At 40.9% G+C, this 72,089-nt stretch overlaps 2 protein-coding genes across 4 annotated transcripts in view; both read right to left on the bottom strand.

Annotated features, from left to right (window-relative positions):
* Positions 1-19,462: 19,462 nt before the first annotated feature.
* On the bottom strand, positions 19,463-58,131 carry mao (monoamine oxidase). Its single transcript, XM_008437263.2, has 15 exons — positions 57,824-58,131; positions 44,729-44,823; positions 43,574-43,711; positions 31,589-31,693; positions 31,404-31,495; positions 30,493-30,634; positions 28,436-28,585; positions 27,122-27,281; positions 26,947-27,043; positions 25,877-25,930; positions 25,725-25,782; positions 25,538-25,635; positions 24,009-24,120; positions 23,243-23,305; positions 19,463-23,165 (listed from the first exon to the last, which is right to left on the bottom strand). The coding sequence occupies exons 1-15, from the start codon at positions 58,002-58,004 to the stop codon at positions 23,010-23,012; spliced, it is 1,701 nt and encodes a 566-aa protein (XP_008435485.1). The 5' UTR covers positions 58,005-58,131; the 3' UTR covers positions 19,463-23,009.
* Positions 58,132-72,079: 13,948 nt separating this feature from the next.
* ndp (norrin cystine knot growth factor NDP) overlaps positions 72,080-72,089 on the bottom strand; it is a 33,310-nt gene continuing 33,300 nt past the window's right edge. For all 3 annotated transcript variants that reach the window (XM_017308164.1, XM_008437273.2, XM_008437281.2), the window contains exon 3: positions 72,080-72,089. This exon is cut by the window's right edge and continues 2,349 nt beyond it. The gene's annotated coding sequence lies outside the window, so the exon portion shown is untranslated.

Raw genomic sequence — 72,089 nt, 5'->3', positions numbered from 1 at the left:
CACACACACACACACACACACACACACACACACACACACACACACACACACACACACACACACASAMGCTCATCAGGCTCTATATTTTACCTCAGAAAATGCCCAACATGGAAATAATGGCATCAGGAAAAAAAACAAAAAAACAAGGCCATCTTCCAGTAGCAACACAGCTCAGCATGACTCAGTTAAAAGACAAACTACCACATCTCGTTCTCTCTCTGCTGCACACGCAAAGGAGGAATCAAAGTCTTTGCAGGAAAAAGTGAAAATTGGAATGGTTTGAATGTTTTCATACACCGACGTTCACGTTCGGACTCTGAAACGGCCGCGTCAGAACTGAAAACAAAAACAAGGCGGGGTCAGGGGTCGTTAGAGATCACAGGAGATTCTCCATGCTGGAGTATTTCCACAGAGCAGAGCAGTAAGAACAGCCCAGATCTGCTGCTGTGCTGCTGCTGTAGCTGCATCTCAAAACACTTTATCTCTCTCTGCCCGCGCTGCTGCCTCTCTGCCTGCTCTGAAGGGAACAAAGCTATTAAAAACTGCACACATGCATGCACACAGTGCTGCATGCTGGACGCTCAGGCCCCCCTGTGCAGGCAGTCATTCACCCGGACCGGCTGTCAAATTGAGATTGTGGCTCTTTTGGACCCAACATGTCACCAGGAACATTTCTTCCAGAAATAATAATTTTAAAAAAAGAGTAGCAGCTCAGCTGTGACCTTCAGGATCTGTCTTATTAATCTTAGTCTGCTCAGAAATTCGGCTTTGGACATAGAGAAAAAACATGTTAGTTTGGTCCTAGAGAAAATCCACACACTGACGTTAAAATGAATTTGGCCCCTTTCAGATTTACTCCAAGTGGTCAGATCGATACAAAATATTAATAATATTGATATTAAGTTGGTATATAGGATTGATTCTAGCGTGGTAATATTCATACTTTGTTTTTTTGTTTTTTTTGGTATTGTAGTTTCTCAACTACCTCAAAAAATTGTTCAAGCAGGAAAAGATGCACACAGATATGTTTTTAGTCTTTCTATTTATTATGATAATAAGTTAAAGGATTTTGCAGACACAAATAAACTTTGTCTAAATTATTATTACCCACGTGTTTTTTCTATTCAACAGGCTAAATAAACCAAATTATTGCCGTTATTTTTTTAATGCTAACTTTACAAACTCCACCCCAGGAACCTGCTCTGCCCTGGAATTTTGTGACAAAGTAATTTCTGATACCAATACAGAAACTTTTAATGTCTGAAAACCGTTTAAAAAAAAAAACACGTTCAAGTTCTGATATTTATTTCCCGCCTTTCTTTTCCTCCCATTGACATAAATTGTCTTCTCCGAGCCCTGACTGACTCTAATGTCCACATTTCATTTGTAACACATCTGGGGTTTTCTCTCCTGTTTCCACATTATCTGCCATGATAAAAGAAGCCGTGGATCCATGAACCCACAKAGGAGAGACTTTTAGGAATCCACTGGATCAGCAGCAGATCAAACTATAGAGCGGTTAAAGAATGACACAACTCTATATTACCGTCTCTTCTGTCTTACCTCATTTCTCCACGCTCACACAACTACAGGTTACTATGGAAACTGTTTCCCTCCCTCCTCCTCTCCTACTTCACATYCTTCCTCTCCTTAGTCACTGTTGCATTGCTAATCTTTTTTTCCCTTCGTTCATACCAGTAATTCATCCTATTTGTCTCTACCTCCCCATTAAGACCTGACATTTTGTTATCGACTCCATCTGGAGTTGTTTTAGCTTCTTTTTCCGCTCTGCTACCTGACTGTCCGCCCCGCTGAACCCAAAAGTGGGGTGCTGGCTGACTGGAAGGAAGCTGTAGGAGAAGCGGAGGGAGGTGAGGGGATGAGGCCAAGGTCGAAGGTTCACCAAAACTCATCCGTAGGATTATCTGACGCTCGGATGATATCGAGATTAGCAAATTAGCCTCTGTCCAGCAGACAGAGGTCAGCTGGAGTTATGGCTGATGTGGCGAAGGAGGATGATCATTTCCTGGAAACGAGGGCCTCAGAGTGGTGAGAGGGTAGGGAAGTTTGTTCTAAGTTTGTGTTATTTCTGCTGTAAGTACATCAATGTCACAATAAACAAGATAATAAAGTTTGGCTTGTGAAGAAACGGTGGAGATTTGAATCTAATTTTAGACGTGGGCTTCAAGACCTAACAGAGGGGAAAGTCAGTCTGTCACTCTGAGGCCTTTTGCTAATTTAAACCAGTGCAGCCAGTTATGAATCAAGGCGCTGTGGGAACTCTGGGCTGAACCTTAGGGAACCTTCAGTTCATATTATAAAGCTGCCTAATGAAGAACCTAGTGAACTAGTAAGAGTCTCTCTGAAGCCAATGACAGACTGAGACCAGGCTGCCGGCGAATTTCTGAGAATCTTAAACCGTTACAAGGTGATTTAAAGGAGGGTTACTATGTAGAAATCAACTTTATATCATGTTATAATGTTACATTCTCATCAAATCATATCTGGAGTGATGCGTTGATTGTTTTCATGCATGTTTGAGAAGTTCTTTAGTCTCCCGTGGCAACCATTCAAGGTGCCTACGCACAAAGCTCCGCCCATTTCCACACTGCTCCTCCAGACTTCAAATCAGAAGTTTTGTGCAGCAAAAAATTGTTTGTTTGTGCTGCTATCATTTTAAAAGGTTTCCAGAGGTCGACAAAGGTCAACAAGTTCCCTCATATTTACAAAATCAAACACATTTGCTGTCAATCAGCTGTTCTACAAAATGTTTAGCTGCATAAACACGTCACAATTAATTTATGTATATTTTGTTTGACTTTGGTCATTTTTGGGGGCGTATGGTTGATGTCTGGTTGAAGATGGTTTTTATTTTATTTTAGGGAGTATAACATCATAAAGGAACATTTTGCTGCACAAACCAACACAAACATAACACAGCTGACTGCCACCATATTTGGTTTGATTCTGTAAATGTGGACTGGATGGTTGACGTCTGTTCAGAGTCCAGGAAGTAAATGATTAAAAAAAAGAATTGCATTAAAGAATAACAAAAAAAAAACAAAAAAAAAAACGTACAAACTGCAGGGAACCTGGGAACACGGAGCAAACGGAAAGAACCGTAGAAAGAGAGATGGTTAAATTCTGGGAGAGTGATTACTGACCGAGTGCAGCTGAGAGGGAGGAGGAGAAGGCAGGCTGCGGGAGAGAGAGAGAGAGAGAGAAAGAAGGAGGGATGGCACACGGAAGAAAGGAGAAACAAACACTAATACATGGAAAAAAAAAGATCAAACTGTGACAAAGAATAACTTGGTCAAACCTCAATGAATACTGACAACGACAGAAACAAAGATTCATCATGAATCAACAAACAAGCTGAGATCCTCCTGCTCTCAGCTGTTAGATCATGTCTAACTATCTGCATTGCTTTTATTTATTTATTCTCTATTATTTTTATTAGAATCAATAAAAAGAAGAACATACGATACACAACTCTCTACACACACACACTCACCCATCAACACAGTCAACAATACAATACTTACAAAAAAATGCAAATAAATAAAAAATTACAATGCACCAGTTTCAGCCCTTATTWTGGCATTTTCAGCAGAAAAAAAAGGAAATTAAAAATGAAACTAAACCCCCACTCCCCGTCCCCATCTCAGCTCAAAGTTAAGAAAAAACCCCAACATAACTCTCACCGGACGTGTACACCCATATTCATAACCAAAACAGTTGGAACGAAAACGTTGCCATTTTTGGTAAAACTTTTGCTTTTATTTACTTTGAACCAAACCAGAGCACTGAGTGTCCAACAAGCGTCAGAACCCCATTGTGCAGCCAAGGACACAAAATGACCTCGTCGGCTGCACAGAGGTGCATTGTGGGGAGATTTGAGCTTTACGCCATATTTGACTTAGCTTCAAGATCAAAGTTTGTTTTTTTCTTTCCTGCTGGGCGTAGGAGCACTCACCTCTTTTTTTAAAATCACAAACACTTTCATCACCTCCTCATTACGTGGGGCACATTTTCAGTTCGCTGTGACTTTGAAGCATTAAAAGTTGATGTTTGTGAGGAGCTGATATTATGAGGCTGCTTCACTTTCATGACCAACAGCATAAATCTTAATTTTCTCTTTGTCATTTCCAGCATCTCAACAGCTGGACTGTAAACATGGAGCTGAAACCATCCACTGCATTTCTGCCTCGTTCGTCTTATTGGTCCATCTTTGAGTTGGCAGGAGGACAATAAACCCATTTTGACATTTCATACTCCCACATCAAAGTCAGTCTGTCTAATACTGGTTAACTTAACCATCGCCTACTTTAAATGGCGATGGTTATGGGGACTAAAGTGACTAAATCTTACATGTGAACTGTATTCATACAGAATTCATACTCCTGTTTCCGTTGATATTGGTTCTTTAATTCAATAAACAAAGTCAAGTAATGTGTATTTAAGCTCATGTTGGGTACAAAAGCACCTGGCAGTGCTGAATGAAAATAAACATGTGGTTAATAAGTAAAACAGCAAACTGTTTGTATAGTTTCTTTCCTGTTAATTCGCCATCTGCCAAAGTGCCTATGAGTAAGACTTACATGCTGCCCAACAATACTGCCAGTTGGTGTGTGAATGAGTGACTGTTGTGGACGGGTGAACCTGRTTGTACACTGCAAAATCATTTTGAGCGCTTGGTATGAGCTCCTGATCAAAATCCAAACTATTTTGCTGCTGTGAAAACAGTAGAGGATAGTTCTGTTCTCCCACAGGACTGAGCCGCCATCTTGGTAGGCAAACGCAGCACAAAGCATGATGAACCATGACGATGACTTTGAGTCCAAGAAAAAAAATCAACAACAAAAAACAACAACCGTGTAGACTCTTTTGACCAACGTGGAACAAAAATCACTGCTGTCAGGATCGACTCGAGAATGTGGCTTTTTTATCATCGTCATAGCAACCGTCATGAGATTTAGTTACGGATACCTACCAAGATGGCTGTCAGCTGCAAAGTTCCTGGAAGTGCGACGACACAGAAGAACTACTCTACTCCTTTCTTCGTTTTTACTTCAAAATAAGAGTCTTAGGCATCGATACAGGGTGTCAAACTGTTGCAGTCAGAATAAGGTTGACTGACTTCATCAGGTGAAGAAGGTTCATGCAAACACCAATTTTCATGGCATCAATAATACACATGTTCACTTGTTCTGAAACTGAGTCAGAGTAAAAGACCCAGCTACCGTTGAAACCCAGCAATGTCAAAAAAATAAATAAATAAAAGCCAAAGTACACAGCGGCAACATTCGGTCTGGTTAAAAAACGTCTCTGTGGAAACCTCATACGCCTTATGGACTGATTGATACAAGCAAAATGTGAACATTAGGGGGACAAAAAAGCTAGAAGAATCACCACCTTCCAGCATTCTTCAGGTGAATCTCTTCATTGTGAGCCTCCGCCTCTGCTTTTGCTCACCGCTTCTCAGCCTTTTAGTCCCGGCCTGTGAGTCAGAGATTAAGGTGAACCTGTCTTCACCGGGCTCCGGACCATCTGCCCACAATGCAAGCGGCCACTGGAGCGTGTGAACGGGGTCAGGCTCGGGAGGAGGGAGACGGAGCGAAGCCGGCCAGAAAGAGGAAAGGGATAACTATTCCTGAGACGGTCTCCTGTGGCACGGTGCTGTCTGAGGACCAATAACGTGATCTGCCTTCGATTGACTCTGCCTTCTACGGCTACTTAGAGCCACCAAAGAAATCTAATGAATAAGGCAACAGTGTTTTTCTCCAGAGAGGGCTTTGAATAAATCAGGAGAAACACTTCAGCACTGTTGTGCTGCTATCTAAGCCTCAGAATAACGTTTTAAGCTTCTGTGGCAGGAGAAGAGATATCCCCCTTAATACAGTTTTAAATGGCTGACTGTGTCTTCACTGTGTTCCTGAGTAAACTGCCCCCCCTCCTCTTTTCATGATGTCCATAAACACATTTCTGTTATCAGTGCTTCGGGACAGAAGGAACCGTAAACTAGATATGTGGCAGAACGTTTCCATATTCATGCAGCGGCTTTGAATTCAATTAACAGGGTAATAGATACACACTCACCCGCTCCTTCCAGGGTTCAGATTAAAAATGTGATGTGATGTGTGTGTGTCATTAAAAGCTATTTGTATTTAAAATAATGAATCATCTTGCCACATGTGTTGCCATATTGAAAGAGGTCTAAACGTGAGGAGATGAAGCAGCTTTAAAGTCTTAATGTATACGATGTGCTTGTTCCTACTTTGAATAGTGTGGTGTGTGTGTGTGTGTGTGTTGGGATCAAACATGTGGATTTAACAGAGATCTACTGACTGCTGCTTGATAAAGACATTTCAATACTCTGAGCGCCTCTAGGACAACCGGACAACCTTATGTGAAATTAGTCAGAATGTAGGTCATGCTGTCAGATTCACCATCAACTTCAGGCAATGAACATACATTAGAATACGCACAGAGCATTTGCTTAATGTTCCATGAAATTGATTAATGCTATGACTGGCTCATTGGTAAAACATCAGAGTGACAGTTGTGTAAATGTCGTAGCAGTGCTGCATATTTCCAGTATTTTGTGTCATGTGGGAGCCATGACAGTTTGGTACATTTGGAGTAGTTTGAGCTCCAGAGGCTTTCCAACGATAAACTGGATTCTATTCCCGTTTCTGACCAATAGAATTTCCTCTGCCAGGCACAAACACAGCTTTAATGCGTGGCAAGAAACTACTTCTTTGCTCTACGTTAAATGTAGACAGGTGACTATGAACCCATCCAAGCACCGAACAGATGCTTAAAACAAATCAAGGTGTGGATGTGCCAAAACTTTATACAACTGACAAGAAATAAAACTCTAGTCGTTATCTTTGGACCTAAAAAAAAAAAAATCAACACCAAAATACATTAAATATCTGATGTTGTTGAATCAACCCTTCAGGTCAAACATGGAGAAGCAGCATTCAGATTTTATACTCCACTAACCAGGAACAAACCTCCAGAAAACTGTAAAACAGCTGAAACATTGTTCCTTTAACTCATTTGAAGGAACTTAGTTCACTCAGTTAAAGGCAACCTGCTTAGAGTTCATTTTTGTCTGCGTAACACTTTTCATTATGTCTCTGTTTTGCTACTATTATGTCTTTTTTTGTTTGTTTGTTTTGAACTGTCTTGTTGGTGAAATGAGCTGTAATAAACTTGACTTAATGATAAAATGCATAATACTTGTCACTTTGTACATGTCTCTTCTCGGGTTTCGAACACGGTTAGATCGGTTCTGGAGTCATTCACATTCTGGAGCTGAACTTGTGAAGTAAACGGATCAGAACAATGGATTCTCCTGCGTCTGGCAGAGAGCACAGATGCTGCTCAGCTCCGACTCCTTATTGCGCAGGCAAGACAGCAAGACAATAAAAAATGAGGAAATACAGCAAGATCCGTTTCTGCTGCGGCTCTATTAGGACAAATGCACCGAGTTATGCAAAGAACTATTGTCTAATAAGACAGAACAACTCCTCGCATAGTCACTTTACCAACAGCCACAATATACTCTCAGCTTCCTCTGTTGGTGCAGCTCAGCTCAACAACTTCGACTTTGTTTCCCAGAGAACAGAATATTATTTAAAACAAGGAATTTGTCAATTCAAATACAGTAGAAAAACAATTTACCCTTCGGGTTCAAATTTGAATCGGATTAGAACTTTTGACATGTACAACTCAGAAGTTTAGATTTTCGTGATAAAGTTCGACACTCATTTCAGAAGGAGAAACTCTTATTGGTGGGTTTCAGACACGTGACCCGGAAATTCAGATGGGGATCTGGAAGTGGATTTCTCCGGTTCAAAACAGAGCAAAGTGGATCATAATGAGTACGATAATAGGCTGGAACAGACGAGGACTCATCCAGCATCGAGGCGACCGACATGACTAACCATCTGGTGCTGCAGATCAGATGAAAGCTTTCAACATCCTGGAAGCATAACATTTATTTTGCTTCAGGTTGGGTCAAACATTTAGCATCAAAAGAAGCATTAAATGGTTTCTGCCTGGGTGAACAGCGAGTTGTGCTATTTTATTAGTCTACAATAACAATGCTCTCGCTAACAACAAGCTCACCCATGTTATTTCTATGTGCTTAGATCTACTTGTATTTATTTAGCTTCTGTAAATCCGAATTTACGCTGGAGTCGTATGTTAATGTTGAGTCATACTGAACTCCCACAAAGCAGGTCACCCATTTACAGTGATCTACAGGAACCCCATTAAAACATGGTTCGACCAAGCTACAGCGCTAAAATAATATATCTTACCTTACATATGAATGCTTGTCTTTGTAAGAAACTATCCTATAACACAACTGAAAATACAATTTAAACGATGCGATCACTACCTGCAAACTCTGGCATTGTTAGTTTCTGCACCTCCAGTTTTACAAGCTGTAGATTGTTGATCCACTTTTCTCCTCTTTTTTTTGGTACGTTTCTTAAAATTAACTCCCTTGTGACCAACTACCTTTGAAACATGAAAATAACACTTATCTGTCTCTAAATTAGAACGGTTGGAACAACCATACAGGACTCACTTTAGGCATTTTGTTGATGGATCAACAGAAATCAATGGGCTGCTTTTACTTCCTGACCCCCGCCTGCACTACGTGACGTCGGTGCCGCGTCATCTGAAACCCAGCAGTAGATCTAATGCACATCGAGTGAAACATTCCAGGACGACGTTTTTTTTCCTAGAAGTGGAACAGAGAAAGGTGCAGCAGCAGGGATAATCGTCGTCTTCACAGGATTGAAAATCTTCGTCTACCTGTAAAATCGAGGACTTTCTGAAATTACGACATTCTTATTTTTTGTGCTGTACTTGTTGAAGCGGTTAACAGCATCGTCAGTTGATACAGCGGCGATTTTAGGCTTGTGATTTCTTTACCACCGGGTGTTTCCAGAACAAGGAACGCCAGGTTCACTGTGGAGGTTGGTTCATTAAGGCGCTCAGTAGGAGCAAGCACAGCAAGCAGGGCGAGAGGTTCATCAGTGAGTGGGAGCAGTCGGGCTCTGAGTGATTAGGGAGTCGCAACAGGTGTTCTGGGTGGGCGTGGGGTCAAGAGATGACTAAAGGTCAGCGTTAGCCGGGACTCTGCAGGGGAGGAAGGAAGGTGCAAACCTCTGACATGACCTTAGGGGGAAGTGATAACCACAACAGGATGCGATAGATGTGGAAAATGTACTCGTAGCCGTTTGTAGTCATGACAACCATTTCTAAAAAGTCTCCTAACTTCTAATTGAGGCTGTGGAAATGATCTGAAAGCAGGTGTTTGTCTCCGTCTTTCAGGACAGGTTGACATGTCAAGAGAATAGGAAACGCCGTTTTCCATTCTCACTTTGACGGATTTATTTCCAACTCTCCTGTTTTCATAAAGTGAAAAGTCAATTCGTTTGGCCGTCTCCTTTTCCCCTCCCCGTCTTCGAGCCATTCGGAGTAGCGTCGGCACTCAGGTCTCCAATCCTCTGCATATTTGTCTGTCCTGTCTGGTTTATTAGCAGCTGTGATAGCAAACGATGGCTGCTCTCCAAAAAGCACTCAAGGGAGACATTATAATAAACAGTGTCGCTGAATATGACAGACAAAATGAAGCACGTTTTTTTGTTTTTTTGAGCTGAATGACAATGGATTGTAATCACAGAGAAAGTGACACACTGTTCCCATAATGCCTTAAACAAGAGCAGCCAGAAATGGCAGCACTGCTGAGGTTTTGTTCTGCGACTGAAAGCGATGGAACAATGGACCGAGCTCAGATGGCGGAGGAACAAAGGACTTTGCTCCATGTCGGCTGACGGCGTTCAGAAAACTTAACGCAGGCAAAAAAAAAAAAGGGGGGCAAACTAAAATAACCTTGATAAAATCCACAACCATGCATCTACAGGATAGTCATGCCTTGCAAGAGTATTGCTAAACTAGCTTGATCCGAAGTGAACAACTGAGTTGCAGCTCTGTCTGTATGTTTAGAGATGTAGCTCTGGTTAAAGATGATCGTCCAATCAGACCTCTAAGGGTTCATCCACACCAGCCCTGCTTAGTCTGTGTTAATCGAACTCTGGTTTGTCTAGAAAGCCAGGTTTGTTTGGGGAGGTGTGAATGTGCAACTCTGATGAACTCTGGTCCGCCAAAAAACCTCGGCCTCGGTTCGGTTGAAGTGAACTCTGGCGCGGTTTGAATGCAGATGTAAACGCCAAGTGGATCGGAGACCGCTCCAAAAGCAGGAAGTGGACTATAGCGCAGGGCATTCTGGGTAAGTACAACCAAAACAAATGAGAGTGTCTAGCGCTGGCAGGAGAAATGGCTCGTGGTCTTTCACCAGCGACAAAAGAGAAATCTTACAACCACTAAAATCATTTGCTGGTCCATTTTTCTTTGCATTTTTTAAAGAAAGAAGTCGCGCTCAGTGTCTTCTAGCGAGATTTTTGTGTCATTTAGTGGTTCTTGGTGCAAGTTTTTCAAAGGGTTTGGTTCATTTAAAACAGTGAAACGTGAAAACGAACTTGCTCAGCCTACACTTGAGCGAGTCATCTTCTGATCAACACCTCCCTGCAAATACATACCAGGACACCTTGCTTCATCTACAGTCGTCGTAGAAAGTCCTTTCTCCTCCATTCCTCCCCTTTGAATTTTTCTCTTTGATGGATTTTTTTTGTGTGGTGAAACTTTAATCACCAAATCCCTTTAAATTCCCTTCCTGACTCACTTCTTCCAATAATCCATGACTTGACATGTTTGTAAATTCACCGCACTCACACCAACTTCCTCCCCCACTTGTCTCCTTCAGCATGGAGTTTTCCTGAGTGATTTCTGCTCTACAGGTGAGCCGTCGGGTTGCGATGAGGCGCCATGCATCATTGATGTGCTGCTTCACCCCGTGCACACATGCGCCCAGTTTTCCATGGCACCTGTACTGAGGTGGAATAATCCAACAATGATTCTGATTTGATTTAGCCGGGGTCGGCTAATTGAGAACAAGTTGAGATCAGTGGTGTGGACCCTCTGAGGCATTACGTGTTGAACTGGAATATGACGGTGTTCACCGATTCCCTTAAGTGCTCCCGTTTCAGTGTTTATGTCTCTGCCTTGGCTGTAATGGGCTGCTCACCTCCACAGGCAGGACACGCAGCAGAGAACTTCTGTAGCGCAGACGGACAAAAACTGAGAGCGAGTCTGCAGGAAGAGACTATTTTGCTGGAGCTGCAGTCGTTTCTCTCCTTCCCCCTGCAGCCTGTGGGTGGATTTACTCTGTACTTCGGTTATTTGATCACTTTTAGAGGAACGCCTCGCGTCACCATGGAGAGAGTGACAGACTGATCGGGCCTGTAAATTAAAACTCCAGACTTTGACTGGTCCCTTCAGCTCTGCTGGTCTGGTGCAGAGCCTGACTGGGTCAAGACTTGCCTAAAGAACAGGAACTTCTTTGTGTCAATAGGTAACTTCTCATCTGTGCAGACAGAAGTCACATGGGGGGAACCCCAACGTTCAGCCATGGGACCCCTCCTGTCTATATGCTCCCACAATCTCAGGTTTTAACATGTAAGGAGGTTAGTTACCGTTACTATGCAGCAGGTGATACTTATGTATAATGTGGTGAATCCCAAGGTTCAATGTTGGGCCCCGTCTTATTTATTAATATCTACATGCTCCCAGTAGGTATAGGTAGTAATAAGATTAGCTACCATGACGACACCCTACGGTTCAGTCCTGGGTCATACACATGTGACATTTGATCTACATGCTCCTGCTAGCTCAGGTTGTTTGTTGTTGCTTTGCAATAAAAATTAAAGTGTTTGTGGTATTAATTTTGGAATATTTGCAGTTATGTATGATGGAAACGTGACTTTTTATTTCTCACCGCTTCATAAATCAAGTAATCCGAGGCGGATGTAAGAAAAACATCCACCTGCAGCTGGACGTAAACAGCCTCTTGGATCCAATATTTTTCACCACTTTTGCCAAAAATCTGCAATAAACTCACAATTATGTATTTTTGTGTCGAAAAAAAGCAGGGATTTGTTGATTTTGTGTGAATTTCCACGATAATTAGCAGAAAAGTGAAGGGACTGATTGATGTGATTTGGCGGTAAACAGATAAAAACTTTAATTTGATTGAGAAATAAGGTTTAAACTCACCGTTATCTTAACGGTTGTATTTATGTGTCCCTTAAGAGTCTAGACGGCCGCACAAAAAGCTGTGGTGGGCCAGATTTGACCCCTGGACCTCGAGTTTGACTCATAAATTATGGATATAAACTCACCTTTTTAGAGGCATTTTTAATAACTGGAACATTGACAGGATATTTGATGTATCTTGATGATGGCATTTGACAAAATCCAATATTTGTTGCTGGTTGCAGTGTCGTGTGTTCATGGCGTGCAGCACCTTGACCCGCCTCGCTGCCGATTTAAACTCCAGCTGCTCGAATCGAGACGCAAACGTCAAGTCAAAGTTTCGTCCCGGTTTTCCAGATCAAACCTCCACGTTCTCTTCTTGACTTTCTTCTCTCAGCTCCGCACCGTCACCTCGTCGCCCCAAGCCCCACATGTTCAAACATCGCACCTGAGCTTTAACTTCTCTTTCCTTTGTCTGTGGGGTTTGACAGAGTGACTGATGGTGGTCATTACTGAGCTCTGACGGCTCCTTATCAGAGGAAATTCTCCTCCATGCTCCGTCAATGTCACCTGGGCGCCGCCGCTCGGCTTAATGGTCTGATTATAGCGCCGGGATCTCTGTAGCAGCTCAGACTGCAGGGAGGCCAAACCTCAACGTATGGAAACAATTAAGACTCTGTCTTAATGTAACAAAAACCCTGCAGCTCAAACTCTTTCCCTGTAAACTCATCTGTAGACAGTCTGTGTCCCGATGGAGCCTGGGGAAAGTTTTCACACCCCCTTTTAACATTTTGTCTGAAATGATTGACCCCCACGGGAAAACTGCTCCATCCAAAGTGTTAGATATTGGTAAATACAATCAATGCAACGGAATATGAAAAAGAAAAATACTGGGATGTAATTTGTGACTAGTTACATTAGTAATTTTTGATCAAACTTTTAGGAGTGTTTTTGGCTGTGCTTTACTTACTACTTTTACTCGAGTCATATTTTTATGAAGTATCAAAACTCTTAGTTGAGAAATTCTGAGCAACTTTCCAGAATAAAGTTTGTTTTAACCAAAAATTCAGCAGAGACAGAAATCAGGTACTTTCACAGCTTCTGTACTGAAATAAATTGATTTGGATTTTTTTTCTTTTTGTCGAATTCTGTTATTTTCTAATTATGGTACTTATAATTTTCATTTTGGTCTTAAAATATCAAAATTGTCACAACTTTATATTTTGGTCCATCTGATGACGTAAATTTACTATCATTTTGATTAGTTACTCAGTACTATAGTTAACTTTTTACCAAATTCTATTTTATTCTTACTTGAGGTAGTTTTTACTTTTACGTGAGTAAGAACATGTTGAAGCCGTGTTACTCTTCCAAAGTTTCACACTGACAAAGTTCATAAATATCATAAATGTGACATGGCAGGACAACTGTGTGCATGTTTTCCAAATCATTTAACACTTAAAAATCAATCAATGTTTGATTTTGTCTCAACCAACTAAATAATTTGCTCATTCTTACCAAAATACCTCCATGCTCGAGGTTTCACCACATATTCTTTCTTAGATTTTAGAAAGCAAACAAAAACAGAGGGCTGCACAGTGGTGCAGTTGGTAGAGCTGTTGCCTTGCAGCAAGAAGGTTCTGGGTTCGATTCCCGGCCCCGGTCTTTCTGCATGGAGTTTGCATGTTCTCCCTGTGCATGTGTGGGTTTTCTCCGGGTACTCCGGTTTCCTCCCACAGTCCAAAAACGTGACTGTCAGGTTAATTGGTCTGTCTAAATTGCCCCTCGGTGTGAGTGTGTGTGTGCATGGTTGTGTGTCCTGTGTGTCTCTGTGTTGCTCTGCGACAGACTGGCGACCTGTACAGAGTGAACCTGCCTCTCGTCCAGAACGTTAGCTGGAGATGGGCACCAGCAACTCTCCCAACCCCACTGAGGGACGAGGGTGCAAGAAAATGGATGGATGGAACAAAAACAGAAACAATGTCAAAAGGATGCTATTTTTTTTATTGTTCAGAGAAATAAAAGTAGGGAACAGAACAGCTGGATTCCCATCCAGAGAACCTGAACTCCAATCAAAATACGTCAACATTTGCGTTTGCGCCGTGAAACTCGTCAGCGGTGCTGAATGCTGTGATTTCCGGCGCATTGATTGGGACACAGTCCGAATAATTTGTGTCCTCTCTGTCTGAGCGCGTCCACGACGTCCACAAACATGTTCCATAAATCGTGAGGGCGGACGACTAAAGAGATTGCCTTTCCTGCCTTTCCTCGAACAGAAAACGTCTAACAAGAGGCGATGCTGTAATCAATTTTGGGATCTCGCAGTAAATCTCGCCGAGGTCCCAGCAGCCCAGAACAATAAGTTAGAGAGCCTATAGCGGTGAGAGGGGGATGGGAGGCCCCTCAGGCTCGGTTCAGGCAGGAATGACTCCATCCGGCCCGCTGATTCACCAAAGACCTGCTGCAACAATCAGCCAGAGCAGAGCAGAGACGCTGTAGGAAAGACTGATGAGTCTTCACCGTCCGTCCAATCATCTGTCGCCTTCCTCTTTATCTCGGGTACGTAATCAGAAACGAGTCCAGATCTTATGAACCTGAAACGGCTGTCTGCGTTTCCAAGGCAACAGGCGTCAACAGAACCAATGTGGTTCAATACCACATTCTGGTGCATCCCAAAAACAAAAATCCAACAGAATCGTTCAGACTGAGGCCCTGTTTACACGACGGTGAGCCAACGAAGATGTAAGTTCTGTTCCATTTCTATTAACACGTTTACATGGAGACATTCTAACTACAATGTTTGTTTACGTAATAACGGCACACATCGAAAAGGTGTAATGCCCCTCGCCAAGCCACTAGGTGGTGGTAGCGTACGCGCGCACACACACACGCGCACACACACAAGCCCACTCCCTTCCCGCCCCAGGTTTAATATGCCCATACAGCTCTCCCTTATTCCTGCACTCATAAAATATAGTAATTAAATTCAAACCATCATAGCATTTAGGTTTTTGTTGCCTCCTTAATTTAATTATTCTTCCCTGATGTCGTCACCACTTGTCTCCTCTACATCACTGACCTCATGTCTGTCTCCTTCACCCCTCGTCTTCGGTGTTCTCCACTAAGTCACATGGTAAAAAAAAAAATAGCATTATACTGTATATTAGTTGTAAAAACGACAGATCTGCCTCCCCCTGTCTGACCCGATTCATCTTCTCTTCTTTCTCTCCATGAATGACAGGAATTCTGTGTTAAGTAGGTTAAAAAAACACAGCAGTCAAAGCAAATAAAAAAAAGAAACTTTAATTTAAACGATGTCCTTGTTGGATAACAGTTACTCACTGGACCCTGCGTCTGACCCGACTTATCAGATACATCACAACAATAAACTGAGTCCAGTGGATTCTGTGCTGAAGCACTGAATGTGCTTTTTCTGATCAATATTAAGGAATTATTTACTCTATTTTTCTGAAAAGTTACGTTCAAGTTAGTTTCTTATTTCGAGTATATTAAGACATCTGTATTAGAAACTGGACCAAATCTACTTGGTAAGATTCAGTGTTTCTGCAGCGTGCGTGATGATCCGCGTATCAACCTGCAGGGAAAGACGCAGCTAAAACTTCATAGATGCATGTTTTATTAACGTAGTTCCAGGATTGATAAGAACTTAACTGCTACAGTAAACAACGAATGATTTGTAAGCACACAGCGTTCCTGCTCCCAATAAACACCTCGTAGTTTGGCTATAAGACGTTTTATTAGCCATTAATAAACTGGACTCTGTTAGAAAACAGAGTTTTATGGATGATATTTCCAGGGTGGATATTGATCTAAGGAGCATAAAACAAACTGCGGCCCCTCTTGGAAGTGTCGTGCGAACAGCTGAGCGGGAACGGTTCACCTCGTTTCCCCTCCGCAGCCCAGAAACGGATTCTGATCACATCCTGGAGAAAAAAACAAAACTCTCAAGTAAGAGCCGGGACATTTACTGAAAGATTGCAGCTGATTACATTGCTAAGTAGTTGTGATTTTTTTTTTTCCGAGCCGGTGGTTTCTAGGTCACACTTCAGGCCTCTGAGTCCAATCGGCCGTCTGACAGATTGGGAGGCAAATTGACAGTCAGGTTTCATATATCGCAGCGAGCTGCACTGGGGCCGGAGCTGCAGCCCAACAGAAACAGGAACTGCACTGGATCTGAGCTCACTATGGGTGTGTGTTCATCTGTGAACGCGTACGCATCTGCATGCATGTCAGTTGACACCTGTGTCAAATGATGGGGGGGAGGGAAGGCAATCCCAGCAGCAACCCATGAGGCTGCTGCTGCTGCTGCTGCTCACGCTGCAGTTATGCAACCTCTGCTGCAGCCTGGCGAGCGCGCTGTCACAGCCAGGGAGAGTGGGATTGGGAAGTGTTTACAGTGACTAAGCCTGGTGTGCCAGGCCGGGATTGGACGGGCCTCTGGCTATCACTGCTCACACGCAGAGTGATGAGAACAACATGAGTGCCATATGTCAACCAGCAGAATCAGCCCCGAGACAAAACATGACCAACCCCGGCCCAGGATTAATGTGACAGCTTCCCTCCTCCGTGTCAGTCTGCGTGCGTGCGTGTGTGCGTGTGTGTGTGTGGCAATAAACATGAGTGCAATGAGAGCTACTGTGTGTACATGGATGACAACACTTATGTTTGCACAGGCATTTGTGTTGTTGTAGCAGTTATCATCTGCCCCCTAGTGGACTCAAACAACACAGCCTGGGTCTGCATCCATCTATCCATATTTCTAGCAAAAAGATAACTAACAAAATAGCAAGACGGATAGCAAAATAAACAAAATAATCAAGATAGCTAGCAAGATAACAAACCCCATGACCAGTAAAATAGCTAACAAGTTAGCCAGCGAGATAGATGGCAAAAAGCAAACAAGATAATAAAGAGAGCAAAAAAGATAGCTAGCAAGATAGATAGCGTAATAACAAACAAGATTAACAAGACAGCTAGCAAGATAGCTAGCTAGGCTTCCAAAGGACCAACTGAGCACTTTTTTCTCACTTTTTTCTTCTACTGTGTCCTAATTTGCATTATTTGCCGTTATTTCACTGTTAACTTTGTTTTGTTTTTTTCTCCACAGAAGCTACATCTGGTCTGTCGTTCTGTTTCCTGGAGGAGGGCCTCGACTGAGACGAGGCCCTCAATGAATCGTTCTCCCTCTGCTGCCATTAACATTTTACTTTTCATTAACATAAATCACTCCTGTGTCAGGTCATCTGTTTCTAGTTTGTGTCTCCGTCTTCTCAAACCCCCAGAGAATCGCTGCAGAAACCCGACGGGACAAATTGGAATGTGTTTATGACTGAACTGAAATGACTTCTTTTTTTTTTTTTTTCTATTAAAGTGCCCCGAGATGACATTTGTTGTGATTTGTGTTGTAGAAATAAACTTAACTGAATTGCAATTACACTGAAAGACACAATGAATAAAAAGAGTTTGAAAAACCCTTAGAATGTCCTCCTGATGCATCATCTGGCTGTGATTTTTGACCGTCTGCGAATGTTGAGTTTCCCTGAATGGTTAGCAGCTCGAACAGGAAGTTGAGCAAATTCAGGGACGATAAAAGATGGCGGACAGCGTCTGGTCACAGCAGAAGTCGCCGACACACCGAGAACATCAGACTGGTCTGACAGAGATGAGCTGCTCTGTGTTTGGTCTCACAGGGATCAAAGTTAATGTCTGACATCTCTGACCAATGCCAGCGTTCTACTCTTTCTCTGCCATCTTTCAGGTCACGCTGCACCTTTTGCTGTGGTCGCATCACTCAGCTCCGGATCTATAAAATTCAACTTTGCGTTGAAGATTCCTCACTTCCCCTCATCCTGTACTCAGTGGACACTCAGTAGAGTTTAGTCTTGGACAATCATTTCATCCACGTTGGAAAGTTACCTGCATATTTTCCTTTTCTTGACTCTTTTGTCATTTTGAGTTATTTTTCAGTAAATTTATTTCAACCACCATAAACTGCTCCCCAACTTCCTCGGCATGGTTTAGAAACACAGTAATTTGTTGTCTTATTATTATTTTTTTTTAATCAAACATGCAGTTCAGAACATAGACCATAAAATTTTAATGAATCAATCAGTGAATCTGATTGGTCGGTAAACCAAGGACCTTCAAACAGCCCGTTTCACTGTTATGGTTGTTTGCAATTAAATGCATGCTCATATTTTTTGACTCACTGCCATTTTCTTCTCTTTGCATTTTGAAGATCCAACAAAATATGACCATCCATCCATCCATTTTTTTTCACCCTTGTCACTCAGTGGGGTCGGGAGGGTTGCTGGTAAAATATGACCGTTTTTGTCGCAAATGCAAACTTTTTAAAAAATATATGTCTTTGAGAAGACAGAGAAGAACATCTGTCAACTTGTCAATAAATAACTAAATTCACAAATAAATGAATAAAATAAAAAATAATCAGACATTGTCAGTAATGTCCGACATGTTTTCACAATCGCTGCATCTTCAGTGTAAACTATGACTTTATATTCTTGCAATTCCGACAGTAAATGCTCAGATAAAAATCCAAAACAGAAGTTTATGTTTCAGTTTTGACCTTATCTGATAAAGCTAACAGAGTTCACCACTATGATGACAAGAACATAAGGTCACATTTATTCAAATTTAAATGTTCACTGAGGCTGGCTGACCTCCCTCTTTTCAGATTAAATTTTAAAATCGTGTATGATCATCTTACCTGTATTGTTACATGAAGTTCATGCACCTCTTTTTCTTTTAGCACTCAGTTGTACAAAACGTCCTTGTTCCTTAAACATCCGGGATTCAGAGACGAAACGACTGTATTTTGAAGCGTGTTTTCTCTATTTTCCAGATTGATTACAGTCTTTTCAATGCGTCGAAGAAGAGCGACTTTTGCGTCTATTGGACTCAGCACTGCCCCCTATCAGTGAGGCGCGGTACTTTCTGCCTCACCCTTCGCATATTTCATTGTTGATGGCCGCTCAGAAAGAACACATATGTCACACACATTCATTCAAATTTCATTACCATACATGGTTTTGTACCGTATCTATCAATATATTTCTAATAATCAATAAAAATAACAACCTGATCTTATTATACAATGTAAAGTTTTCATAGAATAGGGAGCTCTTTCCATTCACGCCCAACTTTTTCTTACTACTCCAAACTTTTCATGCACTCCCTAAAAACTGCAGCAAGACCAATGCTGACCATGTACAAAGCTCACAATGACACGCACAGACGGGTAGAATCAGATGAAATTAGGATTTATTTCACATTTTGAATATCACCAGCTTGCTTTGAGGAATCAAAGACATCAAAGAACGGGTTACAGGATTATTAGTTTGGGGAGGTTCGTGTGCACCTCAGGTGAAGAAGGAAAACAATCAGTAAAAAAAAGAAAGAAATCAACAAGGACTTGACCATGTAGGTTATGTTTGCTGATGGTTTGGTGTCGGCGCTGTAGTTCTCAAATGACAGACCTACAGAGAGTGCTGGCGTAACATCAGCCGACTAAACAAGATGGGTTCAAATGTGAGCAACGTCACCAGCTGCATTTCCATTTGCACAATTTTACATTTTAAACGTGAAGTTGCTTAGTGGAAACGTGGCAAATTTGGAAAAGCTCTCATTTTTCGTTAAAACGTTTTGGCGCTAGCATGAAGTTGGTTTTTTTTTTCCGATCGCATCAAAATTGGTTTATTTCACAAAACTGCAATGTTTGGACTATCAAGGTATTGTGATCTCTGATGACTTATCGCATGGACAAACCTATTCACTTGTGATTTTGTGTTTTTTTATTTTACAGAAACAACCCGATTGTGAAATTGTCGATATACAACTAATGTCAAAAAAACCCAAAGTTTTTCGCACGTTAGTAATGGAAACGCAGGTACTGACAGATCCTTTCTTCAACATTAAGCTTGGCAAACCTCTACTGGTGGTTGGATGTGAGACAGGAGGCGACCATGAAGACACGAGGACGCTACAACATGGCGGAGGGGACACATGGTGAAGCACTGCAATCACAATACAAAACGCTCACGAACTCGGTTCCGCTGGAGACAAGTTAAGATCACACCAACGGTCAGAGTGCTACTTCATACGCCTGGCTTTACCTGAGTCAAGTTTATTAAGAGGGTAGAACTCAGGTAACGCAGGGGGCATTTAAAAATCGAATTTTGAGTTGAGCGTCACTGAAGATGCCTTGAGGCAGCGACCTGGTGGGTGTTATCTACAACAGTGTGTTGGGAAAGGTAGTCGAAACAGTCAAAGTTACACAGGCACTTGAGAAAAATGACAAAACACCAAGACGTCCATTAAGGCACAACAGACACAAGTACAGTCACAAACACGTCTTTGGAACAAGAACACGAACCTCACTGTAGCCACACACTGTACACTTCTCTTAACACGACCGACTCAAGTTCTCCTCAAAAGATCGGCTTCTTCTAATGTGACTTTCCTTAGGAAACCCCAGCCTGTATTTTGTTATTTTTAATTCAGTCTTAAATCAGTAAAATATCTTTAGGTTTTTACATCTTAGGTTTAAAATAATGCAGTTCTTACCACAAAGTTGAAGCTTTATTGCAGATTTGCAACTGAACATTTTCACACATAAGATCTGTTCTGTATTATGGTAATTGAAAGGGGGAGAAAAATGAACTCCGTTCTGCTTACACCTTTTAGTTTAAACTAACACTAAAATTACTATTTTGGTTTATGCTAGGTGTTAGCAAACTTTAGGTGACTACGAGGATTTTTCCATCTCTAATAACTGAATTCAGTTACAGTGGAGCCCTATTCATTGTTCACAATTTGCAGATCCATCTATTCACTGTATTTTTTTTTTGTAGTTCACCAGCCAACACTAGTTGGCTGGTGTTTGCAAAGCAACCAATCCAGAAGCTGCATTTATTTTTCTTGGCGCTGATTGGTGGATAAAATTTTAAGAGTGCAAAAAAGGAAGGCTGTATGATACCCACTGCAGACAATTTCCACGGTGCTCACTGATGCTTATTTATGTATATTTGGTATGTGAATTACTAAATTATGCAGTTCTAAGCATTTTTTTTGAGTATTTGTGGATTTTAGCTAATCATGGACAGCTGTGCTCTCTTAACGTCGGGGAATACCAGGAGTTCAGCTTATAACAGTGAAAATGAAAACTATCGCAGGATGTTCAAGAAAACTGTTCGAATACACAGTTATCACTATAACATATTTAGCTAGGGAGCGCTCATAACTCAGAGCTAGCGTTATAATTTATTAGCTATAAATGGTTACAGCCAACAGAACACAGCCAGCTTTACCTTTTTAATAGCCACAAGTTTTGACAGTTTTCTCTGGCTAGATACAACCCAAAGTCCACAGTTAGTTTTAAAAATGATCAACCAAAGATAGCTACAGCTAGCTAGCCACAGCTAGCCTCACGATTTATTGTCCACAGTTAGCTACAGATAACAGGCTACAGCCAACTAGCTTAATTTGCTCCAGATAGGGACATCGTACAACTTAAAACTAGCTACAGTTAATGAATTAATTAGCCACAGGCAGCTACAGCTAGCCAGCTGTTGCCTAGCTATCTCTGCGGTGTGGAGCTGAACAGTTGTTCATCAATTACAACTCAACTGAAAAATGGCCCTGGATTTTCACACATTTCCAAAACTTAGCCGTGACTTAGGAATTTATCCATAGAGTGACCACAGCTCTTTACCAATGATGGCTGGAGATGCACGCCGTAACAACCCCGCTTCCCCACTATCTACACCATCAGCCCCGCTAACTGCCATGGATGTAAATTAGTTTAGGCAATAAATGAATGGTTACTTTAGATTGGCTTCCTTTAGATTTAAAAAAAACCAAACAAACATAAATTTTGTCCTGTCACGTCATCCAGGAAAATTCTGTCAACTTTGCCAGAGTAACTTCTCTTACATATACAACCACATTTTTATGACATAAATCAAACATTGAACTTGAGAATACCCTACTGTTAAGCTAACATTACCGGGACACGGTAAATACTGAAGACCGATTAGCGCTAAAGCTCAGATAAAAACTTACAGCAGCAGCAGCAAGAATGGCTCAAAGAGACACACTATGTCACTGAGCTGCTGTTTTATTTTTCTTTTCTTCACGTTTTAATGAAACATTCAGGTCACAAAATGACAAAAAAAAAAAAAAAAAAAAAGAAAAACAGATTTAATCTTGATTGTCCTCTATGATATTAGAACTGATGATGGCACAGCCCTACTCACTTTCAGTGTTACTGGATCTCATTAAGCAAGAAAGGTCAGAATGAACCAGCACCTAAAATCAGCTGAGGTAATTAGAGACAATAGAAACACACACACACACACGCACCCACACACACAGAAATGCTTACACACATTTCAACAAACAGACACTCACAAAGGCACATGCAAACAGACAGAGCTTACACACCCACACACACACACACACACACACAAAAGAAGGATGAATATGTGGAACATTAGTAGAGAATATTTATTTTGATTCCAGATTGCTTTTCCTTCATTGGTTTAGTAATCTGAGTTACAGATTAAGTGCTAATTAAACAGTTAGCTCTTCTTCTCTCTGAGACTAAACAACAGCTCACTCTTTGCCCTGAAAGTGAATCTGATTTTGCTTCATTTGGAGAGTCTGCCTTTCATGGCCTGGCGTTTCAAAATCCCCCAATAAAGAATACAAAAACAAAAAAAAACCCCAGAAGTGCATGAACACGGTTTCTATTGAGTTGTGTCCCGTTGAGTTGCAGACGAGGTGTAGGCAGTTTAACTCCTGGGGAAGAGGCCCTTTTTGTAGGCCACCAGGCCCGCTGCGGCGGCGGCCGACAGGACGGCGGAGACGCCCGTGAGTTTGAGGAAACCTCCGACCGACGGCAGATTCCTCTCCCAGAAGCTGGTGACGAACGGAAGGGCAGGAACTTCCTGCAGGGGGAAGAGACGGACGTTACGGCTGGCTGAGCGGCGTCTGCTGGAAGACAAGACGTGAAAAAAACCCTCACCTGACTCTCAGGCTCTGGCTGGTGGATCTGACTCTGGTGGATTTTACCCATCGCACACAGGACCTGTGAGAGCAGCGGGTCGTGACATGATAAAGACGAGTTTATGGTGTTCATGGATTCTACAGGAGACGAGGGGAGTCAAAGACTCAAGTCGACTTTCAGACTAAAGCCAGACTTACGGCTGCAGGATGTAACTTACGTGGAAAAAAAGATGTTTTTACATATTTGTTAAAATAATCATTACATTGTGAAAGTATAAGACAGATAAAAAAACTGAGCTCCTTTGCCTTCTCCCAGTAGTAAGAAATACACCAATCAGAGACAGGAGGCGGGTCTTAGCGCTGTCAATCACTGTCGTGCTCACTTGCTCTATATGCTACACTGCGGCTGGTGCACCGCAACATAACCTGCCATGAATGCTAAGACTAGTTAGCTTAGCAGAGCCACTGATGACGATGGATAAACAGTACTCCTGTGTTGGTAAGTTGCAGCATTGATTGACAGCGCTAAGACCCTCCCCCTGGCTCTGATTGGTTGTTTTTGACCGGGAGCTGTGCATTTCTTCAGGCGGCAATAGAAGCTCAGGGAGGAGGTGATGTTAGCTCGTCTATTGTAGCACTGATCTTATGTTTGGAGCGATAATAAAGCTGGAAAGTGAAACTTCCCTCTTACTTCTACCAGATAGTGAAGTGTTTTTGTTGTTGTTATTTTTTTTGTGGTCATAAATGCGTGGGGGGGCTGTAAAAAATGCAGAGCGTTGTCTGACCTCTCTGGCGGCCCTCTCCCCAGCCTGCACCGCCCCCTCCATGTAGCCGCTCCACTCTGACGCCGTCTCCGTGCCGGCGAAGTACAACCTGCCAACAGGCTCCCTCAGAACCCTGCAGACAGGAAGCGACAGCGAACACGCAGGAGGAGTTATTTTACGTATTTGTGCTTTGATTGATAGCGTTAGCCTCCATCTTCTTTTTATTTCTACACTTTTACGCCACTGGAAAGCTTCCTAGTGCTGCTGGAACACAGTAATGTTATGAGAAATGTGCTGGATTTATTGCGACTGCTTTAGATGTTCATTAAAATGAGTATCTCCAGTTCCTGATGTCTTACATCTGTTGATCTCATCCTGAGATCCCCCTCAGCAAAAAGTGATTTATTTTATGCTACAAATGAGGCAGTGTACTTGAAGCTGTGTTTTATATGCTTAAGAGCAGTATAGTGAAGTATACTTGGCTTATAATGCAAAGCATAAAGAAAAGTCTAACACTGAGATTGTTTTCACACCTGACAGTCCGGGAGACTCAGTTAAATCTGGGACCAAAGTTGCAACATTTGTTACATTTTCAGTTGCTGCAGTTATTTTTCACACTGCAGAGTCAAACCAGCCAAACCCTGTGAAAAACCTGTTCCCCTCCTCACCTGTGGTGGCGCTGCACCAAGAACCACCGAAGGAAACGACATAAAATCCTCAGAAGACGAAATGAGAAATACTGAACTACTTCTTTTTAGTAGTTTGTAGGATGAGAGTTCTTGAATGTAGATTTTGGTCAACTTAAAAAGAGCTAGTAACAGACTACTTAAGGCATGCTTTTTATAGATTTAAAAATGTAAGAAATATTAAGTTAGTATACTTTTGTAATCAATTAATTGCTTGATAAATTAAAATTAGTTCATTAATTTCTGTTCTAATGATTGTTTTTTTGAAGGGTAAACTTGTTTAGAGACTTAATTTTAGTTACAGTTTAGGTTTTAAGTGGGTTTTTTAAATTTACATTTTGTTTATTTTTGGTTGCCATGTTTAATTTTGGATACTTAAAATACCCACCAGTTCCAGTGTTAAGTTTTCTTTACAAATTAAAGTTTATTAAACTCTGAGAGAGCAAACTTGCATTATTATTATTGTTGTTGTTATTATTAATACTATGCCATTATCAATTATTACTTGAAAATGGTCTCAAGACAACAATATGATCATTTATTGCAATAATAACTGGGACAATTTATTAACCAACAAAATGAAGATTTTACTTTATTAAATAAATTGAAGGAACTTTAACTGTACTACATCTTGCTAACACATTAGATTTACATAATGCAATATTTAATTTCCCCCTTTGGGATTAATAAAGTATTTTTGAATTTGAATTGAACTGAATGACAAATAAGAAGGAAACCTTCCTGTGCACCAGAACTGAACCTGGACTCACTTCGCTCTTCAGCCTTTAGCCCTGCGCAGCAGCAGAGGCCTCAGCCTCGCTTTGAAAACCCAACATCTGTAACGAGAAGCTGCGGATAACTCGCCTGCCAAACTGGGTCAGGGTTCCAGGAGGAAAGTAAGCTGTGTAGCAGCCGCCGGAGTATTCCTCCTCACACCAGTTCTTCTCTTCGTAGTGCACCGGCTGAAAGACACCAGAGGCCATGTGAGAAGAGGGTTAGCCGTTCCGCCGTGATGCTGCTGCTGCTGGTGGTTCTGCGTGTCCGGACTCACGTGGAGAGCCTCATCTGAGCCCAGCACTCTGGAGTAAATCTCACAGATCCTCCTGAGCCTGAACGAAAACAAAAACCAGAGTTCAGGCTAAAGCTAGCTTGTAGCTTGGGGGAGGAGATTGAGCTCAGCTGGCGGCCGGCGTGTTTCCACACCTCTCCTCTTTGCTCAGGTCTGCCAGCTTTCTGCACTTGCGAGCCAAGATGAACCTGCAGGAAGAGGGAGAGATGCAGATTTATGCAAAATGGACTTTTAAAAGCTTTGTATCATGTCATGATTTTATTCCATCAAAAATAAACCTGGAGTGTTGCTTTGATTCTTTCAACCATGTTAGAAAAAAAAAATCCGTTAGTCTCCATGGCAACCATTCAGCTGTGCAAAACACCTGGTTGGACCTAACTCCACCTTCCAGACAAGGCTTCCAAGGTTTCGCCCCACAGAGTAGCCCTCACCCATGAACCCCCCACTCAGTTCCTTCAGACTAGCCAGCAGCAATTAGCACATGGTGGAACTGAGCATCATCTGAGCTCATTAGAGGAGCTGCTGCTTAGTGAAACGTTGTCAAAGGGTTAATAGAGGAGCCATGTTCTGATGGCTTTCTGAACATTTCAGAAAGATCTTAAAGAGCCTCTCAAGGCTTTAAATGAAAAAGTCCAATTTCTTTTAAGTCATATTTGATGGGGAGTATTTTTATAGTAACTGAAGGTAAGATAATTACTGATTGTGCTATAAAATGTCACTATGTCCCCCATAAAACACATGATACTGCCCCTTTAGATGATGTTTTAATTTACAGCTCAGGGAATCCGTTTGTAGCAAGTAGAACTGAGCTGCCTTTTCCAAAATTGTGGCTCACCAAGTTTAATTCATAATGTTGTTGTTTTTTCTGTTTGCAAAATAAATCATTTGAAAGCTGCTTTTTTAGTTTTACTCATCAGAAATAAAAATTACTTTCATAATCTGAAATGTTGAGATTATTGTACAAAATATGACTTTTGCACTCCTTGTTCAAGTGTGTGATTTTATACTTCTACCATGTATGAAATAAATAAATAAATAAATAAATAAATAAATAACTTCTTAAGTCTTTAAAGTATGGCAAGAACAATAATAACACCCTCCCTCTCTTCCTCTCTCTCTCTCTCTGTGTCTCTCTCTCTCTCTCTCTGTCTCTCTCTCTCCCTCTCTCTTGAACATTTTGGTCTGTTTGTAACTGGCGGCTCACCCCATGATAGCGGGGACGGTCCCATCAGGCTTTGTGTCATCCAGAGTCAGGCCAATAGGAGCCCCCTCCTCCTCGATCACCATGGTGCCGCAGTAACCTGACGAGACCAAACGTTAGAACCCGCTGCCCCCGGCCGGGATGCAGCGCCGCCCCCCCACCGCCCCGCTCTCCGTACCCTTCTTCCTCCAGAAGTTCTCCTTGTAGTAGACCATGCACTTGATGACGGAGCCCATGGGCACGCGGTAGATCAGCTGGTTCCTGAGGGGCGGCAGCTCGGGGTTAAAGTGCATCTTCAGGTTGAGGGCGGGTGGCGTTGCCACGACGACGTATCTGGCCTGAAGCGGAGAAAAGCCGGCAGAACAAGTCAGGACAGATACGGCCAGCAGAGGGCAGCAAAGCACAAATCTTCTCTCCTCCTCTGAGATTTGTGTTTCTGCTCTGAAGCTGCACAGTACGGCCAAGTTTAATAACAATGTTAATACATATAAAGTTATAAAAAGAAAGAGAGGGAGGAGTAGAAAGTGATGGAAAAACTAAAGTTATGGGTCAAACAGCAACAGAATGAAATCATTTGAAAGCTATATGTAGTTGAAATGAGGCAACCCCAACCCCAGTCAAGTTGGGACGTTGTATAAAACATGAATAAAAGCAAAACATGATGATTTTAAAGCTCCTTTCGACCTGCATTCAACTGAACTCACTGCAAAGACGAGATATTTAATGTTCTAAGGGGAAACTTTATTGCAGTTATGCAAATATTCACTCATCTGGAATTTGACGCCGGAAACACGTTCTAAAAATGTTGGGAAGAAGAAAATGGGAAAGTTGAAAAATACTGAAAAATCTCTGGTTTGTTAACTGGAAACAGGTGAGAGAGCCAGGATGGGAGCAGAGGGAGCGTCCTCCAGAGGCTCAGGCGTTCACAAGACGTTCATCACTTTGAGAACAAGCCAACAGTTCCAACGTTTTAGGAGCAACGTTCCTCAACAACTGCAGGGAGTTTAGGGATTTCATCGTCTGCAGCTCAAAGTGTCACCGAAAGACTCAGAGAATCTGGAGAAATCTCCCCGAACCAGCGCTGATCGCCCCGACTTCTGGAAAGGTTTGTCGAATCGCAAAATCAGGCTGTTGAACAACTGAAGCTGCATCTCAAACAACGATGGGAAAAAATCAAAAAGTACAAAAGCCTCAACAATGAGTTCCCAAAAGCTTACTGAGGTTTGTCAGAAGGTAAACATGGTTCTGTCCAACTAATTTGGACCGTGCTGCAGACATCAAAATGCAAATAGGTGAATATTTTCAAAGAAAACAATAAAGTTTATCAGTCAGCTCTTTAAAAGTCTCGTTTTGTAGTGAATTCACCTGAATGCAGGTTGAGAATGATTCATAAATCATCGTGTTCTGCTTTACACGACGTCCCATCTTCACTGAAGTTGCGGTTCATGTCGATTCCTCGACTCTCGTCGCTCCGCGGTTTGGCACCACTCACCGTGTAAGTCTCTTTGTTCACTGTCTCCACGACGACCACGTCTCCGGTCTGGTCGATCCTGTAGACGGGCGACTGCAGCTTCACCCTGTCACCCAGCTCTTTGGCCATGCACTCGCTGATCTGACTGGAGCCGCCCGCAAACTTCCTCTCCTTCACCAGACGACCAAGAGAACGCCAGTCAGAGAGAGAGAGAGTGTGTGTGTGTGTGTGTGTGTTCTGATGCCGGATAAAACATCTACACACCTCAGACTTTACACGTTTGTCAGGTGTGTGCAGAGGTGGTTTGAAACAAAATAAACAACCTAAGAGGGAAAGTTTAGAAAAACAAAAGTTCAAGACGAATCTGATTCATGTGAGGAAGAATTATTGTGAGGACAAATTATTACAAATTATTTTACTGGAACTTTGTTAGTTTTACTGCAACACTTTGTTTTGCAGAATTATTTTACAGTTTTGCTGCAATTTTCTTAATTTTGTTGCAATTCTGTTACTAGTTTACTGTAATTCTGTTGATTTTACTGTAATTCTAATGCATTTCGTGCTGTACAGTCATTATGTACAGTGATTCTTTACAGTGCAGATCCAAACTGTTCTCTTGAGCCTCAGTGAAATCCCCGCCCCTCTGTCCGGTCTCACAGAGATCAGCTCTTCCTGCAGATCAAAGTGGAGGATCTGATCAAATCTGTTTTCCTCCCAGATGTTCTGCATTACTATCTTCACTCGTCCTCCTTTCCCTTCGCTGCAAATTTGCGAGTGCAGAGCTCCGGCCAGCAGCTGCTAAATCATGAAGACCGTCTTCGTTTTGGGGCTGGGGGGCTTGGAGAGAGATACGGTGCTGCCGACGCTCTGACTCACAACATTGATTAGGCAGCGACCTTTTTGTTGTACTCGGCGTCTTCCCCGATCACTAACTGCGTTGGGCGGATTCCATTCTGACCTTTGGGTGCAGTTCACCAGTCAGACGCGACTAAATTAAAAGCTGAACCTGAACCGGTCCTGGCAGAGAACGGAGCGAGGCATTAATCATCACAGTTTAAAAACATAAATAAATACTTGAAACAAATGTTTTTAAAAAGTTGCGGTGACTGCTCCCGCTATCCTTCATGCATCATTTTGTGTAAGTTTTAGAACTTGAAAACTGTAAAGCGACGTCAGTGTCACCAGTTTGCAGAGACACAGTCCCAGGCCCCGGTCGTTATGGCAACGAGGGGTCACTGAGCTCTGGAGTTGGAATGAACTTCCCCTAGCACCGCAAGAAAGCAGCCTTTGTTAGGCCTGTAATGAAGCTCAGCCGATGCAGCGCAGACACAAAAACAAAACACCGAGACTAATTCAGGATCTGCCACTAGCAGCACCAGACCCGGACCCGGAAAACCAGCGTGGCTCTGTCTGCTCCGGACGCTCTGCATCACTGTACTTCTACCTGGAGAGGCGGAGGGATTTCATAATGTCCAAATTTAGGATATGAGTCAATTTGTAAACAAACAGATTCAGATTTTACTTCATTTAAAGAGGCGGTTTTATGCGTTTTCCAAACATGTAAAAAGTTATAAAAAATTCTGTAGATATCGAATGAGACTTGAGACATGTGACTTTGCTATATACAGCCTTGAAATTTGGCTTCTGTCTCTTTAAGAAGCTCCTGCTCTTTCCAACACAACGCTTCCCCATTCAGCCTTTAACATCGTTCGTAGGAGCTGAAGGCTAGTTCCTAAGATAAGATCAGCGAATGCTCAGCTCCACCAGGCGTTTGCCAACTGCTGCTGCCGCTAGTCTGAAGGAGCCGCGTGTGGAAGGAAACTGCAGCTCTGAGGAGGAGGAACTGTGTGGAAAAGGCAGAGCTTGGGCAACGCAAGCGTTTAGGCACCTCCGTGAATAGTTGCCACGGGAGATTAAATGTTTTCTCAAACATGCATAAAAGAGTTAACATTATAACATTAACCTGATAACATTATAACATCATGTAAAGCTTAAAAATAGTCGATTTGACATGATACCGCCCCTTTAACGTGGAGGTTTTCCATTTGGATGACAGAAACTCGGCCCTGCACACACACCTGCCCGCCGTTGGTGGTGGAGAAGATCCTCATCGTCCCCCCGCACTGCTTCACGTACCAGAGGAACCACAGGGCCGACACCTCGTGGGGTTCAGAGGTCACGTTCACGTTGACAAACAGGGTGGCGAAGCGGCGAACTGCACTGTGGAGGGAAATGGGAAAAAAATGCATGAAGCGCATGGTTCTGGTTTTTATTGAAGACATAATAAACTTTTTTTTCTGTCTCTAAAGATGCTTTTCGATTTGGTCTCAGTTTCTGCAAAACTCATTTTGCATTAGCTACAATTTTCATGAGCAGAAATAAACCCATTTCAGATAAATCACTCTGTGTGAGACACCAGATGTTCTCTGGACCCCAGCTTCAATCTCCTGGCTGATGTTGTGTCTACATTTTCACGTAATGTTCTTTCCTCATGAGGTTTCTACATGCGAAGCGCACCAGTCCCTCCTGCAGCAAAGCGCACTCTTGTACAGTTTAGATGACGTTCTCACATTTCATCCCATTTCCTCCAGGAGTGAAAACGTCTGTCCGTCTGTGTGACCTTTCAACTCAGACGTGTTTGACATAAAAGTAGAGGAATATGTCATTATTCTGACTGATAATCTGGTTGGAAAAAAAGAAAAGCTGGTTTCTTTTTGACAGTGTACTTAAATATCTGGTTCCAACTGTTTGCTTCACCTTTTGAATAATTTGCATTTTTAATGATCTTATAATTTTTTTAAAGCCGGGGAAAACGAGGTTACAGACTTGGTGACGCTATTCCATGTGTTGTTAGGAACAATTTACATTTGGTATGATTTTATTTCTGTGACATTTACAAACCAGAGGCATGTTTTAGGATGCTAACAAACTTAGAGAGATTTTTTTTTAAAAAGAAAGAAAAACAACTGGAAATCTTCAGTTCTGTCACCTGGTCCAGCAGATTTTGTTGAACAGCTCCTGCATGGTCATGTTGTCCCACTCTGAGGCGTGGGGAGCTCTCCAGGGCGCCTCTCTGGGAATCTACAGATTCAGACGACAGCATGAGAGAACTGCAGAGGGACGCTGAAGCAGCAAAACGGCGATGTGAATGATGTAGACTGGGCGTAGCGTCACCTCCTGGCCCATCTCGTCCATCGTCCTGAAGAGGTTGTTGAAGTCCATGTAGACGATGGGGTTCCACATGGGAGGGAAAGAGCCTTTGAACGGGTACGACTTTCCCTGTCCAATCGATAAAAAACACCGTTATAATCTCCCCGTGGACTTGATAAGTCCCTGCAGACTGCTTCCGTTATCGCAGGATTTACAACGGAAACAGATAAGATTGTTTACAGAGAGACAAACGGCTGATGCAAGTACTGGCGGCCATATTGGACGCATCAGTTCCACCGATATTCTCCGACTGCAGTCGCCTCGAGCCACAACTGTTCCCTTTCTCTAGATTTTGTTTTAGAATGCCCTGTTATGACAATATCTTTTACCAATACTAACAATAACGTTACAACCGAGAACAGATATTCATTGGTTATAACATTATAACTGATAATGTTACAAAATATTAGATACATTGTAAGTGTCCGGTAAATAACAATGGAAAAAAAACAAAACAACCACAGCGCTGGCATCGCTTCTTGGCTTTAGTAAAACACTCCATAGTCCTGTGATGCATCATGATCACTAGCTGGATTTCCATTGACCATAAATTGGAATTACAAAAATAAAGTTGCTTTATGGAAACACGGCAATTTACAAAAAAATAACTTTTTCCATAAAAAGCTTTTGCACTGGGATAAGGTGTGTTTTTTTTTTTCTTTCAGCCATATTGGAATTGGTGTGCTTTCAGCGAAACTGCAACAGAAACACTTTGATCCCATCATGCCAGTTAGCATGATGGGAACGTTACATCATGCTAACCGGTTACAAACAGCAGTAACGTGCTTATTTGAGGCACTGGCCTCCTTGGAGGACGCTCAGCTTTCTCAGAGCAAAATCACAAACACAGAGTTTGTTGTTCTAAGGTGTTGAATCCACAGCTATTCCTTGAAAAATATCGCCCACCATGACTCCCCCAAAACGCTGCACACATGCGTAGTCGCTCCAAAGTAAAGAGCTTGTTGCTTCAACGCCCCAATAAGACGCCAACGTTTCCTCTGTTGGCTAATAATGACCGCTAGCGTTGTTGCCGACTTATGAATAGATCTCATGAAACTGTTTTTTTAAAGACTTCCCATAGCAAAGCTATTAAATATCAGTGTCAAAATGACCATCATCTATTTTTCTCCACAACAACTTGAATGGAATACAACACAAACATATTAGCCAAGCAGCAGTAAAGACCTGAAGGACTCGCATCAAAGTTCTAAATGCCAATCAGTTCAGAGCATTATAAGTAATCTTTATTCTTTATTCACCCTGGTTCTGGACTGGAAGCCTGGGTTAGGGTTAGGGAATGCCCTTTACTCCATACTGCAAGTTTGCTGAATGAGTGTGAGCTTTTCACATTAGCATAGCTGTTGACCTTTAACCTCCGGCTGACCTACAGACTGCTTAGTCAGAGTGACTGATCAGGACTCAAAGGGCTGTGTAGACAAGAGGAAGGGCTTGTGTAATATTTTACTACTCCAGATAACAGCATCCATAACTCCACACACTGTTTGAATGGGACCACCTGCTGTTTATGTGCCACATTGGAAAAWAGTGCTGAGAGGGCACAAATTGAGACAGATAAGCTTCACTCACACGCTATCGGTGGAAACGTGCCGATTCCACGTTCACTCTGGTTTACGGCTGACCTCCAGTGACCGTCAGATTGTCCCGCTGATACCGGGGCTTCTGCAGGTCTTCAAGTCAAGTTTGAGACTTTTACAGATGTTTTTAATGCAACCTTGACTTAAATTTAAGACCAAAAAACTCAAAACAATAAATCTATGGAATGATGCATTACAAACAAGCATAGCGAAAAAGCAGTGAAGTTTCTGCTCTGCTTTGTGCTTCTCACACAGCATGCGCCCATGTAGTGCCAAGCTTTGTTGTCAGTATTGTGCAGGTTGACAGCAGAAGTGAAGACAAACATCGTCCAGCCAACCGCAGACAAATTTACACTGAAATATGCAAAAACAAAAACGGTAGCTAACAAGCTAGTAAGGGTATGTTAGCAGCTAGTTAGCATTAGCCTTAAGTCACAACTCAAACTTTCACCTGACAGAAAATGTTACATATACGAGATGAAACAGACCTGACCTGCGATTAACTTATTCAAGGTCTTAATTTTAGATACATGAATTAAGACATTTTAAGAATGTGCAGACAACCTGAACACTGATGTCTGCATGCAATCTGCAGTAGGTAACGTTGTCCAATCAGAGCTCTGGAAAAGATATTATTATCCACTGCATTGAACCCCATTGAAAACTCATAGTTATTGCACCAGATACTGACTCCTGAACTCTTCCTGAGTTTTCAAAACTTTAGTATTGTTGTTTCTAAATGAACTTGTTTTCTTTGCATTGTTTGAGGTCTGGAAGCGCTGCATCATTTTCGTTATTTTGACCATTTCTTATTTTCTGTAAATAAATGCAAAATTTTTGCTTGGAATTTCAGAAACATGTTGTCAGTAGGTCATAGAATAAAAGAACAAAGTTCATTTTACTCAAACATATTCCTATAAAGAGTAAAATCAGAGAAACTCATCATTTTGCAGCGGTCTCTTATTTGTTCTCAAGAGCTGTATCTGTTCTGCAAATCCCAGAATCTCTACCAGGCTGATCCTCTGTCATCAAAGTTGGTCTGTTTGTGGTGACTAGAAGTCTTTACATTGAACAGCCATTACTGGCTGTTCAATGTAACTTTACTGTTGGTTAATTTGGTTTTCTGCAGATGAATCTTACACAAAACCGCCACATCAGCCTCATTTTTCCTTGTAAAGACTTGACTTGAGCTTTCACCAGCTGTTTTCTGCTCATAAAATCCCGTTTTGATGTTAAGCAGTAACTGAATGATAGCAGACATCAGCCTTTGACGACAGATAAAATCGGTTTGGGAATGTTGTAACTGTAGACGCTGTTTGTTTCCTTTTTCTTTTTTTTTTTTTGAAATGCTGAAAATCAATTGAATAAACTTTAAAAGTTCCGATTGCTTTGGATAAACCTTCTGTGACCCTGGATACGCTCACATTTCCAAGGGCGCCCAGGGCGCTGTGCCAAACTCAAACAGTCAGCCATTTCTCTTTAATGAGAAATGGCTGACTGTTTTCTCCAAACCAGTTGCACATCATAAATTCAAAGAGCTCCAGTCTGGTCAATAAGACATTTCTCTGTTACACTGTTTTTGTGCTTCATGTGGACCAGAAGTCACCTTCAGCAGCCCAGAGCAAACGCATTATTTTAGATTTATTCAACTTTTATTTTACTAGGTGAGTTGAATGTGAACAAATTCTTTTTCACAACAACTATTCTTAAGACTTTATAGAACAGAATAATGATACAAAACTTAAAGTGTACTGCGACAGACTGGCGACCTGTCCAGGGTGACCCCACCTCTTGCCCTGAACGTTAGCTGGAGAGGAACCAGCACCTCCTGACCCCACTAAGGGACAAGGGTGTAAAGAAAATGGATGGATGGAACTTAAAGTGTACAAACATTTTCTTACTGATTAAGTGTACTATACATGACTCGGCAATTTTTAAAAGTACATTGTTTTTGTTCTTTACAGTTTTTTTAAAATATAAAGATATGAAGTTAACTTGCTTAGCTTTAGTTCTTCCAGCTTTAGTCAAGTTAAATTCAAGGCTTTTAAAGACTTTTTTTATTGATACTTGAAATAAAATCTAAGACCAACCAACAGGAAAAGAAAAAAAAACAAAAAACGAATTATTTCATCCAAATGTTTATTATGACTTTTTGGTCCAGTGTGAAAGTTTAAAATGTTTTAAAACTTTTCCAAAAATGAAAAAACAAACAAAAACTTAAATTAAACAAATGTCTTATAATTATTATTTCCAAGCAACTATTTTACTGCATTCATTAAGTTGTTTTTTTTTTGTGTCTCCTAGTCAAGCACCATAAAAATGTTTGCAAAAAGTTTCTGTCTCGTCTAAATGTCCATTTTCTGTCGCGTCCAAGCTGTCCAATATTTTGTCCAGTTATGTTTATGATTTCAAAACGGCTGAATGTTGAAATGAAACTAAAAGCTGCTGAAATACAGAATCAGTTTCACGGCGTTAACATTTATATCATCTGATTAATGCAGGTCTTCTCGTCTTGCTTTACGTTTGTCCGTCAAACAGCTGTTTGTGTTTTAGTTGAATAACAGGTCGTGTGTGACAGTAAAAGCTTTGTGCCGGGGTATTTTCATGGTGTGGACTTCTTTTCTGTCCACTGAAGTACATGAGGTTGTCGGTTTGGTTCACTTGTCGTATGAAACGGCAGCCTGGGCCTCCTGAGCCGACCCTCAGGCTGGGCCTCCATGCAGAACCATGGAGCAGCTTCTGACAGCACACACTGTGCAGTCTGTCCATTCTTTAAAAATCTACATCTTTAAGATTTTTTTTTTTTAAATGAAAGAAAAACAACTACAACTTTTCTGAAAATCAAACATTTCTATAAACGTGAATGCATAAATTTTCTTTAATTCTTCAAATGAGACTAAAATAAAATAAAATATGATGGCTTATTAGGTCAATGTAGATAGAACAAAAATGGAGGGGTAAATTTACCCCCCCAAAAAAAACTCAGACTTTGAGATCAATCTCAGAAAATTTCTAGAAAAAACTCTGAAATTTCAGAGATTTAAAAGTTGGAAATTTGTTAAAGGAAAAAAAACTAGCAAATGTTCAACTTGTTGAGTCTTTTTATTTTGGGGGTTTGGGACAATTTCTGAGATTAATCTCAACATTTCAGAGTTTTTTGGCTCTAATGTGCTGCTGCATAAAAATACTGCAAAAACTCTCTCTAAATAATAGGTATTAGAAACTGAAACTGCACTTATTTATTATTTCTGCATTTTTAAAACCTGCTTTATTAGTTTTGGTCAAAGTTACCAAGAGTCAACACTAGAGGCCCTAAAGAGCCACTTGTGGCTGCAGACCCCTGATGGTTCAAATGGGCAGAAATAAACGATTCAAATAAACCGATATTATTCATTGTGCAACGGCTCCATGTAATACGTGAATTTCCCTTTCAGCTGAAATCCACAAAATGTTTAGCGATATTGTCATATTTTTTTCAAGTTACACCTGCAGAGGATGAGGAACAGCATGTATATTACCCGGTGCTGTGATCTGTCACCATGGTTACGCTGGCCAAATGAATAGAAAGACAGGAGAGCGGAGGGAGGAGGAGGACGGCCGCCGTCCTTCCACATCAGTGAGCTGCAGGTCAGTCAGAGCAGAAAGCGGTTCTCCAGGATGGAGCGGCTCTCTGACACTCAAACATCACATTAACTGGGATTTAATCACAGCATCTGCTCAGCTACTGAGTCCTGATCCGGTGCTAGAATTATCCAACAGCCCACAACTCCAATCTGCCATTACACCATCATGATTATATCCGAGTCAAACATGTGTACAGCCAATTTTGCTATCATTTATGTTTGGCATCATAGTTTCTTTTCAATGGATAAAATTATTTTTTTTAAGTGAATTATAAATTAGGAGTAAAACAACAAGGGTTGTTCCATTTTCAGCTGGTTCTCTTTCACACAGCAGAGTCAAACCAACCGAACATTTTGAGAGACCAGTTCCCCTCCTCGCCTGTGGCGGCGCTGCACCATGAACCCCTGAAGAAAACGCTATGAAAAGTCATTGGAGAAGACACTGAGCACAACTTCCTTCTTCACCAAAGGTAAACAAAAATGGAGTGGCGGTTGTAGGATTTCTCTTTTGCCATTGGTTGAAGATCAGCAGCTATTTCTCCTGTTAGCGCAAACTGGCTAGCTTGCTTTGGTTGTATTTACCCAGAATGCCCTGCGCTAGAGTACGTTGCCTGCTTTTGGAGCTCTCACTGTGCCAGAGTTTACTCCAAGACCAAGTCTTCCTAGGCAAACGAACTGGAGTTCGACTAAAGCGGATTAAATGCACCGTAAAACTCCCATTAATTACTCTASACATGAAAAGGTCTTACAAAACATGAGCATGCTTGATTTCAGCAGCTTCTCTCAACATAAACAGACCAACAGCCAGAGAGGAACAGAAGTTGCTCAACCCAACAGAACTCTCCACTGTACAGAGGGAGCAGCAGGGCTCTTTCCCAATCTCTGATAAGGAGCAGCGTATTTATTCAGAGAGTATTTCCCCATCTCTGACAGCGAGTCCACTGCGGAGCTGCTCTGCCTGTTAGACACTAGTTTGCTGATAAAGGAAACCAGCTCTGGCCTTTAGGATTAGAATCTGCAACACAAAAGCTGATTAGCTTGGCGGCTTGCTTGAAAGCTAACCCTAATTACACAAAGGCTTGCCAGATTACTACAAACTCCCGGTTTTACCAGAAAAAAGACAGCCAGATGTTGTCATGCTGGTGTAAACATCAGCCTGAATGCTTCCTGTTGCTTCACAAAGCGACATTAAGGTGATAGGAGACGTTCTGATGCCGCCATCTTTTTGGCTTTATTTTTCTAAAGCGCTTCTGTACAAATCAAACTTCAAGCTTTGTTGGAATCTTTACAACTGTGACGTTCCTCGTTTTCAATTCCATAAGTTGAACTAAAGGGAACTTCGAAACGCTCTTCGGCCAAGAATGACGGCTTTTTATAAACGTCCGTAGGTAAACTTTGTTTTTCTAAAACACCATGAAGTGTTTGTCCTGATTACCAAGATAGCTTTTATTACCAAGCTAAAATTTGTCCCAGACATATCTGCTAGAGTGGATCATCTCACACCGATCTTGGTACAGAAACAAGATTCTCTGGTTATGTAAGTTTGAGCAAATAAAGATCAAACATGGTGTTCCTCAAGGCTGTCTACTTGACTCACTTCTGTTTGTTTTCTACAAGAACTGAATAACTCAGATTGGACAGCATTACACCATGCTGGTACAGTTGTTAATTTCATTCAATTCAGTCTACTCATCTTGCACCAATTCACAAAAAATGTCATCTTGAGGCACTTTACAAAGTTGTGCCTCAATTCATTGTGATTATTTTAATGTACTTTTACTTATAATAATGTTTTTGCTTGTGTTATACAAATGAAACCAGCCTTGTCTATCTGCACCATAACCCAGTGCAAGCAGTCACTTTATAAAGTATGAGAAAAAGGAAATCTCAAATTCAATCTTACACAACTTAAATGGCAACAAAAACAAGAAAACACAAAAACGTCTTATAGATTTGAGCAGAATGTCACAGAAAGTGCCAAAGTCTGGTGATATCCACTGTTACCATATCGTGTTAAACAGCAGCATTTCTGCTCTAAATATATCATTTAGACCATGTAACACAATAGGACAGAAGAATTGACTATTTCTACTGGAGGTTATACGGTGGAAATAAAGCGGCCTGTGTTTGGATTCAGACAGTGACAGGCTGCTGTTCGATATTCAACACGGACATCCAACCAATCAGATTCACCCAGGTTTCTGCAGAGTCAGCGGTTCGATCGATGCCAATCAATTCCACCCCTCTTCACATATCTGTATTCTCGAAAGAATTAAAGCACAAACACACACACGCGTACAGGCTCTTTCTATCTTCACCAGGACTTGGCATCGACTTCCATTCATTTCTATAACCTAACCCTAACCTGACCCTAAACCAAAGCAGCATGAGGAGCAAAACAGTCGGTCCCCACAACACAGTAGTTGTTAGAAAAATGGTCCTTACACTGTATCAAATACAAAGCCACACTCTCACACACAAAAACATCCACTCAGAGGCGTCTTGTTGAGCCGCTTTTGATGAGGATGGCTGCCATGGAAACCAGCCAGGAAGCTGTGAGTGCTGCGCCGATCATACATCTTGCAGTAGATAGTCGCCAAGGAGACGCAGGAGCTCACGTGACGACAACAGTCAGTGTGAGGTTTCTTTTCCGACTGCCGCTCGTGTGTTTACTGGTGACATGACAGACGGCCGCTGAAGTAGGTCAATAGAACATGAGAGCTACTGACACAGTGGTGGGTCCAAACCACGCTTCACTGGCAGTCATTATATAACTGGTGCAGCTTAATTGCAAAAAGAGGCTTAGGGCCAAAATTCCAACATAATAAAAATAAAAACTCAAAACAAGGATGCATTTTGAGTGCATTTGCATTTGTACCTTTAATAAACTGATAAAGTTATTATAGTTTGATGAAAGGATAGAAAAGTCCCAACCAGCGTTTAAGCTGAATGGTTGTCATTATAAAAACGTGAAACACTAATGTAGACATGCTGCAGTGTGACGTCACACGGGCAAGATCCCGCCAGCCAGCTTCCTGTTGGGAGGGGAAAAAAATCTACTCGCCAATGATGACTGGTTTTAACTGGCAAGTTATCAACATGACACGCTGAATCTTAAATGTACGATGGAAAGATATGACATAGAAAAGAAAGATAGACAAATAGCAGGGTTTTGCTACTAATTGTCAATATTACAACAACACATGATATGGTCGGGAAAAATTTTAGCGAGGGAGAGGAGGATGCTAGCTTGACTTTGACAACCTTAACATGTAGATGTGCTGCAGAAATCGTTGTGTTGTCCAGTTAGGACAAAAAGGTGACCTATAAACCTGCTCTGACAGATCAAAGTAGAGCAAATGTTTAAATTAGCTAATCTAGTAGTTTCCACAGCAGTATCTAATATACCACAGCAATCACTTATCAATAATTGTATTGACAATCAAACAATAAACATCAAACCTGAAAACTTAAAACTGTAACAGGCTGAATGTTCTGTTCCTTGTGTGGGAAATGTTTGTGCGTTCTTTGGTGTTGAATCCCGATACGTACAGTGGCATTGCCGTTTGCCGGTTGCTATGGCAACAAGTCTGTGCGTAGCGTAGCCGACAAAGAGAGCGAGAAAAAAGAAGAATGCTTGTGGTTTTACGTTTTTCTTCAACAGTTTTTCTGCGTTATTTCACACTGCACTGAATTCATAACACCTGCTGCTCCAGGTTTCACTTTGTCCATGGAAATGTTCTACACAGGGCACATAGTAAACGCGTTTAATCATTTAACGTATTGATATTTTTTGACACCATCACTGGACAAACAGTGGAGAAAAATAGCTAGAACAATAACCCTGACAATACAGTTTTGGTTTTGAAATATCAATAATTGGAATTTTTTTCTGACAACGATCAAAATCAAAATCTTATAAGAAAATGTTCACGATAAATGATAAACGATACGACACGTGTCTGCCCCTGTAAACAGTACTATTTGCTTTGTGACACAGACAGTAATAGAGAAGAGAAAGTGTTCATGAATGATTTGCCAAAAATAGATAATAGAACGCAGCGCAGTGTCTTCAATTGCCCTGCTATACGCCCGGCACTGTTAAATTACTACGGCTTTAATTGAACGCTACGGTGTACGGTGGTGGACATTTGAACAATTTTCCAGATAACGTTTTGTAAGTGTATTTGCACGCTATTGAGTCCACACCTTCAGAACAAAAGCTCAAAGTCCACCTGCACTTATGATTGAAACACAGCCTGCACTGCCTCTGGGAGAGCTGCCAGCCGCACTACTCAGCTTTACAACCTGACTATCAGAGTATATGGCAGTGAAGGATAATTTAATCAGGTGAAGGAGCTCAGCTGTGCCAGGGAAAGTGGTGCACCCACCCAAACGAGATATGAGGCAAAGAACAGAAAGAACAAAGGGAAATGGTATCTCTTTGTTTGCCTTTCATTTACTTAAAGAATTAAGAAACTACATTACAGAAATCCCTTAGGCAAAGACTAGCTTCTCTGGTCGCTAATGGTGGAGAAGAGAGGAAGGCTGTCCTGCTGGCTGAAACAATATGGTTTGGTTTTTAGACACTCCTGTCCTTAATAGTCAGGATAATGTAGCCCAGGGTGTGACCAATGTGAGGGGGAAAAAAATTATCAAGAGTGACTGCAAACTTTTAGACAACTTCAACAAGAATTGTAGCACATAAAGCTAAGTGAGTAACTCTGTGCCAAGCAAAATAACCAGGATTATTTAAGAGATTTGACTCTCCCACACTGCTGGAGCCCAATCGAATATATTCTGTAAGGATCATATGTCACAATTATATTAGCAAAATTTGAAGATGCTCCATACTAATCTATGTTCAGTTTAACTGACCCTGAACGGTGACCGACTGGTCGGAAATGTGGAAATCTGATCTTTTCCAAGCCAGTGAAAGCAACATGCTAATTTAGACTCTTCGGTGTGGATGGCGTTACAGAGGGAAGAACCCAGAGCCAGCTGTTGTCAGTGTGAGCGTCACAAAAACACAACATCTTACCAAGTATTTTTGGTCCGGTTTCTAGTGAAAATATCACGATAAAAACAAAGCTAGCTTAAGCAAAAAAGCTTCAAGTGGCTCCTATATCTTTTCATCAAGATACAGAAGATTGTTGTAAGTAAATAATTTCTTAATATTGATAGAAAGTGCTGGTTCCACTGGCAGATTATGTCACTTCTAACAAGACATTTTTCCCATGTTATAAGTACTCTGCTTTTTCATCAATATTAAGGATTTATTGACTTAAAACAAGCTCTTGAAGCTTGCTGAAAAGTTACTTGCAAATTAGTTTTACCTTATTTCAAGCACACTAAAAATATCTGCTCTAAAAACCAGACCAAAAGTTTTAATGGCAGCCATGCTAAGTGTGCTAACCACTAGCATGAAGACAGCTTAAAATGTCAACTCTGTAATTATAGCTAAATCCTGTTTTTCACTGACTTCTCTCCCGCACGGCAACGTGACTTTACTTGTGCTCTTAACATAAAAAGTTAATGATCCACTACAATCCCTAAAACTGGTTTAGGGTTATCAAATCTTCACACAAAACCTGACTGTTGTAATCACAACATCTCAGGTCTGTGAACAAAGTATGAAAAGCCAGACTGCAAGAATGCAGCTGACTATCCAACATTTAGGAAAGAAATGGATGCATAATTTTGGTATTTTAAGAAAAAAGGCCGGACTCATGCTTTGTTGGAATACAGATATTACAAACTGTTACATTTATGAACTGGGTTTTATGCTTCTGATAATACAGAAAATAGATTTTTTTGTTCACAAAGGAAACAAAAGAAAGCGATGAGCTATTCTATACCAGACAATTCTGTCAAAAACATGTGAAGATTTAGTTTAGTTTCAGGGTGGATATTTTGGGTCTAAAATATCCACCCTGACAAAGGCTGTGGACATGGTGTCCAATCGTGATCCGACATGACTAATTAAGTCTAATTAACTACTCTTTGAGCTTCCTGCTCCTCTGTTTAGACTAGATAAGTAGATGAACACGAGTTTTATGGCGCGTTCTTATTATACAAGCCTACAATACAACCTGCACAGAGAAGATGATTCTCTGTGCTGGCTGTATTGTAGGCTTATTAAAAACGCCTGAGCCCGACTCGACCATCATGCATATCGTTTCAATTTGGGTCATAAATCTAAACTCTAATTGCTCACTGCAGTCACCGACTATTGAATCACACAAAAAGAAACAGCCATGTTCAATAAACTAAAATATACGAGCCTCATTCATCAGAATAAACGAACCTTTTGAAAATAACTTTTCAAACATTCTTTTAACTAAGCCCACATTTCTGTTTTAAACTGTTTTTTCTGATCTGATGTGATATTCTAATTTGAAATGTCATGTTTTCATTAAGCAAGCAGAAAATCATCATAATTACCATTAATAAAGGATTTCAAACATCTGTCTGTGTGTAATTACTCTAGAATTTGTTTTTCCCTTAGTGATAAAGTTCCTGAAATAAATGGACTTTTCAATAATAGTGATGTAATTTATTGAATGGGTCTGTAAATCCTGAATAATAATCAGACAGTCTCAGGATATCAGCAGCTTTAAGTGGAAACCATCAGCAGAAATGGGGAAGATGAAGAGAAAAACATCTCAGGAACATGTTAATGTTTCATCAGAAAGAAAAAGTGAGGGAGTTAATGAAACTGAGGGACTCACGTTGACATAATGCACCAGGTGTTCCTGCTCGTTGACTTTGTAGGTCTTGACGCCGTACTCTTTAGCCAACCGTAGGATGCGGTTCTGAGTCGGTCCGACGTAGGCCCCGCCGAGGTCTACCCACTTCGCCTCCTTGTTCTGGAAGCAACAGAGGGAAACAGATTGCGTGCCAAAAAGAGGTCAGAGTTATGTTGTATAAAACAGGGCTTAGTCTGCTATATAAGCAAAACATATGCAACGATTATTTCACGAGATCAAACAGAACAAAATACTGTAAGCACCAGAACAAAACAAGAGTTCAACATTTTCAGAAAATGTGAGTCCATGCTTTTGTTTGTAGAAAAAGTCCATTGAAAGCATCAACTTTGAATTAAGTGTCATTATTTACTGAATGAGTCTTCATGACAGTTGTAAACATTTATGAAGACTGCTTCATGTTTACATGTGTCGTGTCAGTCTTATGCACATCGCTTCAAATAAACTGGAACCAAAAATTCTTTCCGTCTTTTCACAAATAGAACGAATGTTCAGGTAAAAGAAATTTGACTCTGTGTTTTAATGCCTTGAAATTAGGCCTCTGTCTCTTTAAGAAGCTCCAGCTTTTTCTGAAACTCCGCCTCCAGGAAGTCATGACAACATGGCTCCTCTATTAACCCTTTAACAATATTTTTACCAGCATTGCTCTGAGAATTATTTAGTATAATGAGCTCAGCAAACGCGCAGTTCCACCAGCTGTTTGCTAATTGCTGCTGGCTAGTCTGAAGGACCTGGGTGGGGGAGTTTTAGGGGAGGGCTGCTCTGTGAGGCAGATCTCAGTAGCTGGGAAACTGAAGGAGGTGAGGCTAGGTCCAGGTGTTTTGTACAGCTGGATGGTTGTCATGGGAGATTAAAGGACTCTTCAAACAGAAGAGTTTGTTGTGGAAAAACAATCAAGGTAACACTCCTTTCCTTGATTGGCAATCCTTGCCTTGTACATGTTATTACATGCACATCATACATATACACTGTTGAATATGTATGAAAGATTGTAACATTATAATAACAGGAACATGACATGAAGCTCAAAAAAGTCAATTTTACACAACACCGCCCTTTTAAGGCTTTATTCCAGAAGCACATTCCTGCTGTACCAAACAGCTGACCATGTAGTCGTACCCGGACAGTAAAGGTGCGGCCGCCGACTCGATCCCTGGCCTCCAGCACTACAGGATTCAGCCCGCTCGCTTTTAGCAGCTTTGCAGCGCTCAAACCTGAAAAACACAGGAAAACACACAAAGGAGAGAGATGTAAGTGGTTAAAATATGTTCATTTGTATGTTTTTTAAATTTCTTTCTTTACTTTTGATAACCACAGATCAGTGCAGAGAGTTGAAAACAAACACCGCCGCAGGGCTCGGGATACTTCTTAGCAATAAATCACAAGGCAGCTACGTGCTGATCATGTGAGACACACAGACCAGCGCAAACGACTCGGCTTCACTTTCAGTCATGGACTGTCTGACCCGGTGCTGGGGGGCAGATCTCTGGTTAGCAAAGCCTTAGTGTTAGACGGTGAATCCTAGGTGCACAAATGAGCGTTAATGCAGATCCTTCCTCCCAGTAGCCTTTAGACTTTGCAACCATCACTGCTTTTTCAATATTATTGACTTAAAACAAGCTCATATTTCTTGCTGAAAATCTACTTGTATGTTAGTTTTGTCTCATTTCAAATGTACTATGATATTTGTACTAGAAACTAGACCAAAGATACTTTGGGAAGATTTTGCTGTGATCTCAATTGAAAACTTTATTTTTCCTGCAAGCACTCTGTTGACAACAATATTAAATGGCCGTGATCATTTTATTGTGTCTTCAGTCTTTCAGTACAGCAAGGAAATAAAACATCTTCCTTCTAAGATTCGAACCAGTTTTTGGTCCAGACACACACAGAGCAGCTCACAAACTATCCCACCGCTCCTCTCACCAGGTTACCACATCTGTGTAAATATTTTCCTGTCCTTTGGCCCAAATTCTCTTCTTCCCTCAACATCTTCACTAACCCCCACCTCTTCCCACAACTTGCTCCTCCTGAGTCCCACTAAGCCTGTTGAGACCAGCAGGGTTTAAACCAGTTTAAGTCCAGTTTGTAGGGTTTTATCCGGCCTCAGCCCTGCTTGCCTGCCTGCCTGCCTGCCTGTCTGAACTCCCCCCATTGAGCCGAGCTTATGAAAGCACATCAGCCCGGACCAGAGACGGCTCACAAATCTTCTGCCTTTAAATTGATGCCATTACCTGCGCGCGGCTCAAAAGGGCAGCATCTGTCTTGGAAAACAAACAGGCTCTGTCTGCGTCTCTTGTTTATGCCTACAGCTATCACTGCTAAAACCCAACGTCCTGTTGAGATAACACTCAGATCACAGAGATGGTTTTCCATTAGCGAGGCTTCCTCTTTTTTTTCTTTTTAATTGATAAAAAAGAACTTTATATATATATGTGTGTGTGTGTGTGTGTGTGTGTGTGTGTGTGTGTGTGTGTGTGGGGAGCTAGAAGATCCATAAGAATAAATCACTACTTTAACTTAACTAGGATGAAAACCTTTTATGTTCAACTCCATTACTGAATGAACACACAATAGAAAAGCATAGAAATATATTTTATAATCTCACACTCATGAAATTTAACTGTAAATGAACATATTAGTAGAATCCATGAGGAATTTGTCATTTTTCTATTTAAAAACAGAAAAATGATCTAATAAACATCTCTAAATCTGTGTTGTACATACATGGTCTGTCTATAACTTACACGGCAGTCAATGTCTCACTCAATAAGGTCGTAAGAATGTAAAGCTTGCTAGGTTTTTTGTTTTTGACTATTTCCTTAGCAACCTCTCTAAATCTAACTGGGTATACAAACCAGCTGTATCCTGCTCCTGTGGTGAATATCTGAGTTAAAACCAGAAGTGTCCATGTTTTGAACTCCCAGGGACTGCTGCGATCCTTTAGCCTGGAAATCGCCTTCCTACCCAATTCCGCTAGATTCTCATCTCCTTTCACGGCCCAGTCTGGGTTTTCTCCCATTGACTTGGATTCCTCCAGCAGAATTTCAACCAGGCTAATCAGCAAACAGATGGAGAAGTTGTAAACATTGATTTTCTGCAGTTTAGAATTTTATTCTAGCTACCTAGCTAGTTTCAGCAGGTTTAGCTAGTTTCAACGAAGCTGTTCAGTCCGTCTTGGCTACGCTTCCAAACACTAAATTAACATTAACAGCCGCCTCGTTCAACTCAACACTTCTCTATTCGCAGTAGAGAACGGTTGTTCCTTAAAAATATCCAAAGGTCAGCCTCTAGTTAACTGAAATGTGTCAGTTAGCCTATCAGAGGTTTCCAAAGCTGTGACATCATCATCTGGCCCAGATGATGATGAGAAATCATTAAATAAATCTGACCATTTCTTTCTCTTGTTATTGTGGCATTTAGCAACTGAAACAAGAGAAGTTTGGCCTGATGTACCTTCAGAAGGAGAAAAAAGATGTTTGTGTTTATTTAGGTTTGTGTTTATTTAGTAAACTTCTGGTTTCAACTTGATGTTGATGTGAAACGCGAATCATATCTGATCAATTCAACGTGAAGTTCATATCAGCATACGGAGCTGGAWAAAAAAAACAACTCATGAAAGTCAGGACTTTCATGCTTCTAGCAAGGGAGAGGTAATAACCATGAAATGAGAAGCAGGAAGAGCCTGATGGCTGGTCCATGATGATGTATCGCTTTCCGTTACTCACTGGGTGCACTAATCAGTCATACTTTATGGTTTTTGTTTCATTTTTGGACAGAAAAGGCAGCTAATGTTTGTCAGTTTGCAAGTCTGCGTAGGATCTGTTGTTTGTATATAGTGAATTCCTAAACGGACAGAAAAGGTCAGCYGGTCGATGGTGGAGACTGTGAGGAGAGGGAAAGCAGTCCTCTCTCTCTCTCCCTCCCTCTCTGCACCTCGGGACATGATAGATGATATACAGATGTAGACGCTGACGTTCATCAAACAGGTGCAGATTCCTTGAAACGCAGAGCCGAGGCTGCATACTTAAGAAGGATAAGTGGTGTGTCCGTCACGCTGAACCACATTCCCGCTTTGCAATAACAACTTTGAACTGAGATTAAGTGTGACACCAGTCCCGTTTAGTCAGATTTAATCCAACTCATTTGCCTTAGAAAGTTTGGTTCACTCGAGAGGAGCAAACGCGCAATTGAACTCTGATGCTGACCAAAAAAAAAACCGAACTCTGGTCCGTCTGAAAACCCAGGTCTCTGTTCGGGTGMAGTGAACTCTGACAAGGTTCGAAAGCATTTGTGTACGTCAAGCACTGTTCCAAAAGCAGGGCATTCTGGGTAAACACAACCAAAACAAACGCGAGAGTCTTACACTAGCGGGTGAAATGGCTCGTGGTCTTTTACAAAGACAAAATCCTACCACTAAAATCTGACACCGCTCCATTATTGTCCACATTTTTCAAAGACTCGTCATACGCACACAGTCTAGTGTGAATGTGACGAATCAAACTACATAAAACAATATTCTCATGAGTGGACGTACAGTTCTTACAGTCGGAGGTGATTTTGTCCAGTTTAACGGTTATTTACACAGAGAATCTCCCAGCCAAAGATGTTTCTGTTAGAGCTCGTGTAAATACAAGCATTCCTGCAGGACTTGTTGTTTATCTGAGCCTGTTGGATCTTCTCCCGGCTCGGTCTGTGATCATGTGACTATTCCAGCCCTGCTGTCCTTGAAGGGCCATTTCCTGTGCGTGGCGTTATCTCCTTGCTGCTGCTCACTCGTCTCTTCGCTCTCACAGCTTCTGTCCCCCCAGGGCGTCTAAATCACATCAGCTTTCTTCAGGGACAGAAAACGTGAGGCGACCCGGAACCTTCTGGTCTGGCTTTTATCACGAGTGTGCAAACTGTACGCAGTCACACCTGCAGACCGGTTCAGGAGTTCAAAACGTGTGCATTAAAAGCAGAATTGGGGTCGTCTCAATATGTCTCAATACCAAAGTTTCAAACCCAGTGAAGGCAGGTTTTGATACAGGAACACAGAAGAAAGTGTAAAAAATGTTTAAACTGCTCWAATTTTTCACTGATAGCTCTGATTTTACTAAACAAAATTTGAGAGAGCACCAACAGAAATKTATAGTCGGTAAGAAAAAGGCAAAATTGGCATCAATGGGAAAGTCCCAAACTYAAACACAGCACAGAGCTCCTTTTCAATTAGACAACATCACATATTAATGTGAAATTGGGAATTTTTTGTAGACAAAAATCAAACTTCATAAAAGACGTGCACCTTTTAGACCTASCCAACAACAAGTCCAATTTCTTGTCCTGAAATGTAATTTTATTTTATTTTTTTTACATGGTCGTTGACATTACTAATTAAACCCGATCGCAGTCAGWCTTCAGCGTGAAGGCGACCTGCATGCGCAGAAGAAGAACGTCGACGTCAAGCAGCAGCGAACAGTTTATGGACGTAATAATGGATGGAGCCATTTACGTATTGATCTTAAGTTTATTCAGCGACGAATCGTCACAAGATCATAACAAGACGAAGAAAACAAAAAAGAAAAACAAAGCACAGCTAACAGCGACGGTCTTTTGTGGAGCGTTGACTGTAAGCTGTACAGAGAAATCTGTCTAGATGTGCAGTCAGAGCTCAGAGTGGTGGGATTTCTTTTATAAGTACATAATCAGAATTTTCTGAGATTGGATTCACTGCGTCTGGCTTCTTCTGATGCAGAATTATGACGCATGTCACACGACAATTACATAGAAGCCAGGTTGGTTTGGATAACTCTTTCCCTTAGTAACTGAAATCATCATTTGTGAACTGGAATACGGATTTACATGGGTTATCCATATCTAATAGGTTGATAATATGAGACCTTTAAAGGTGATTAAACAAAAAGTAAAAAGCAAAAAGGCTTCTAAAGCAGGCCACAGTGTTTTATGTAACTGTCAGCATCTTGTCTTCCAGCTCTGTGGAGTTAAAAGTCAAACTAGTGTCTCTCTGGTTAAAGACGTCTGCATGTTCCCTCCTTAATGCGAGCCTGTCTCGTCTGGATCAGGGTGTCATTTACACGCAGGCACAAACAAGAGAGATCCAACAGGGGCTGACTGACAAGCCTGCCACTCGCATCGGGCCCCCGACAGGCTCCGTATCGATCTACGCTGGGGGAGGCATTTACAAAGCGCAGAGCAATCACATTAGGTCCATCTCGTGTTCCCCAGCAGCAGACGCTTTCCGCAGCCGTCTAACAGCAGCGAAATGAGTCGAAACACCGTCAGTCACCAAGAAACCGAACAGACGACTTGACCTTTTCAAAGTATTAACCAGAACATTTAGAGACCCAGACCAGGGAGTCTGTAACCTGCGGCCCCATGTGGCTCTTCAGGCCCTCCACAGTGCGTCTTTACGATTTCGGTCAAATGTTATACCAGTGAGTTATTTTCATAAATTTAAATAAAATTAGACTTGCTGCACTTTGGTTCAAAAATTTACATTTTCAATGAACTCACGTGTTTGATTCAACTGACTTTGATTTTCATGCTAAACACAATCTGCTAGCGGGTTTCTGGCCAATCACCGATCTTTAAAAAGCCTGACTTGCCGATTCCTAATTTCACTGATACGTGTTTCCAATAAATAAGAAACACGTAAACTAGTTTGTTCACATGAAAAACAACACGCTGCACCATCAACCTGCTACCACTTCCTGTCGACTTCATCGTTTTGGCCAGTAGCAACAACCGGTTGTTGATCACATGACTGGTGTAAAGCGAAAATGTTTCCATCAGTTTCGCTAAATACACAAATTTCAACACAGCCGAAAAATCACCTCATCCTACTGCAGACTTTTCCAAAATAAAAAATACATGTATAAAACGTGTTTTTTTCTAAATTAGCGTACTCCCGTTAAGCAAATTAATTTTTGTAATTTCAATTTGCGTGATTATATGGCCAACAGAAACACAGTGTGGCTGAATTTCCGACCTGTGGAGGTAGATAAGATAGCTGGTTTCACATGAGAGTATTGCCGATTACCTGAAAATAAAAATCTGGGCCGTCTGATTGGTCTGCCAGTTTATCGCCGCACCTTAGATTCTTAGGTTAATAAACTTTGTTTCATATCGACTGTGAAACCTCTGGAGATGATTATGCAAAGAAGGATTCTTCATAAGATCAAGAAAATCATGGACAACCCTGACCGTCCTCTTCACGGTACTGTCTTGGGAAGGCATAGCATCTTCAGTCAGAGGTTTCTTCAGACTTAGTGCAGCACAGACTGCTGCAGAAGTCTTTCCTGCCAACAGCCATCACCATCTTCAGTAACTCTTTTAAGAATCTAAATTAATGAGTTACAACAGCATTTAATTTCCCTTTGGGATTAATAAAGTACTTTTGAATTTGAGTCTTTAGCAGTATCTTAGCACCTTAACAGCATGTGCCTTTGCTCTGTAAGTAGTCAGATGGATCTAGTTGTTGTCAAAGTTGAATTTTCATTGTTCTAAAACCCTAAAATAGAAACACAAATGTAAAACACACATTTACCAGAAGGATTGTGAATTCAGCTTGATCATTTTTCAAAGAGTTTGACAGTTCAAGCCTAGAGCACCTCCCTCAGATGTGCTGCTGGAAACACACACACACGCACACACACACACACACACACACACGCACACACACACGCACGCACACGCACACACACACACGGAGATGAGAAACTTCCAGTTGTACAAACATCCATCAGCTCCATGTCTTCATGTAATCAGTGTTATGATTCAGAAGATTAACAGGGCTGAGGTTATGACACACACTTCATGGCTTTACTGGCCACACACACCCAAGAAAAACAGGGAGGAACGTGAATACACATAATTAGAAATGGAAACACACACACACACACAATGACTAACTGGCAGCTCTAATAAAATGTTCTGCTGTTTGCACAGCTGGAAGCAGAAAGTAGTGATGTGGTTCTGGAACCACGTTGACGGTATTTAGACAGGTTGTCAGAAAAATGTAAGTTTGCTTTGCTGAATGAGCGATAAGGTATTATGGCGCCTTAGCCTGAAAAATGTGAACTGCATAAAAAAAAACCCAAAAACACTAAAACCTTCAGAGCGGACGGCTTTGGAGATGATATAAAGCCTCCTTGAAAGTTGCAATGTGAGGCGGCGGCCTGACCTGATGTTGGAGTGTGAAAACCACAGTCAGTATATTACATTAGACACTCTGAGGCAGCGGCGCTCCAGGAAAATGTTCATACGGGTCGCCAGACCAGGCAAGTAAAACCTTTTGGGAGGTCAGCTAAAATTTTTAGGAGGAAAATCCCTGTTTGCCTGAGTGTTTTTGTCCTTAGGACCCAAATTCATCAGTCGCACTAAAACAGTGAAGGTCACGCTGAAATACTGACATGAACAGTAAGAACAATCCAGATTTCAGTCATTTACTGTTATCGCTGTTATTTATTCCCTGCAAACAATAGAATTTATGGCTCGCACCATCCATAACAAACCTGATGACTTCTAAATAGGATCAGAACTGAGTGCTATAATCACAAACTTGCCTTCCTGTTTTTAGATACGGAAAAATCTCACCAATCACTATGATCAAGACATGAGCCAAAAAGCTTTCTGTAAAGTAAACTGCACTGGATTTATGGTGTATTCAGATTCAGACACGTTACGCAGGAAGGTCTTTCTACTCAGGCTGGTTAAGTAAACTGACGGACTGATCCTGTGCGTTTTGTTTTTTCTGAAACCCTCACGCTGGCGCCTCCTTGACAAGCAGTGACTCACCAGAATCAGGTTCTGGATTATTCAACGGCATTCAAACACGAGAGAAAAGCAGACCCTCAAACTGAACCGCTCTCAGGCTGAAATACCTCTGAGCAAGGCCGTAAATCCCATCTCGTTATGGAGGGGGGGGGGCCATAGACAGGAACATGTCTTAAGAGCAATTTTCTGAAGAGGGGGAAGCAGGGGGCCGGCAAAGTTGCAGTGAAATGTTATGTAAAATGAGCTGCAGGACCAAAAATGACTAGTAAACACATCAAACATGTTTTATTCTCAGTAAGCAGCCTGCAGAAAAGTAAAACTCAAATGTTGCTTAAATAGCAGTTTTGTTCAGTCTGACTGATCTAATCTCTGCTACACCTTTACAAAAATGTAAGGTTCTAAATAAAAAAGCTTCAATGAGYAACTCCTCTTAATAAAATTTCTCATAAACATTAATTTATTGAAATGTCTCCCAATACAAGTTATGGTCTATTTAAATTATAACTTGTTAAGTTGCTTTATTTTTAAGCCTTTTTTAGTTTTGTCAGGTCAGTATCATAATTTAAACGTATCACTTAAAGCACCAGGGAATATACAGAAAAATATTCAGATTTTATTTTGTGGTTTTAAACACTCTATATTGAAGACAATGAGAAATAAAGGCATAACGTTTTATAAATTTCTATCTGTTCTCGCTTCTGTTCTCGGCTCCCACACACAGAGCTTATCATCACACAGCTGTCGGCCACTCCTCAGACTCCCTCCCGTTTCAAACTCTTCTAATTAACTAAAACTTAAAGACTTAAATATAAATTAGATGTTTGCTACCTTTGACAGGAAAGCTTAAGTCTATGAAAGCAGTGTAGCAGTTTTGCTAATGAGGCAGCTTGTCAGTCAAAGTAATGAAATAAACTGCAGTCTGATTTTTATTGTTCATGTGTTTCTTCCCACTGAGCAGTAAAAGTAAATAAAATGTTTACATGTCTTTTGCTGTAAGTATTTACTTACCGGGGAGGGGGGTTATTTGTGATGCAGAGCTACAGCTAACAGCTAGCTCCTCACTTCAGCGCCTCTGACCAGCCAGTGGTTCAGCTGCTGTTGCTCCGCCTACATTTTGGACTGAACCATTGTTCTACTAATGGTAGGGGGGGCTTAAACATTTATTCTTATATTTTTCTGACATAAATGTCAGATTTATTAGTTTTTGTTGTTGTTGTTTTTTTTTTTGCCTTTTCATAATCATATTATTTAAACGCAAACGTTTCTTCAATTTTTATTTATTTATTTTTTTTGGGGGGGGACAATTCTAGACTTTTCCACGACCCCCCCCCCCCCGGGATTTACGCCTATGCCTCTGAGGGCCGGTTCTATTGAGGCCCGGACTCGACTTCTCTAGTGATCAGACACAGAGACGCTCAGTTTTATTTAAAGGGACAGAATGCAGTTTTTTTTCTTCCTTTTTTTAATTTCAACTCTTGATTGATATGTAGATTTAAGGATGACAGGCATTTCTTAAAACTGTATGAAGCCCCTTAGCGGACATGAGGTAAAATGTTTCTTTTGCGTCATTACCTCTCAATACTTTAGCATTACCTCACAATAACGTACTGATCAGTTTAGGTGGCATATTTGAATACCGAAAGTCTTTCATGGTGGCCACTGTACATTCTGCTACAATATAAGGTCATCGTAAGGTTTTTCCATATATGTTAATATCCCGTTTGTTAGATATATGGAGCTTTATGGCTTTTTCTTGAGGATAGAAATGCGTCACAAACCTATGTGCAAAACGCAAAAGCAAGACAGGTCAAACATGGGCTGTTCATCTCCCTTCTAAGATGTAAACAAACTTTCCATAAGAAGGAAATAAAGAAAAAATACATCCAAACTATTTGGACTATTTCTGTCATCTGACTGTGTCTTTTATGTGTCGGTAGTCTGAATGGTTAATAAAGGGCCGTTTTTATGTGCAGTTCCATCTCYATGATATCGCATGACTTTTAAATAGTACAGCTTGGAATTACGAAAATAACTGCTTAATGAAAACACAGCAAAAAAAACAAAACGTTTTGCTCCAAGTTGTGGTGGTTTATCGACTGTATTTGTGCAACAGAAACACTTTTTTCACATATTTACCAGCAAGAAAAGAGGAAATTTGATTTTATTTCTTATAAGGATCACTTATGTCAATATGACAGCTGGTTAATGWTACCCAGGGATTGAGTCAACTTTTGTATTAGAACATAGAYTGAATTTGAGTCCACATATTTGCGCTGTGCAACAAGGTTGCACGTTGGTGCTTTTGATCTCTAAGCCTTAGATGGAGGAATTTACTTTGATCAGAATCACGTCCAGAGTTTAGGCTAATAGACCATACACTGTGTCCTTATGAATGTGTAAACACAAGCACTTCCTGCTCTCTGTACTCAGAACAATGCTCTGTTCCTGGCTAGCCACGTCCAWTTCTGGACGAGTTCATCAGTCGACACATTCCACAAATCCTCCCCTTCGTGGATTATTAGGAATAACTCTTGAGAATCGCCTCATCGGTGGTTTACTTTAAAACCACTTCCCTTCATCTTTCCGTTTTCACATCTCCGACCCTCGACTTCCCTGTTTTCAAACTCATTTCCCTTTCTTCGTTCCCCAAACTCTCGGCTCCTCCTCCTCCTGCCCCTTCCTGTGTTTACCTCATTAAGTTACCGTCGCCAGCACCTGCTGAGGGGGGATAAAAACGAGGGGAAGAGCTTCCCTCCTCTCCCTCATCATTTCTGCGTCTCTTCTTCCTCGGCGTGCCCTTGGCTCGCCGGGTTTGATAACAGCCTGTCACACACATTGAGTGTTTCCTCYGAAAGCGTCGGCCCACTGTCTCACAGGCAGGAAAATGACGGGAGCAAACACAGGGAAGGCGAGGGATGAAGCRCGAATGAGGAGAGGACAGGGACGTGTCCTCTGATTGGACACTGATTGTGGTTAGCGTTAGAAGGTCAGCGGTGAAACAAACGGCGTGATTACGGCGGCCTGATGGGGAACATCAGCGCCTCGTTGTGTTGGTGAATGAACGTTTCCTCTGCAGGAGCTGTWTTCACCGTTTGACTGGTATTTGACCTGACACTGACCTAAATTCTTCCGATAGATCTGCCAGACTGACGGAGGGGGCAGTGGTCACTGGGGGCGAAGGGGTTTAGGGGGGTACGCACTGTTTTCCACCACCCTGAACAGAACGGCGTGGCCATCAATGAACACAAGCGCCATAAAGTAATGTCCTACCACTGCTGCGGTTTAGAGGAGAGAGCTCGCCCTCCCCCACCTGTTGCTGTGCACTGCTGTCAGGAATAAGGCMACTAAACCAGGGTTTCTGCAACAAGTCTAACCAACTCAAATTTAAGACTTTTAAGACCATTGAGGATGAAGTTTAAGATGTGTACTACGACAGAAATGTATATGAACATTAAAAATTACACTTAGGAAGGAATGGTAACTTGGTAATAGTTGAATTTCCATTGACCATATAATCACTGTGTAATTTGATATTTCGCAAATAAGTTTGCTTCATGGAGACACCAATTTTGGGGGAAAAAACAACAATTTGTTTTTTGATAAAAAGTTTCAGCATTATCATGAGGTGTTTTTTTTAGTTTAATCAAAAATGGTTTGTTTTGCAAAACTACAATAGAAACATTTCTATTTCTCACATCACACGAGTCACATGACCARCAGTCAGATGTTGCCGSTGGTGGAAACCTYGAAGAAGAYRATGACAGATGGCGAGGCGCGTTTTTTAATGACTGATTGCGAACAAACTTCTTCACGTGTGATTTTAATTGTGTTTCTTATTTAATGGACAAACCACAGTCGCAAAATTGTCGTTTTTCAACATTAGTGGAATATTGACAAAGTTTTGCACTCATTTGTAATGAAAACTGGATAATGTGAGAGAAATAATAGAGAAAAGTGCTTGCTACACAAGCCTGGAGAGGACAATTTCYTTGTATACTTTTTTCCTGCTGGTTTTCTCGAGGTAACAACTTCATTTTGTCATTCRCAGTAATCATTTGCTTAACTTGATAATGAATAGCAGTGATACTTGAGCTGTACYGTCTTCTCTCAACACCATAGTGCTGTTATCTGATAAGTTTAAGATGTGTACTACGACAGAAATGTATATGAACATTAAAAATTACACTTAGGAAGGAATGGTAACTTGGTATGGTAACTTGGTAATAGTTGAATTTCCATTGACCATATAATCACTGTGACCATATAATCACCATTAATGGCCCAGTTGTTACCCAAAAAGAATATCGTTTAAAAATAAAAGGTTGTGTTTTTTACAAGTGGTTCTGCTGTATTTCTTAAACTTACTTAACACAAAGTTTACGTCATTCAGCTGTAAGCAGCGGCGCTTATGGCGGGAAAATTATTCTCTAGGCCGGCGTCTCAATGTGTTACAACCCTGCCAGCATGCCTAGGTGGGCCCCATGTGGGGAAAAGGAGGGCAGACCGTATGGGTCCCACATGGGTTTGCCAATCTAGGGCCACAGCCCACATGGGCCCTACACATGGTGGTGGGCCCACATTGGGTTTGTCCATTTAGGGCCCATGTAGGCTGAGGCCCTACATGGGCAAACCCATATGGGACCCATATACCAGCCCTCCTTTCCCCCACATGGGGCCCACCTAGGCATGCTGGCATGGACATAGTACATAGACAGTCGTCTATGTACATTGGCTGTGAGGATGGAGAGAGAGAAGAAAACAARAGCATTCATTTTAATAAAAACAAAAACAAATTGTGGGTTTAAAAGTGTAGGCCTTTACACCTCAGAAAGTTGTAGTAACTATAGTAACGGCAGCAGACTTGAGTCGTGTTCTGCTCCAGGCTAATCACATCACCGTGATTTAAGTTTGTGTCGCCGTGGAGCCAGAGCAGCCTCCCCCCATGAAACAACATCTGTTCGGGCAGATTCCTGGAACTACTTGGCCTCTCTCTCTCTCTCTCTCTCTCTCCCTCTCTCTCTCCATGACCGAGCTTCCTCCATGCTTCCTCTGACAGAAGGTGACCACCACCATCACCACCACCAACAACAACAAGCAGCAGCGGTGAAACCAACAGCTGCTCAGCCTCACTGATGGAACCAGGAATGATTTATGCCCACCCTTCCCTCCTCCAGCAGCCCTCCTCTTCCTCTTATGCAATACAAAGTCCGCTGCGGCTGATTAGCCGTTACTTAACCCGCAGTAAAGCAGCGGAGGGAGGGCAGGGAGATACGTGGATGGAAACCGGAATAAGGAGAAGCGGATCGCTCTGTGTCCGTTTCCTCCCCCTGCGGTGATCCAGCGGCTCTGGTGCAACAGTTGCGCCGGCCACCCCGCCCACAGCGCCCGGACTCAAGTCTCCCCAATAATCAATAATCATCCCTGGAAGTCGCTCCTTACCTGATATCCCCGCTCCGATCACCACAACGTCGTAGTTGTTGCTGGGTGCAGTCATGGTTCCCGTCTGCCGCTCTGCTCCGTTCCGAACCGAACCGTCCGATCGCCGCTGAACGCAGGGCTGCACACCGAGGAGCGCATCTGTATTAAACAGGCCCACTCCCACCTGGCTCCGCCCACACATAGTAAAGCGGCGCCGGGGAAGGAGGATTAATTCAGGGAGGTGTCCGTGGGTCTGCGGGGTGAACAGGACCTGAACTTCACTCCTGATCAGATAAGATTTGCCGGGCCCAAAGTCTTCTCTTATCAAGGTTTTTTTTTTCCAGTCAAAGATTGATGGCGGAATGATCGAAAATCTTTGAGTTGATTCCAAAAACCATAAAAACAGGAGAACTATCCTGCTTTCACAGCTGTGCTGTCTCAACTTTTTTGCCGTGGGAAGCAAAAAAAAAAGCAAAAAAAAAAAAAAAACTAGTTCAACTTCAAATCACTTTGAGATCATAGTCATTTTTTTAAATTTCTTCTTCTGCACAAATTAAACATGAAGTCTGAATTGTCATGTTTAAAAACACAGTTTTGTTATAAATATATTTGCTGAATTCATCCAATGTGCTCAGATGTTTATGGTTCTATTTACTACTAAATTTGAATGAATTAAGAAATCTCGTAAATAAACGAGAAATAGTTTATTATATCCAAGGTTTTCATTTTWAAAAAAATTATTTTTAGATTTTGTCTGCGAAAATTTCACTGTGAATAAAATTAATGAAAAGTGTGAAATTTTCACTTTTAACATTAATAAAAAGTGTTGAGCTGCAATGCAGATGCAGACCATATATAATCCATTCTAGAGCTGTACACTGTAAAACGTAATAAGTGGACTTTACTTTAAAAATTATACTTAAAAAAGATTTTTCAAAACTTAAAAATGTTGTTTCTGTTCATCTTAAGTTGAAACAACTTGACTAACTTGATCATTTTTAATAAGTTTTAATGATAAAAACTTAAATACTGTAAAACCTAAAGAGTATGCAAACAGACTTAATCTTTTTTTGTTTTCATTAAATTAGCTGATTAAGTAACATTAGTTGGATACAAAGTGTTCCTGACTTCTGCTTTCTGTTTGTTTCTTTGTTCAAACTGACAGAATACATAGAAAACAGTGATAATTGCACTTTTTCAGCTAAACAATCAACTTACACTTGATAAAAGTGTAAGTTTATTTACACTTTAATAAAGTTTATTTTTCCTTGGATAAACTTTTTTTAAAAAACTAATCAAATTAAGTTGGATCACTTGTTTTCATCTTTCAGTGTAGTTTCTTAAAGCTGTGCTTTGTTAAAGTATTCATAGCCCTGGATCTTTCTCACACAGTGTCACATTATGCCAAAAACTTTAACATATTCAGAAACATTAAAAGCCAGATTTCAGTTTGCAGGTGAACACTGGGGTGACAAAGATCTTCATTTCTGGAGAGATGGATTGTACTCTGATGAAACTAAACTGTTTGGCCACAATGACGACTGATACATCTGGAGGAAGAACAGGGATGCTTGAACCATCCTAGATGTCAAGCATGGTGGTGGCWGCATCATGTTGTGGGTTGTCTTGCTGTAATAGAAACTGGTTCATTTCATAAAATAGATTGCATCACGAGGAAAGAAATACTGAAGCAACATCTCTAGACATCAGTCAGGAAGTAAAGCCAGATTGGTCTTCCAAATGACCCTAAACATTCAAACTGGTCACAAAGTGTTTTGGTGGGACCATCACAAAGTTCTGACCTCAGTCGTGTGGAGACGTTGTGGTCAGGTCTGAAAAGTGTGTTTGAGGGTTTTYAAAATGGACTCAGTTCCACCAGTTCTGTTCGGAGTAATGAACCAGAACTCCAGTAAAATATTGGGAGAAGCTTATAGAAGGAAACCCAAAAGGTTTGACCCATCCTGTACAAAGCTGATGCTACAAATACTGAGCAGATACGTACATTCTCTCATTCTTGTGGCTTTTGGGAAATAGAAATGATTTTGGTGAATCTAACTGACCTACAACAAGAGRGGTTTGGTTTTGATTTATTTATCTTCAGACAGTAAAAAAAAAAACAAAAGGTTTATTAGTCTTTTTGTTCCTTGAATCTAAACATCTGGTTTTGACTGCATGAATCGTCTCCATCCTGCTTCAGATTTATGCCCCACTCTGTTCTTGTCTGTCACACAAAACACTAACAAAGTACATGAAGGATTATGGCTGTAGTGTGGCAAAATGTACCAATGTGTATGAATACTCTTGCAACTCTTGTTACCGTCTCTGCAATGTTGTGCTTGGGCTGATAACGATCCAATTCAGAAACGGAGCTGAAATGACTTAAAACGTGTCTTTTTTTAAATACAGACATACATGTACTGAATTAAAAATGTATTTGATAACTCTGCACCAGTACAACACACTTAAATACACCAATAGTTTCACAAGTTTGGTCAAACATAGAAAAATAACGCAACTTCAATTTGTTCGGTCAGAACAGACAGGAGTAGAACAACAGATTGACTATCTTGGTCAAAGATGTAAAAATAAATAAATAAACTGCAGCAAACGTTCCTTCAAATGGTTCAGAAAGAGCAATTAGGAATTCTGAATATAATGTAAAATAAATAGTAAAGTCTGATGTCGCTCAGAGGCATAAAGCATAAAGTTAGACTGAATAGATCTGCTCTTATGGATAGGAAACATTGTCACCAATACAAGAGCTAAAATTTGTTTTTCAATACCGATGCAGATATCAACATCGACGCTCAGAGCGACGCTGGTAAAAACGAGCAATCTTGTGACGACTTCCTGAAGGCGGAGTTTCAGAAAGAGCAGGAGTTTCTTAAAGAGACAGAGGTCCAATTTCAAGGCGTTAATTTACCAAGTAAAAGTTATTTTAACTAATTTTTGATTCATGCAGCATTTTGTAACTGAAGGTTACTTAATTGTGCAATGAAATGGCACTATGTACCTGGAAAACACATACTACTGCCCCTTTAACTCTGCAGTTGTGACCCTGTGTGTCCTGACATGCTATGGCACAGTGGCCTACATCCACTCAGACTGTGTGACTCAGGCTTTGGTTAGAGACTAAAACATCGCTTTGCGTTCTTCAGCTTTTGTTTCCCTCTTGTGGCCACTTGCAAGTGCTGCGATGTTCACTGCAATTATAAACCTCCAGCTTTTATTGAACACATTTCAGTCATATCTGATAGAACAGAACCCCCTGACTTAGGTTGATGTGTAAAACAGTTTGCCAAAAAATTTTTTTTATTTTATTTTATTTTTTGGCAAACTGAACACAGAAGAAGTGAAACTCTCTGCTTTACCTACTAAAATTTGATGCAATGCACAGACATACATTTAGTTCACATTTCAGCTGGGCTGGATATACATTAAGGTTCTCCTCTTGGCGTAATCTGAGCATGATTGTCGTAATCCTAATCCTCATCTATGGAATAAGCTACTAAAGTCCGACGCTAGCACATCGCTGTCCTTTCAGGGAGTAGGGCAGTGAGACTGAGCAGGAAAGGAGAAGGTGAGCGTGTCGATGCAGAAATGTTCCTCTGACTGACGGATGATTAACCACAAACTGTTCACTTCTAGAACCTCCTTCTTTTATTTCATTTTCCAGAGCCTTGCAATGGAAGACATTATGGTTAAATAAAAGTATTCTCCCTTTAAATTCATGGATTTCACATCTCTTGTGCATATATAAATGGTTTTTAAATTCTTTACAGACCTTTTCCTTTTAAATACATTTTTATGTCATGAATAATGACAATATTTGCACAAATAATCAAGTCTTTTAGCATTCTGTAACGTTTTTAGTTGGCTTAAAAGTTACAAAAATCGTGTTTTATTTTTCTTCCACTATAAGCTGTGTTGTGTAACTTTTAGAAATTTATTTTAATTTTTTTACATATTTGTTGAAACTATCTCTATGTTGTGACAGTATGGTACGAGAAAGATAATCAGTGAAAAAAGTAAAATAAAAAAATAAAATATTGAGCTCCTCTGCCTCCTCCCAGTGCTAACCTAGAGACAACCAATCAGAGAGAGGAGGTGGGTTATGGTGCTATCAATCACCCTCTGTGTGGTGCAGCTCATCCTCTCTCTCTGCTACACTGCAGTTAGCATAGCGTGTCATAAATGCTACAGCTAGTTAGCATGCCCAACGATGACGGTGAATAAATGTTTTTCCTGTAGTGGTAAATTGTTTCTCTGCCATCAACACATTTAGCAGCACATACATTGATTGATTGGCAGCGTCAAGACCCTCCTTCTGGCTCCGATTGGTTGATTTTGTTCTGGAGCGCTGAATTGCTACAGATGGAAATATCAACTCAGAGAGAAGGTGGAGGAAATCCATCTTTTCACAGATTATCTGTCTCATAAACTGTCACAACTTGTTGAGTTTTTTTTGTAATTGTAAAATACAAGGTTTTTTTTTCTATTAAAGCAATTTCTGTTAATGTGACAACCACCTGAAAACATACAATAGTGGTTGTGGTTATAACAAACATGTCTAAAATTTCAGGGGGTGTGAAATTTCTTTATAAGGTATTGCACATTGTTTTGCTCTGGTTTCAAACACTTCTGTAGAGTTTTATATGAGATCCAACATATAAAACTCACTCATCCAACACCTCCTCTTAGTTATTATTATTATCATTTACCTTCATATTTACTCTCTGTGTTGTCTGAATAATAATCAGAAAATTCCACTCTGTTTACGGTCAGGTAGACCAGAGTGAACACAATGTGTGTCCTGGGACTTGCCAGCAGAGGGCAGCAGCGGCCTGGCATCGTCGGAAAGGCTTTGTCCGCCTTGAATCTCGCCCAAAAAAAATAAAAGAAGAAGAAAGTCTCCGTTGCCTGAGCAGGTCCAACATGTAAAATTAAGCCTTACCACAATATAAAGCCCTACTTCCTTTCCACATAGTCGTACAGTGACCTTTAATAAGTCAGAATACTGAAAAGGTAAATTATTTTATAGATTACTTACACTGATGTTTCAAAGCCTTCATTTCTGCTAATAATGATGATTGTTTGATTACGGTTAATAAAAACCCAATATCTAAAGGTCGGTTGTCTTGCTATGTTGTCTTATTGTTTTTTAAAAATGTTTTATGTTGTTCGAAGCCAATCTGGTGACGCACTCTGCAAATTAGCTTAGGCTACAAACGTTCATACTTGTAAAATTCTCTCTCTCGTTATTGTTTATTTGCATGGGGACAACAGAACAATAAAAAGCATTTTAAGAAACAATCATTGGATTAAAAAAGGAAATAGATTGAGCACCTGCTCAATGATTATTTTCAAAAGAGTTATTCTCAACCTGGCAACTGAATCCCATCGGAATGCATATTCTAAATAATTGAACATGACTGCGCATAGCCCTCCAACACAATTTTCTAATCTTACCTAATAAATTCCTTTACCCTGCAATCGGAACATTTGGTGCCGGTTTAGCTGGGTTTTCTTTTTGTCCTGCCAGTAAACATTTTCAGCTGGTCGCAGTCCCAGAACCTCCTCATTAGACTCTTTTAGGCGATGTTTTCTATCCGATTTGGTCAATTAAGTCAGCATTACACACTTGGTGAAACCCCCAATTTACGGAAAACAGAGAATGATAGAAGTCTATTATGCCTCGCCGGCCACACAGCCGAATCTTCCTCTATGGTTTCCAAATGTTTTACAGGAATTTCCTCCTGGTTGTCCAACACCAATAACCAAAGAGAATAACCAAAAACAACCTCATTTTAACTTTATATAAAACTGTGGCAGACACTAAACCTCAAAGCACTGGATATGTGAATGCAAATAAAGGTTTTATGTGAATGAATAAATATGGAAATTTTATGACCAAGTACATTTTATTTTTTCCACAATAAATATATTCTAATAAACTCTGCTTGACACTCATTTCGTTTTACGAAGCTCACATTGTTTTGTGGCAATAATCTTAGTCATTTGGCAAAGGATTGCTGTGGAATGCCAGTTTATAAGAAATGTCCAGCTGAATTTAGTCACCATAAATCCCTATTCATACATCCGTTTCAGTTTTCAGGTTTTCTGAAATGCTCCTAAATTCTGGTGCTTTTTGCCACATCTATATTAGCATACTGAGTGCATCATGTATGTATCAATATAGCCGCCACAGATCATCTGATCTGTGGCGGCTATATTGATACATAAGAGAAGACTATAAATTAAAGAGCTGCTTCAGCCGCTTGGCATGTTGTTTCCTATCTTGTCCTGCATGTTAGTGTATTGTAAAATGTGTGTAAAGCTGATCTAAACATGATAAAATGGAGGAGAATCTGCTAAAAAAAAATGAATAAATGAAGTGGAGCTACTTCTTTGAAGTAGTGAATAGTACCTGTGTATTGGGATCAGTGTTGTGGAATTCAGGACAGTGAACCTTACTTTTGATGTGGCTTCACCGTCTCAATTTTTTATTTAATTTCTTTATTCTTTCACAGGTTTTTAATCTTCTGTTCATTTCAGTTTACTTTCAGTTTCAAGTATCTGACATAGCACACTATGCTACAGTATGTATGAAATTATATAACATTATTGGGTCATTACTGCCATATTTGAGCCTCACCTGCATTAGTTCTGTAGAAACGTCACATGAGTTGCGCTTACATTACAAATGCGCTCAAATCTTTGTCTATATTCTGCTAATGTCGACAAAAACGCAATTTCACAATTGCGGTGTTTCCATTAAATAAGAAATGAAATTAAAACCACTTGCGAATAAGTTTGTTTACGTGATAAGTTATTAAAAAGCTGCAACGCCACCTGGGAATTTAATATCAACTAAAACTGCACTGAAATATGTTAAGAGCTCAGTTATTATCAACAAGTTACATCCAAACATCATTAGACCAAAACTTCAGCAAACCGATCTGCATGAACACAGCAATTTATTACCAACAGACGTACCTGTACAAAGGTACGTCTTTGTACCTTTGTACAGGAGGTGACGCAGCAAAATCCAGGAGTTTACTTTGTTCTTGGTAGAGTCTGTGTGGGCCTGGCGGATTGATACAACAGGAACGCTCAACCGGAGAACTTCCCACAGAGACATCAAGCTGAACAAAAGAGCACCGAATCTAACAACAGGCTCTTGTGAAATTGTAAGCTGTTAACATCCAGAAAAAAATATTGTATACCACTGACATGAATATTTACAGTTTGAGGTTGTTGTTTTTTTTATTTTTATTATTTATTTGTTTTTTTTAATTGCCAACGTTGGCTGGAACAGAAGAACATCTGACCAGAAATGAGCGCTTGGGGACAACGCTGGTTCACGCACTGTTCCCTTCTCAGTCGGCGAGGGTCAGTAAAAAAATAAATGGAGAAACGACACGAAAACACCCGAGCTCAACTCTGAAACGCTCCTGTTACCGCTCACACGGGCAAACGGTTATTGTCTCGAGACGGACCCGCAAGCCCCACGAATCTATTCTTTCAGTGCGTTCGCATAATTGTCCAGATTTTTTCGCTGTAAATTTGTGCTGACAGCTTAATCACAGGCCTCAAAGTAGTAAATGTGAAAGGCAGTGAATAGTCATATTGTGAGCCCTCCAGCACATGGCTGTTGTCCATGTCTGGGATTATAATGGAATAATAAACACAGGGACGTGAGTTTCTCTTTAATGAGGAGGCTGCATCGGAGCGGTCCAATAAAAATCCCTCCTTTCTATGATTTCTTATTTATTTATTTTTGTTAAATAAACGATCAGATGGTTATGATTAGCACGAGGAACAAATGACCGTGTGGTGTCTGCTGAAGTATAGGGCTATAAAAAGATCACATCTGTCCGCCAGGTTGCCTCACACCTGATGAAAAACACGATTTGAGGAATGGTAGTTTGCCCTTTAAATAAGTGTGACCGCAATACGTTAACCATCTTTTCTGCCTCCTTCTGTCCGCCGTTAGACTCTGAACAGAGAACATTTACAATCAGCCTGACAGCCATTATCTTGTCACTCTGTCGCGCTGTAGCGTTGCTAGCTAATTGCACCGTTTTCCTTTTTGTCAGAAAAGGCCTTCTCTCTGCTCTGTGTGCAGATTCGGAGCGAGAGCCGTGATAAAGGAGCGCCACAGYGAGAGGAGACAGCAGACAGAGGCAAATTAGTCTCCAGAGTCTTGGGGGGGAAAGGATTTTATTAGGTTCACGTGTGAAGGAGAGGCCCGAGCTGTCAGATGCAGTCGGGATTGAAATGTTCCGTCGGTCTGAGTTTTTACGCCGTTTCAACGGAGCCGAGCAGCGTTTCGGCTCCGAGCACAACAGAGACATATCTGCGCCGGGTGGGTGAGGAGCTGAGACAAAAAACCACGGGGTTTGGCTGCACCCCGACCCCCAAACACAAGAAACAGCGTCTAATGAGATACTGGAGGCCAGCCGTGTCTCCCGAAGTAAAGAGTCCGACCGGCAACTCGGGCACCCCGCAGTCCCTCAGCTCGCTTTACGCCTTCTTAACGTGCCGTTTTCAGCTTTCTGGGTTCAGTTAAGAGTTACGATCCAGCAAAAAATGTCAATAAAAAGCGGGTTTTATTTTTATTGTTAAAAACACGATTATTTGTTGGCTGGTAGCTTCAACGGTGGAAATAAAACATTTCTTGAAAAAAAAAAAAAAAGTACACTTTTACCAGCCACTTTAGAAATTTTACAAACCACTATTTATTTCACATACTGTAGTTGTGTAATGTAGATCTGGGTCTTCTAGAGCTACTATTAAACTGAGATATTGATTGTAAAAACTTTTTTTTTCAGATTTCAAGATCAAAATTGGGAATTCAGTTACATTTTTGTATTTTATTGTTGCAAATACTAAAAAATTAAGGCTCCATATTTTTTCTGTTTAGACAGCAAACACACCACTCTGGCTTTTTGGGATAAATAACATAATTTATCATTCATCACAGGGTGGAATGCTTGTATGTGAATTCAAAAATAATATTTTTTTTGTGTGTGAAACATGTCCCTTGGCAACAAGCCCCGCCAGTAATCAAATTACACAAATACTTATGCATCAGTTCCCATGTGGAAATGAACGTGGATGTCAAAGAAACTCTTGTTTTTTCACTGTTTTATGGAATAAACTGTTTATACAAAAGCACAATTATGCCCATAGTAAGACCATATTTTTATGGAAAAGAAATCGCTCCATCAAAGTAGCAGCTTAAAAATAAGTTTCGTAAAAATTTCCTATACTATGCTAAGCATTTTTGGCCAGATAGCATTTAGAGCACATGTGTCCAAATATCTTTAAATGCTATTAATTCTAACAATTTTCTAACTGTTCTGTTTTTTTCTAACTTTTTCACGTTTAGTATTTCATTTCTCCAATTCTTATTATTATCGTTATAATTACAAACATCTCAAAACGTGTTTATTGTTAATTCCACGAGGCGGACTCACTCACACAAACCTGCTCTCCTCCCAGCATGAAACGCTCCCTCTTCGTGAACATGTCCACTAACTTCTTACAAGATAATCTGCCCTCTACTCTCCCTGGGTAACATGTCTGTCATCATCCAACTACGAATCACTGGAAGCGCTAATTCTCCCTCCTTCTCGGCTCCTGAATTGCTCCAGCGGTTAAAGTTTGTGTGTTAAATATTTCTGTTAGTTTGACACTTTTTTCCGGATGGATTTCAGTGCTTTTTAGTTGTTGTTCTTGCAGTTTTTATAACCCATCCCACCACATTTCTGTTCCCTAGCGCTAATTATAACATGGGAAGGAGAACGGAGGGGTGGGCCAAGGAGGAATGAGGGATTTGATTGGATAAGTCCAATGTCCGTCAATGAAATCAGCCAATGGGCCGTCGTGGTCAATAAAAGTTATTTATAATATACATTTTTGATAAATGGCAACATTTATCAAAAATATGAGGAGGCCCTCGGGCCCTCATATGCGTCAGTCAGACTAGTACAATCTGAAGCAGTTTTAATTTCTGTTCAAAATCCTACATTGCTTAAATATGAAAATATAAACTACTCAGATTTAACCAATCCTCTACATCAGAAGCTCCGTTTCGATTTACCATATAACTGCACAATTTGGCATTTTAAAAATGAATGTACTTAATGAAAATTTTGACAAATTTCTTGTTTGCTGATAAAAATAAGTTTTGGTGCTAGGATGAGGTAGTTTTTGATCTTATCTCGCAAAACTGCAATGGAAACACTTTTGTCGCATCACACAAGTCACATGAACTGACAGTAAAAAATACTGGTTTATTTTCATAACCCAGTTACTGGGTTGAAGCTGTTGGGTCATAGGTTGGGTTAGTTTAACCAAATATTAGGTCAAAATTCATAACTCAAGAGTTGGGTCAGAAATTTACCGGAACTCTATTGCTTGAACACTCCTGTTGGGTCAGGTGTTGGGTAGATTTACCCAAACGGTTGGGTTAAAGACGAAACTTGGAAGAAGCCACGCCCCTCTTCACAAGCCTCCATTTTCAACAAGACTGTGAAGGTTGCATATCGGGCTTCTCCTCTACTTTGAAATAAGACATGGTAAGTAGAAAGAAGATAAAGTTTCAGTGTGAATTGGATTTTATTAATAAATAGAATTTATTTAGAACACGTTTGATATTGTTGGTCTGACAAAGAGCTTTGGTGTTGCTACAACACGACTGTTGGGGGAAAAAATTAAAAAAGACAAGGAGTAGAGCACAATTTGTCAAATAAATTAAATTAACCTCAGTCATATTTGTTCGTAACTTAGCATAGTCATTTTTTTAAAAATCGATTTAGTTTGAAAATAAAAGATAGTTGACAGTTGGTCCTCTGATTTTCGCGGGCTTAGTTCACTAGCAGGGTGCAATATGCGCGCGCATCCTCAGGCTGAGGCTAGTGAGGAGAGCGAACAGAGCTATTAATAAAGTTGGTATATTATGCTTTTTGGAAAGTAAAATAACTTTTACAAAGTGATTAGGCGATAAATTAGTTGTGTAAACCTGAATTATGTGCTCGGTTTATTAACATACGGCAAATGTGTTTGGACTTAACCGCTCCATCTCGCCAGCTCTGTCAGGTGACCGGGCGGAGCGGCTCGTTAAACCGAGAGAGAACCACCGTCTCCCGGCACATTCCTTTCAAACTCCCGTTGGTTTTCGGCAATGAGTTAAAAGCAAAAATACCGTATTTTTCGGACTATAAGCCACTACTTTTTTCCTACGCTTTGAACCATGAGGCTTACAGTCGGTGCGGCTTTTCTGAGGATTTTTCTTCAACCGCCAGGGGGCTCTTTAAGAGGAAGTGAATCATTGGAAGTCAAGATTGCTAATTTTCATTTAGAACAAGAACATGCTAGCAGCATGCACGACGGAGAAATTTCTTAAATCTCATATGATGCCGCTTTAAAGTTGAAGGTTATCGATCTGGCAGTACAGGAGGGAAATGGAGCCGCTACTCGTAAGCTCAGCGTGAACGAAACCATGGTTCGGCGTTGGAGACGGAGGGCTGCGTTCAGCAGGTTTAGTCCTTATGGAAAACCGAGAGTGGCGGAGATACCAGCGGCTTATAGCCCAGTTTTTTTTTAAATGTTTGGGAATGTTCTTTGATCCATAGTCAAAAGACTATTGATGAGTAATGACTATAAATAAAACTAAGATTAGCTGCACTATTCCTACAATTTGGCATTTTTAATATATCCTATTTACAAGAAAAACCTTAAACATCAAAGGGAAAACARATTTTTACAAAATAGTGACAGGTAAGATTGGAGATAACCTGAGTGCTTTAAGTGGGTCTCTACTGGTTGTAGTATAAAGACACTGGGTCTAGACTCTAAGGTCTGGTTAATCTGCTTTCAGGCTGATAATGTGTGCTCTTGGATTATGGCAGAAAGGTTCCCCCATACAGTCACATATGTCAAGTTAAAGTTTCAAATATATACACATTTAAAGAGTTTCAGTGAAAACGTGTTTATTCGTAACTCTTTGGTGCAAAACAGTGATTGAAAATCGATTTATTCACTTCATGTTTATGTCTGTTTGTGCATGACTGAGATGGAACTGCACTGAAAACAGCCCTTTAAATTATTCAGACTACCAACACAATAGAGACACGGGGTGATAATAACCAGGGGTGAAAGTAGTTTTAAATTCTAGAATCATAACCTGTTTGTTCTGAAGATCCTGCAGCTTCCACTTCTCTTCCTAACATGGCGCCTCCTCATCCTGACTCTCACACTGACAGGAGGAACCACAGAGCTCTGTTAGGTTAAAGCTCATCTTCTGAAGTTGGGATATTTTTCCTCCAACAGGATCCAGAGGAATCACCTCAAACCAGATGTTGGACTGGATTTTATTTCACTGTCATTTGTGAATGTTAGCTTCTCATTTTCAACAGTGGAGCTATAAAGGTTGAAAAATGTTATTATTTTGGAGAAAATCTCATCAACATTAATATTTCCATTAAATAAGAGGCAAAACAAATTTGTTTGATAAAGGAAAAGCCTCTCAGAGTCTGAGCTCAAAGCACCAAACTATTTTTATATCAGACAATTAATTTAATTTCACATAATTATCGCGGTAGAAGCCATTTGTTTGTTAAATACTTAATGAGACATATTTACTGTGTTTGATGTTTGTTGTAAATGACGTATACTCAAAGAACGAGGTAATTAGTCCAAGTTTGTTGTTTATTGAACGTTAAGAAACTACAGCGGCTGTGATGCACCAATGCAAAAGTAAAACAACCTGAACAGATGATCAACTCTAAACCACCTTTTTACTCTCCGTCTCTCTCTGTCACTTAAGCACACCCGTTGCCATGGCAACCTCCTGCACTCCAATAGCCGACCAGAGATTATGTTAAAAACATAACAATCAGTCCGTTACAATATTAGGTTTGCAGGCTTGATATTTGTTTTGCGATTATTAATAAGCCTCTCATGAACACAGCGGTGGTTGATTAGTTCATTTTAAACTCCTGCTCTGCTCGTTATTTTGGTAATGGAACCGAAACGCACAGAACACCTTGTTGAAACAATAATCACTGAGATTATTATTGTTGTTGGATCATTAATTTGAACACGTTTTATTGATTTTTTTGTTGTTCTTTAATAAAGCTATGAACGTTTTAAGCGAGCCAGAGGAGGAAGTGCAGGTCTCAGCGTCCTGGCGTTCAGTTTGTCACCTAATGCCGAGATCGACTCAAAACCTTCCGCTATCGGAAGGTTTTGCCCCCCTGCTCTAGCAAAGCACAAAGAGTTCAGAAACAATATGAAATGGGAAACAAGTTATTTATTAACTGATTAAGTCTGTTTTAGATTGTTCTTGAAAAACTAATCAGTCACGGCTGATTAGTGGGCGCACTCGCCCACTAATATCAGTGAACCCACTGATATTTTTACAGCAGAGAGCCGCTCCTCTCTTGAGGAGAGGAGCGGCGTACCCCCGCTAAATCTTTTAGGGGTACGCAGTACCCTGCCGTACTCCCTTACTTTCACCCCTGATAATAACTCCGAAATTGTCCAAATAGTTTGAATGTATTTTTCTTTCTTTCCTACTTATGGCAAGTCTGTTTATATCAGAGGTTTGTGGTGCATTTCTGTCCTGAAGATAAAGATATAAAACTTCAGATATTTCACAATGAGATATTAACATACATGAAACCTTACGAAAACCAGAACTTCTCCTCGCGGTCACACTCTGCTCGGACTCTGCTCGCCTTTGGAAACACCTTTCGGCACAGTCGTCTGGCAGCCTCTCAGCCTATAGAATGAAAGTGTTGTACTGGGTGCATTTGTTTCCTTCTAGTGGGTGTGCCTGTGTGGCTACTGTCGATTGTAGCAACCTGCGCCACCCGCTGGATGAAGGGAGTTGGTTGGGCGAACAAACTCCTGCCTAAGATCAGTAGCTGTTAGTGATCAGTACCACACTGCTAGTGGATGTTTAGTGTACAATGGAGCAGAAAGCTAAGGTCGTTGTTTGTCCCTAAATTCTGCGGGTGGTGCAGGTTGCAACAATCGATAGTAGAACAGAGACTAAGTCTGATCGTAAGAAGTTTTGAGTACAATCATTCCAAGTTTTGAGAAGAAAGACATGAAGTCCTGATCTCAAAATGAAAATGTAAGTAAAAGTATTAAAAGTTTTGAGAAGAAAGACATCAAATTCTGTTTCGGACTGAAAATGTGTGCTCTAATGGGCAAAAAGGGAAAGTCAACCAAACAGCTCGATGCATGTAAGCACTGAACACATTGTGGTTGC

This window comes from Poecilia reticulata, linkage group LG2 (assembly GCF_000633615.1).
Source record: "Poecilia reticulata strain Guanapo linkage group LG2, Guppy_female_1.0+MT, whole genome shotgun sequence".
In the NCBI taxonomy this organism is placed as follows: Eukaryota; Metazoa; Chordata; class Actinopteri; order Cyprinodontiformes; family Poeciliidae; genus Poecilia; species Poecilia reticulata.
This window is presented reverse-complemented; position numbering and strand designations above follow the sequence as displayed.

What these genes read in the sequence shown, in the direction of transcription:
- mao (XM_008437263.2), bottom strand. Translation starts at nt 58,004, where the DNA reads ATGTGTGGGCGGAGCCAGGTGGGAGTGGGCCTGTTTAATACAGATGCG. An exon ending in ACCTGGTGCATTATGTCAAC is followed by an intron (nt 31,694 to 43,573) that starts GTGAGTCCCTCA and finishes TCGATTGGACAG; the next exon opens with GGAAAGTCGTACCCGTTCAA. An exon ending in AACAAAATCTGCTGGACCAG is followed by an intron (nt 30,635 to 31,403) that starts GTGACAGAACTG and finishes TTCCCTCCACAG; the next exon opens with TGCAGTTCGCCGCTTCGCCA.